Below are 67,507 nucleotides of genomic sequence, written 5' to 3' on the forward strand. Positions count from 1 at the left end.
AGGAGGGGGTTTTCTGTCCGAGTTCCCCTCAGCGTGTTCGGCAGACTCCTGCAGTTTAGTAGCCCCAGTAGCACTGGCAGCTTCTCCAGTCTGGCCCCTCTACCGCCCAGTGGCCCCCAGCCCCCAGTAGCCAGCAGCTCCGCTCTCGCTTCCCCCGCCTCAAGTGGTTTGGCAGCAGAGCCCCCCCCAGTGAGGTATCTCCCTATGATCATCTTCTCCTAACACCCTAGACAGCAGATTTCCAGCGAGTTCTACCAGTACAGCCTCCCAGAGTCTTCTCTGCCATCCTGGGAGCCCCAGCTGTGACCTCTTCAGTAAGGTCGAAATCCTGACTTGGGGAGCCTCCTGCCTCTGTCTCACTCTATCTCAGCCTCGAGCATACTTGTTGCTCCTCATCTGCCATTCTTACATTTTTTAGAGTTCTCTTTACTTCTTACTAGCTCTTTGTTACTTTAATCCCCTGTTATAGTTAATAATTCTTTGTATTATACTTTCCCTGTCCAAATGACTGTGTAGATTCTCTCTCTCTTTTATTGGATCCAGAGTGATGTAAAATGCAAATGTCCTTAGGGTAAAATTCACAAAAAGTCAATGACACTTCAGTGTAAAATAGTTTGTTTTGTTTTCCTGGCACCTAGAGAGCAGTAGGTGCCTTGGAGCTAAGAGAGGGGACAGAAGAAAGACCCAGCAAGGGCTGACGGAAAAATCCTAATGACAAACTTTGCCTATTTGACAGTTTTGCCATGGGCTGACTAGAGCCGTTAAGTGTTAATCTTCATTTCAGTGCAAAACATCTTTGGTTCCCGAAGGTCAGCCTAACAGCACCAGAAATAGAATCAAAACCAGTTTTTCTGGTGTAGTGGCAACCATTGTACTTTGATAAGCTTAGTACATTCTTCCCTTTGTTGTTTTGTTTCTTAATCACATACGAAAATGTGTTGCTGTAGAAAACATAAAGAGAACAGCTCTGGATATTTTACTTCATTGAACAAAGCTGGGCTACTCCCTGAGTGTGCATTGGCTCCTTCAGACAGGACATTATCACCTTCAGGCTGCAAGGAAAATATGAATCAAAACCAAGAAGATTGTCAGACAATGAAATGGCTTTGTTAAGGAGAGGCTAGTGTTGCTTTCTCTAGGGATTATTTAAAATAGGGTGGCACCGGGCTCCTGGGTGGCTCAGTTGGTTAAGTGACTGCCTTCAGCTCAGGTCATGATCCTGGAGTCCCGGAATCAAGTCCCACATCCGCATCCTGCTCCCTGCTCAGCAGGGAGTCTGCTTCTCCCTCTGACCCTCCCCCTTCTCATGCTCTCTCTCTCTCTCATTCTCTCTCAAATAAATAAACAAAATAAAAAATAAAATAAAATAGGGTGGCACCTTGTACCTTTCAGATGGTTTAAGTGTGGTCTTGATTAAAAACTGAAGTAGGGAACAGAGAACTAGAAAACAACCAGAAAACAATTAACAAAATGGCAATCAGTACCTATCATCAATAACTACTTTAAATGTAAATGGATTAAATGCTCCATTCAAAAGATACAGAGTGGCTGAAAGGATTAAAAAAAAAAAAAAAAACAAGACCCACCTGTATGCTGCCTATAAGAGACTCACTTCAGATCTGAAGACACACATAAACTGAAAGTGAAGGGATGGAAAAACATATTCCATGCAAATGGAAGTGAAAAGAAAGCCAGGGTAGCAATACTCATATTGGACAAAATAGACTTTAAAACAAAGACTGTAACAAAAGACAAAGAAGGACATTAAATAATTATAAACACGTCAATCTAAGAAGATATAACATTTGTAAATATTTATGCACCCAACATAGGAGTACCTAAATATATAAAGCAAATATTAACAGACATAAAGAGAAAAATTGACAGTAATACAATTATAGTAGGGGATTTTAATACCCCACTTACATCAATGGATAGATCATCCAGGCAGAAAATCAATAAGGAAATGTTGGTCTTAAATGACACATTAGACCAAATGACTTAATAGATATATGGAGAACATTTCATCAGAAAACTGCAGAGTGCACATTCTTTTTAAGTGCCCATGGAACATTCTCCAGTATAGATCACCTGTTAGGCCACAAAATAAGTCTCAATAAATGCAAGACAATTGAAATCATATCAAGCATCTTTTCTGACCATAACGGTATGAAACTAGAAATCAATTCGAAGAAGAAAACTGGAAAAATACAAACACATGGAGATGCAACAACATGCCACGAAAGAACCAATGGGTGAATGAAGAAGTCAAAGAGGAAAATCAAAAATCTCGACACAAATAAAGGTGAAAACACAACTTTCCAAAATCTATGGGACACAGCAAAAGCAGCAGAAGAGGGAAGTTCATAGCAATACAACCTACCTCAAGAAACAAGAAGACTCCCAAATAAACAATTTATAACTAAAGGAACAAGACAAAGAAGAACAAACAAAGCCCAAAGTTAGTAAAAGTAAGGAAACAATAAAGATCAGAGCAGAAATAATAAAATAGAGCTTAAAAAAAAAAAAGACAAAAGATGACTAAAACTAAACACTGTTTCTTTGAAAAGATAAACAAAATTGAATTGATAAACCTCTAGCTAGACCCATCAATAACAAAAGAGGGTCCAAATAAATAAAATCAGAAATGAAAGAGAAGTTACAACTGACACCACAGAAATACTAAGGATCATTAGAGACTACTGCAAACAACTTCAATAAATTAGAAAACCTAGAAGAAATGGATAAATTCCTAGAAAGACACAACTTTTCAAGACTGAATCAAAAAGCAACAGAAAATCAGGATAGACCAATTAAAAGTGATGAAGTTAAATCAGTAATTTAAAAATTCCCCAAAACCCAAAATTCCAAAACCAAACATCTTCATAGGTGAATTCTACCAAATATTTAAAGAAAAATTAGAACCTATCCATCTCAAATTATTCCAAAACACTGAAGAGGAAAGAACACTTCCAAACTCATTTTACAAGACCAACATTACCCTGTTATCAAAATCAGAAAAAGACACGACACCAAAAAGAAAATTACAGGCCAATACCCCTGATGAACATAGATGCAAAATTTCTCAATAAAATATTAGCAAACCAAATTCAACAATACATTAAACAGATCATACACCATAATCAAGTGGAATTTATTCCAAGGATGCAAGGATGATTTAACATCAACAAATCAATCCAACAACACAAAATGAAGGATAAAATCATATAATTATCTCAATAGATGCGGGAAAAGCATTTGACAAAATTCAACATCTAATTAAGAAAAAAGTTCTCAACTAAGTGGGTATAGAAGGAAAATACCTCAACATAATAAAGGCCATACATGACAAATCTACAGCTAACACCATACTCAATACTGAAAAGCTGAGAGCTTTTTCTCTAAGATTAAGAACAAGACGAGGATGTCCACGCCAACTATTTTTATTCAACATAATATTGCAAGTCCTAGCCATAGCAATTAGGCAAGAAAAAGAAACAAAAGGCATCCAAATTGGAAAGGAAGACGAAAATTCTATTTGCAGATGACATGATACTATATATAGAAAATCCTCAAGATTCCACCAAAAAACTACTAGAACTAATAAATGAATTTAGTAAAGTCATAGAATATAACATTAACATACAGAAATTGGTTGCATTTCTATATACTAGTAACAAGCTATCAGAAATTTTTTTGAATCCCATTTACAACTGCATCAAAAAGAATAAAATACCTAGGAATCTATTTAACCAAGGAGATGAAGACCTATACACTGAAAACCATTAAGACATTAATAAAAGAAATTGAAGACAACATGAATAAATGGGAAGATACACCATGCGCATGGATTGGAAGAATTAACATTTTAAAATGCCCATACTACCGAAAGCAATCTACAGATTCAATGCAATCCCCATCAAAATACTAACGGCAAGGCGCCTGGCTGGCTCAGTCCATGGAGCATGTAACTCTTGATCTCAGGGTCATGAGTTTAGGCCTCACACTGAGCATAGAGCATACTTGAAATTAATTAATTAATTAATTAATTAAAATAAAATACATGATTTAAAAAAAATACTAATGGCATTTTCCACAGAACTAGAACAAAAAAATCCTAAAATTTGTAAGGAACCACAAAAGACCCCAAAGAGCCAAAGCAATCTTGAGAAAGAAGAACAAAGCTGAAGGTATTACACTCCCTGATTTCAAACTATACTACAAATCAATAGTAATCAAAACATACCATACTGTCAGGAAAACAGACACCTAGATCAGTAGAACAGAATAGAAAGTCCAGACATAAATTCATGCATATACCATCAATTAATCTATGACAGAGGAGGCAAGAATATACAATGGGGAAAAGACAGTCTCTTCAATAACTAGTATTGGCCAAGCTAGACAAGTACATGCAATAGAATAAAACTGGATCACCATCTTATACCACACACAAAAATAAATTCAAAATGGATTAAAGACTTGAATGTAAGACCAGGAACCATAAAACTCCTAGAAGAAACCCAGTCAGTAAACTCTTTAACACCATTTTTAGCAATATTTTTTTGGACCAATCTCCTCAGGCAAGGGCAACAAAAGCTAAAATAAACAAATGGGATTACATCAAACTGAAAATCATCTGCACAGCAAAGGAAACCATCAACAAAATGAAAAGGCAACCTACTGAACAGGAGAAGATATTTGCAAACCATACATACAATAAGGGGTTACTAACCAAAATATGTAAAGAACTTACACAATTTAATATCAATACAACAAACAAGCCAATTTAAAAATAGAGGATTTGGGGGCGCCTGGGTGGCTCAGTCGTTAAGCGTCTGCCTTTGGCTCAGGTCAGGATCCCAGCGTCCTGGGATCGAGCCCCGCATCAGGCTCCCTGCTCAGCGGGGAGCCTGCTTCTCCCTCTCCCACTCCCCCTGCTTGTGTTCCTGCTCTCACTATCTCTCTCTCTGTCAAATAAATAAATAAAATCTTTTTTAAAAAAATAAAAAATAAACGGAATAGGAACAGACAACGAAAATCCCTTCCAACTTAAAAAAATATATATTTTGGGTGCCTGGGTGGCTCAGTCGGTTGAGCGACTGCCTTCGGCTCGGGTCATGATCCCGGGGTCCTGGGATCGAGTCCCGCGTCGGGCTCCCTGCTCTGCGGGTGGCCTGCTTCTCCCTCTCCCACTCCCCCTGCTTGTGTTCCCTCTCTCGCTGTGTCTCTCTCTGTCAAATAAATAAATAAAATCTTTAAAAAATATATATATATATATATATATATTTTTACCAGAGTAATATATCTACACAATTTAAAAAACAAATGGTAGAGAGGACTTCTTTAGCAAACCAACTGTCCTCTCTCTTACCTTCCTTCTCCCACTGTCCACAGATTCCTGCTTCTCCATTTTCTTCATGTTGTGGGGTTATACCTTTTTCATATTCCTTCATTATCATTTTAATGGGTCCTTGAAAGGGAGCATATAGAAACCCATGTGCCCATCTTGAAAAATAAGCCTTCCTCTCAACATCGACTAATTTTTTTTTCCTTAGGCAAGAATATAAAAAGCAGAATCCATTGTCTTGAAAATTCTCTGCTTACTGAGTCAAAATGCATACACATGTGTGTCATTTAAGCCTGTGATGGAAACATACTTCTTCCATCTAGTCTAGTCCTTTTGACCTTCTAGATATTTCTCTATCCTGTCGCCCACATGGGTTCAGGATCCAGGCTTTTTGCCCTCATCCATTTGGTGCTCTTTGGACAAACATTACCTTGAACATGTACATTTTTAATTAAAACTCTTGATACAGGTCAACCATTACAATAGCAGATTGTAATATGATTATCAGAATAAAAACAGCAATGCCGCAAATAATGTATTAGCTACAGTCCCAAAGTGCTGTGCCCTAGGACGGGAGACATGGTGAGTGGCAAAGCAGCTAGAACCCAAGTGGCCGAAGTGTGGGATCCTCACACCATGGCCTTCCACTCTCCCAGGGATGGTTATCCATCCCATGGCTCGCTCCTCAGCTGGCTCCTCCCGCTATCCCTACCATTTCTGCCCTTCCTGGCGGCAAAATGGAGAGCTGGGCAGAGCGTAGAAGAGAAAAATTAGACTAAATTCATCTCTCTCCTACACCACTGCCAGTTAATCCACCTATACTTTACTTCATCCCAATTTCACTTCTCCCCAGCTGCTACACGCCGCAGAGGGCCCTGCCCGAAAGGACCAGCTAAACCAAAGCCATGTTTTAATGAGGCAGCCGAACCACACTAAGCTCCTACTATCACATGGCCATTGGTCTATCATCTTTGTTTATTAACAACTGCTTTGCAGAGGGCTAAGTAGACAACACTCAGAGAATGCACCTTTATCTGGGTTAGTGTTTGTGAACAGGGAAAAAAAGAGAAGACATCTACTTTGCAAAAAAAAGGAAAAAATGCCATCAAAGCTCCTTAGCACATAATACATCTTAGCAATCAGAGCCAGAACCCAAAAGCATAATAAGGAAAAGCAAGTGAAAATGCCTATAATCGTCATTTTTTAAATGCCTTATTTCCTGCCAATCTTATATTCGCTTCCAGAGAAGCAAAAGTTGCCCACTCTGCCAGCTCCTTTGTCAGCTGCCAGATGTTACTTTCCTTCTGGAAAAAGGGTCAGAAGGCTGCTGGTAGCTAATAGCCAGCCAGACGCCGCGAGGAAGAACCATGCCTCGTGGGTTTTAGCTGCTGGCTGATTGTCAGTTGAGAGCTACAAGTTCTGGTTTGATAAAAGCCAGCTATAGATTTCAAACCTTCTTTTTTTCTTTTTCCATTTGTGCTTTGAAATTGTCGTGCACTCCAAATGGAGCTCTGCGAGCACGCGGGCCTTTGTTCTGCCTTGTTAGGCACCAGCAGTTAGAGTCCTCTCCAGTCACTTTGCAGGGAGGGCCCGTGGGCTGAGGCGAAGCAAGGGAGGCAGGAGGGGAGGGGTTTGGGGCTGGATGAGCTGCGTGATGCAGCCCTGAGTAAGGATGGACCCAGCGGAGAGGGTTTCATGCTCTGAGAGACAAGCTCAGACTCTAGTTGGTTCTGTGATGGCCGGGGGGTGGGGTGGGAATGTGCTTGTAAGTTCAAGTCAGAATTTATTGACTGAAGTCCCCTGAAATGAAACGAGTCACCAGCTCGATGCACCAGGCATGAAATCCGAATCTTAAACTGCTTCAAGGCTACCAACTGTTCCCCAAGGCCAGTGATGAGAATTACCTTCTCTGAGACACCTTGTGGAAATCAGCGCTCTGTAGATTTCAGGGGGTCGGGCAAGAAGAAGATGGGGCAGCAGGAATTCTGTACAATGGTGTGCTTTAAATTCAGATGCTTAGGGGCTGTCATGTGCCATGCATCAACGGTGAAAAATAAACACCCAGCAGAAGCTGGCTTTGAGTTAAGGCGAGTGCACAATAAATTTCAACTGGTTAAATTAATCATTTGCTGCTTGTTGTGAATATTAATCCCAGGGAGGGAGCTGGCTTCAACCCAATCAAAAGACAGGTGAAAACTGAAAACAGCAAAACATTTGGGATCTTTAGAGGGAAGGCTTACCTGTGAGCCAAGCGTTGATGCTGAGTCCCAACGAGAAGCAGAATCTGACAAACAGCCCCTCCTGCTCTATGGGCACAGCTGTGCTGTGGGAGTTAGCTCGCCCTGCCCTCAGCCCTCACCTGTCCCCTCTGGGGCTCTCCAGGGACGTGTACAGAGAAGAGTCTTGCCTGAGGGTGTGGAAGATGGAGCCAAGACTCCTAATTTGGCTTTTTTTTTATTGTGGTAAAATATACATAACGAAATTTACCATTTTAACCATTTCCAAACGTGCAATTCAGCGGCATTGAGTGTATTCACTGTGTTGTGCAACCATCACCACTCCCAATTTCCAGAATGTTTTCATCATCCCAAACAGAAACTCTGCACCCCTTAAACAAACTGCTCCTCATTCTCCCCTTTTCTGGTAACCTTTCTTCTATCTTCTGTCTCTATGAATATGACTATTTTAGGTATCCCATACAAGTGAAATCAAATAATATTCGTTCTCATATGTCTGTCTTATTTCACTTAGCATAATGTTTTCAAGGTTCATCCATGTTGTAGCCTGTATCAGGACCTCATTCCTTTTTAGGGCTGAATAATATTCCATTTTATAGATTATACCACATTTCGTTTATCCATTCATCTGTTTGGTTTTAGGGTTTTTTATTTACGTAGGCTGCATGCCCTGCGTGGAGCCCAGCATGGGGCTTGAACTCACAACCGTGAGATCAAGACCTGAGCTGAGATCAAGAGTCGGACACTTAACTGCCTTAGCCACCCACACGCCTCTATCCATTCATCTGTTGATGGACATTTGAGTTGTTTCCACTCTTTGACTTCTATGAATAGTGCTGCTATGAACACGTGTGTACAGATATCTGTTCAAGTCCCTGCTTTCGATTCTTTTGGGTATGTTTCTTTTTGAGGAATCACCAAACCATTTCCCAATTTGTTTGTAATCTTCCTAGAATTTCTGATATAAAAGAAAGAAAAAAATCATTACAAAAAGATAAAGTAATGGTTGCTTTTGGCACTTGGTATTGATCTCAGTGGGAAATGGCTGTTTACAGAATGACCCCGATGGGACATGTTTGGCCGTAAAAAGTGAGATCCTTTACAGTGGTCTGGAAGGAGAAAGTCGCCACCAAGAAAAAGAAGTAGGTAGTACAACCTTGATAAAGATGCAAAACTATTGTCTTCCCTGGGTGGTGCCGAGACAAGGACCCTGGAGGGAGGGAGAGGAAGAGGTCTCTGGAGAGAGGGAGCCACACCAAGGTCAGGGATCCTAAGGTGAAAGATGGCCAATGATGCTGGAAGGCTTCAGAGTTCATTTTAAGATTGCTGACTTGGTCTGCCCTGGGCTGTCATTCCCCTCCGTTGTCCCTAAACCATCAGCTAAAATCTGTTCGGTGTCACAAAGTGGTGATAGTGGCCCTGTGAGCTGATCAGGAGCATGGGAGGGACAGGGAAGGGGGCGAGGGGCTCTCACTGTGGGGGAGGTTGAACTGTACCCCTATTCGGTGCCAACAGGAAATCAGAGTTGGCTGTAAGGCATGTCCGAAGCCCAAGAGGAGATGAGGTAGGGATTCGCTATCACTTGGAGTAGATATTGAAGGAAAAGGCAGTTGCAGACGAGGGAAGACTTGGGGCTTTCCAGGTTATCCTGAGAATACTGTGCCTCTGAGCAGGAAAACCAGAGCCACCCTAGGTAAAGCCCCACTGTCAGATGCGGGCAAGCAAGTCCTGCTTAGTGAATGTTCCATCCCTGCCTGAAACCGAGACTCACCCTCTCTGTGGCAAGTTTTGTCAAAATGCACAGCCTGTTAAACAGAACTCCGTGGAGACACTGGGGCAGCTCAGATGAGATCTCACTTCCCATCTCTATGAGGAACATCCCCAAACAAGTCATTCCAGGGACCAGCCTTGAAATAAATATGAACTTGCTGAGACAGAACTCAGCCCACACTGAGACAGGACCTTGTAAACTACCATCAGCCTCCATAAGGCCACCATGGGTATCAGAACCTTGACCCATGTAATGAAATGGCAGGAATTTGGGGTTTTTCCCCAGGCGCCAAGGGAGACCGTGGCCCCATTACCCAGAATATGTTGAAAGGAGGTCAGAATAGGTTCCCCAAAATGGCTACAGTCAAGGCTTACGGAGAAAGGTAACTCCGGGGAGAAATTCTCCATGGCAGGCAAAGCGAACGGCCCTGCGCTTGAGACCCTCGCTGCTCGACTGTGGTCCACAGAATAGCAGCATCGGTAGCCCCGGAGAGCTCGTTAGAAATCCAAATCCCAGGCCTCACCACAGACCTACTGAACCAGAATCTGTCACTTAAAACACGCCCTGGCAATTTACATGCACTGCATTCTGATAAGACACGTTTCAGCGTATTGCTCTGCAGCCTTGGCTGTACGTTGGAACTACCTGGGAAACTTTATTTAAAGTTTTGCCAGCCCACTATCAGAGCTCTCTGGTGATTCTAATACGCAGCAAAATCTGCGAACCACTGCTTTAGAGGGTTCTGCTCTGGCCTTTTCCTGGCTGCGCCCCTGTGCTTGGGTGAGGTGTCCAAAGCCAGTGGTGTACTGATGAACAGGCTTTCCAGGGGAAAGAAAAAAAAAACACCAAAAAACTGACTTGTAAAGTTCGAAAGTTGGAAGTTTGCCAGTTCTCCTTGTGTACATATTCCTACCCCACCGCAGCTGATTTCAGGCTACCTACCAATGTGGTAGCAGGAGGGCAGAGGTAGGGCGAGATGACTCAGCTCTCAGGCAGCTGTACCAGCCAGCACCCGGGCTTGGGACCAATTGGGTGTATCCACACCGAGCCTCTGCCCTCCTCTGGACCATAGAATTCCCTGATCCCATGCAGGCCTCTTCTCCAAGGGGGTGGTACAGAATTTAAACACGGGCCAGGGTGTCCACGCATGAGGCCCCTCGGAGGTGCTGGCATTAGGAAGAGCATGGGAGGGGGTGAGAGCCGGGCTCTGCCCCATCCCTGTAAGTGCAGGAAGGAGCCTGCAGACAGCCATGCCCCATTTTGAATTTGCAGCTCTTTGCAGAGCTCTGCTATGGTATGGCAACCCTCTGTTATGACCAAACATTCCCCAGTCCTTAGGAACGGGTTTAACTTGCCAGTTTGGGGCTTAGGTGTGTTTCAGGGAAGAAGGGAGACAGACAGCACTCTTGCACTGGGCAAGGGACAGGGAGAGGCCAGCAAATGCTGGAAGGACTTGAAGGGACCAGGGACTTAAGTGGGAATAAGCAGGAGAATATAACTCAACCCCGACTGTCCAGGAAGCCTTGGAAATGGTGGGGAGTTGCTGGACTTCCCACAGGATGTGGGAGATAGATTTATGTCACCGTATTTGTTAAAGGAAAGATGATCTCAGAAGTCTGGAGGACTTACAGCAGAGAGCTCAGAGCCTTGAATTAGACTGCATGAATTCAAGTCCCAGCCCCCCCCACTCACTAGCCTTGTGGCCTAAGCTTCCTTCCATTCCCTACTCCACATCTGCCTTATGAACCTGGGATGCACTGGAAGGCAGGCGGTTGACCAGATCTGGGGCAGGAAATGGTCAAGGAGAGCAAAAGGCCTGGTGGCAATAACACTGGGAGGCTGGAGGAGGTGGGACAGAACAGGCAGCAACCCTCTCTGTGAAAGGAGTTTCTTGGGGAGATGGCACTCTGAAAGGACACCTGGAACCAATGAAGGAAACTGATTAATGAAAAGAGGTTGAGGACAAACATCACCTCCTTCCCAGCTGTTATTAGCACCAGCCTTCCGCCTCCCACCCAAATGTCAGGTAATACTTCTTTTATTTTATTTATTTTTTTAAAAGGTTTTATTTTAAGTAATTTCTATACCCAATGTGGGGCTGGAACTTACAAGCCTGAGATCAAGAGTCGCGTGCCCTACTGACTGAGCCAGCCAGGCGCCCTGGTAAGACTTCTTTTAAAAGATTCAAAATGTGAGGGCTTGAGCTACATCAATTGCTAGAAATTAAGCTTCTTCAAAGGGCCTATGAGCTCCCCAGAATTCTGACATTTCTACCATGTGTGTGTACACGTGTGTGTGCGTGTGTGTGTGTGTGTGTGTGTGTGTATGTGACACAGAGAGAGAGAGAGAGATATTGTCTCATGGGTTGTCAGGGTCTTATGGCTCCAGCTACCTTGTCAGCTTCAGGTACCAGTCAGCAGCACGATCCCGTTTGCTTGTCTGTTTCCAACTTAGAACTACCCATATTCAGAGAGTCCCAGTCTGTGACTTCCTCCCATAGACTAGCTTACCTCCCCACAGAAGACATGCCCTCTATTCAGGGTCCTGGCCCTATTCAAGAGGCCCAAGAGAGGAAGAGCTGATTCTCCCATTCTGGTCCAAGGCCAATCTTAGTCCTCAAATCCTTTTCATGATTGAACTCTTCTTGAGATTATTAATAATGGAAATGCCCACAATTCTCAAGGAAAATCTTTTTCCTACCTGAGACTATTGGAGGGGATGGGGCTTGAGAAAATTGGGAAAATTCCAAAAAGGCAAATCAAAGTCAAATATGAGTCATATATTATTTCATATCTACAATATAAGTTCTGGTGTCATCAGGGACCCAGACTACTTCCATCTTGCTGCTCTACCATTCTTGGGGTGTTACTGTCAACCACATGGTCCCCAAAAGCTTACATCCACAACTAAATCCACAGTCTAGCCAATGATAAGTGGAAAAAAGAGGAAATCATGCCTCTTCCCTTGAAGGGCATGACACTTTCCTATCTTCTTTTTTTTTTTTTTTTAAGATTTTTTAAATTTATTTGACAGAGAGAGACACAGTGAGAGAGGGAACACAAGCAGGGGGAGTGGGAGACAGAGAAGCAGGCTTCCCGCCAAGCAAGGAGCCCAATGTGGAACTCAATCCCAGGACCCTCAGATCATGACCTGACCCGAAGGCAGACGCTTAATGACTGAGCCACCCAGGCGCCCACTTTCCTATCTTCTTAATCAGAACTTAGTCCACATGGCCATATTATCCACAGGGAAGGCTGGGTAGTATAGTCTTTATTCTGGGCAGCCATTTGCCCAACTAAAGATTCTATTACTGTGGCAGAAAAAGACTGGATTTTAGGGTTCACTTTCAGCCACTGCTGCAAACATCAACAACCCAAATTGGGTTGAGCTGAAATTGGGTCCATTTCCTTAAGAGAGTCTCCTAGAGAGGGGGAGGAACAAGTCAGCCTACCCCTCTAGGAAATCCAAGGTGAGCATTAAAAGGGGACTTGCTTGTCATGCATTGTCATCATCTTCAGATAAAAGCAAGGTGCTCAGTGAGACAAAGACTATTTCCACAGGGAACAGGAAAGCCACAACATGGGCCTGAGGCCTTGTGCCACCACCATGAAGACACACAGGCTTTCCTCTACCGCTAGACCCTATCTTGAAGAGAAGAGGCAGAAATACCAAAAGACTGAATAATTGCCAAGGAGAGAGTGAATTGAGACTGAATTGCTCTGAATGGAAGCATAAGGTGTTTCCCTGACTCTTCAGTGGGATGGGAGCTCATGAGGACAGACTAAATCCTAGAAAAAAAGTGTTGCAGGGTTTTGGTTTTGTGTTTGGCTTAATCTACTAATGAAATCTCTCTCTCTCTCTCTCTCTCTCTGTCACACACACACACACACACACACACACACGAGTAAAATTTCCTGATCTTATTGTTGTTAAGATACAATTCTAAGAACATCTTTCTTATAGATAGCATCGCTACCTCTGTTTACTCTTACTTCTACATGCATTCTGCCAAGTAGGCAAAACTGACGTGAAAAGAATCCATGTTTTTTTCTCTGCCAGGAAGGTGTCATCACCAAGGTAGCACGCTTAGAGAGAGAAGACAACTATGCTTTCAGGTGGCCTAGAGGTGAAGTCGTCCATCTGTCCCCAGACCAGAGTGCAGAGCAGGGCGGGCAAAAGCCCTCACCAGGTGTGTGGTTCGACCTTTGGTTTTTCCTCAACTGGGTACTCACATGTGGTTGGATGCTCTGATCTGTAGTAAATTCTCTGACATATAATACTCCTTTAGTCAATTGGTAGCATAAAAGTACATCTTCCTGCTACATATGAATATTTGTATTATCTACTATTTTATTGTTTTTCCCCCTTACAGTATTGACTGATAACTGATTCTAATTGAGTTACGCATTTGTTTGATAGTTAGTATTTATTATTATAATAGCAGCTAGTATGTATTGAGCACAATGCCAGAGACTGCACACAGATCATGTAATCTGCTCTTCGTACTCATCTCACAGAGCTGCAGAACACAGTTGTGTCATTTGTCTGGCTGAGGAGGCAAATGGGGCTAAAGTCTACCCTGGTCCTCACTCACCAAGGGCTGTGCTGAGGGAGAGGCTTCATTCCCCTTTCCTCACACAAAGCCAGGAGAACTGCTACCTTTGGAGCCTTACTCACCTGTGAGAGAGAGAGGCCTTACTATTCCCATTCCAGAGATTAAGAAACTAAGGTACAAAGAAGTTACGAAACTGCCCTAAGGTCACACAACTGGCAGGCGGAGGAATAGGGACCCAAACCAGATGCCTGACTCAGAGCCCAGGCTCTTAACCTGGACGCTATTGGTATAATGTCTGTTCCACTCCCTGGGAAATTCCCAGTCTTCGGTTGTAAGCGCCCAGAAGACGGGCTTTTTGCATCCACATGATTTGCCTTCGATTCTATACAACGTACTGTGTTAATGTGTGCGTAAAGTGCATTCTCGACACTAAAGGAGTGAATGCTCAGATTCTTTGGCCAGAGATCTCCAACTACTGCACCTAGCTGCTTGAGACGAGAATTTCATGCTATAACAAGAAAAGAGGCATTGAGAACTGTCAGGCCAATGATGCCCTGAGGAAATCAACCCTCTAGATTCTCTTGAGGATGTGCACAGTTCTGAGGCCAAGCAAGACTAGGGTCTGGCAGTCAGGCAACCAAGTCTGCTCGAAGGGGAGGGTTTAACATGAAATGTCCACCTAACTCCCTTGCGTCCACACCTCACATCTTGGTGGAGCCCTGAAAGATCAGTCTGCCCATAAAATAGATCTCCCTTCTAACTGTGTGCCTAAAGTTTCCACCATTGAATGCATTTCTTTGGGTTCGGGTTGCCCTGCCTGCCAACACCACCCTCCAGATTCTCCCCGCCTGCTCCCTGATGCCTGAAATTCCTTTAATATGGAACAAAGGTTTTCATTTCATAGAGGGTGATGAGGCTTAAAATGCAAGCACCCCTCAGAGAGGTGGCATACTGATTTAAATTCACACCATGTAACTTAGGTATAAATGAGTGCTCAGGTTTTTTTTCCTGAGAGCACCTTTTGATGAGGGGAAGGCAGAGGAGAGAATAAGGACACTAGGAAAGGCAGTGTTAGAAGAAGGGTAGTCTAGAGAAAGAAAAGGGCACAGAGAGGAGATGAATCCGTGTGGCTTCAGCCTATGTGGGGCATCCTTGGCCCCCCCCGCAGGTACCAGACAGCTCGGTGGAGGGGGGCAGCGTGGCTTTCTTCGAGAGTTCGCTCTGCCTTCAAACCCGGCTGTGTAGCCCTTGAAAGCTACTTAACTTCTCTGCACCTTCCTTTCCTCACCTGGAAAATGAGGTGAAAAAAACCCATTGTGCACGACTGCTTTGGGGATTTTTATTTTATTTATTTTATATTTTATTGTGGTGAAATGCATATAAGATAACATTTATCAATCTTAGCCATTTTTAAATGTACAGTTCAGTGGCATTTCGCACACTCACATCCGGTGCAACCATCCCCGCCATCCATCTCTAGAACTCTTTTCATCTTGCAAAACTGGAAGTCTATATGCATGAAACAATGACTCCCCATTCCTCCCTCTGATCTGCCCCTAGCAACCACCATTCTAATTTCTGTCCCTATGGATCTGACTATTCTAGGTAGCTTATATAAGTGGAATTACATAGTATTTGTCCTTTTATGACTGGCTTATGTCACTTACCATAATGTCTTCCAGGTACAGCCATGTTTGTAGCACATGTCAGAATCTCCTTCCTTTTTAAGGCTGAATAGTATTCCACTGTATGGATAGATCACACTTTGCTTATCCACTCATCCACTGATGGACCGTTGTGTTGTTTCCACCTTTTGGCTATTTGTGAATAATGCTGTTAGGAACATAGATGTACAAATATCTCTTCGAGATCCCGTTTTTAATTCTTCGGGGTATTAAAAAAATTCTTTAGAGTATATACCCAGAAATGGAATTGCTAGATCATATGGCAATTGTATTTTTCTTTTGTTTGAGGAACCGCCATATTGCTTTCCACAGCGGCTGCACCACTTCACATTCCCACCAACGGTGCACAAGGGTTCCCTTTGCTCCACATCCTCACCAACCTTGATTTCTCTTCTCCTCCTCCTCCTCCTTATCCTTCTCTTCCTTATAACCATCCTAACTATGAAATGTAACTTACACAGTTTTTGCTTCTGAAAGACACACAAGAACATGTTGAGGATCTTTCAGTTTGCACGCCTAGCACCTAGTGTGTGTCTGGAGTAAGGCAAGCACTCACTAAAGGTTTGGGGACTGGAATACCCAGAAGAGCTGGACTAGACCCTGGGAGCCTGGGTGTTTCTTCTCGTCCTGCCATTGTCTCAACAGCCATGCCACAGAGCTGTCAGCCAGCAGTGTGTGAGCCAGGGGACCCTCTGAACAAGGGCCCTTCTCAGGGAAATTCCTTCTGGAGTGCCACAGTTTCACTCTGCCCTTTCAGCGTTTGAAATAACACCATTTAAAAATGGAAGATCAAGGCTCCTCCAAGGAATGAGTCTTTCCCTTTTTCCTTTCTTTTCATGGATTAATACTGCAGAATGGAGAGTTTCTGAACATCAGGTCCAAATGGCTTTGTTTGGTTTGGTTTACAGAGGTGGGAAGAGCTGACTTTCATCTAAGGATGTCTTTTGCAAGAATACTGAGCAGCTCTAGAAGCTGGCAAACACAAATCCTCCCCTCCTAGACTTCCAACTGTGGGGGAGAGAGCTGACCCCCATCTTGGCTACTCTACCTATTATGTCTACAGCAGCTAGCCCCGTATACACACCCGCGGCACCCTATGACTGGCAGTCTCAGAGCAACCCTTTTATTGTCTACAGCTTTTTTCCTTCTTGAGTGCTGTCAAGAGTTATGCAAAGGAAGTTACCTGTGTGCACCTGAGCATGTAGGAAGGACAGAGCACAACATGACAAGAAGGGACAAGAAGTAACATCCCCCCGGAGGTGAGACAGTTCTGGAATCGTTTTCCATAGACTAGCTGTGTAAACATGGAGAAGTTACTCAATGTCTCTGAGCCTTGGATTCCCAAAAGCCAAGTGGGAATGACAGTAAATGGCTTTCTCGGGACTGCTGGAGGGTTAAAGGAGCTGACAGGTAGCGTATGGTAGGTTCTCCGTGATGGCAGCTAAAAGGGTGTATGCGTTAGTCTGAAAACACCAGTGGGGACTCCTAGGCAACAGAGGTGCTCATTTCCCAGACTCCCTGACATTCCCCCTGCGTCTACATTTCCCTGTAGCTGCCTGTGGCACATTCAGACAAGACTCTCTCCTGTTCAGAATACCCTCTCTAAACAGTTTACGCCCTCAGGCTGCTTTCAATAAGGGCCCCAGCAAAGGCCCTAGGTAGGAACCATTAACCTGTTCCTCCAGGTGCCTGCCCTTCTGTTCAGGATAAATGGAGACAGGAGGAAGGCCCAGCTAACAGCTATTAAAAGCAGCACTTTAGCACCTGGTTATCTTCCTACAGCACCTGGTTAGTACCTGGTTATCTTCCTTCCTCAGGCCTCCCATCTGGGGAAACAGTTGGGAGGAGAAATGGAAAAGAAGATTCTCCCAGTTCTTCCTGATGGGTTGTATTCCAAAGGTAGTACTTGACAGAAGCATCTTCCAGGCTTTTCCCAAGCCGTATAAGGGATCGAAGAGAAATGAAAATGATTTTCACCCCGCCCCTTTTCTTGGCTCTCCTTCTTGTTTCCTCCCCTTGACATTCTTTTCTTCTCTGTTCTCCAAGTATCCTGGGACTAGCTGCTGTACAGAGAAAACTATTTTTCCCTAAACTAAAAAAGATTATTATTATAATAATAATTTTGAGGCAGAAAGTTCAAGGCCAAGGTAATAAATACTATTTTTAAAAAAATATGCTTGTGGAAAAAAGACTCAAACAGCTCATATGTGTAAATAGTGTAAAAGTCCTCCATTCTCACTCGTTCCCCTCAATCTCATCCCCTGGAGGTGACAACCACTTAACAGTTTGCATGCATTTTTCCAGACATTTATGATTTCTTCATTTGACAGATAGAGAATGATTGCCTACTATGTTCTGGGCAGTGTGTCGGGTGCCAACCAGCAGTGAACAAACATGAATCTATATATGTATGTATATGTGTTTATCTGGCATATATATTGGCAAAAATGAGATCATATATCTCAATTAATAATATCCCAGAGCCACTTTTCCATGTTCGAATGTAGAAATACATACATACATATTTATGAGTTTTCACAGCTGCATAGCATTCCCTTGTAAGGATATACCAAAACATATACAACCTGTATATGTTATTTTAAAAACAATCCGTGTTTCCTCTGCTTGCAGAATGCAGAGCAACCCACTTCATGGGACCTACTTGAGCAGAACCTGGCAGTCTGGATGGGGCTGCTCCAGGGTCTGGCCCCTGCACAAAGGTGGAGAGATGGCTAGCTGCACGGGCTGACCCTTGGGCCTCTCAACGGGTAGGCAAGGCCAGCCCCTGAAGCACAATGTGCCTGCCCAGGCATCTAGCTGTGGTGCCTGGCCGGCCAGTGCCATCACTGAGTTCACCCCCGCATCCCTCTGACTCCAGAGCTCTAGAGGCCACAGCTCCCATCCCACTCTGCTGCCCTGGTCATCCTGTCACCAGTGTCTCCTTCGACCGTAACTTCTGTAGGCTACTGATTAAACAAGCAGAAGGAAGGAGAAGAAATAAACCTGAGGTCAGGAAAAATGCAGCCAGAGGGAGAACAGTGCGTGTGTGCATGTGCATGGGACTGTGCATGTGTGCGTGTGTGTGTTTTCTTAAAAGGAGTCACTTTTTTCGTGTCTGTTGATGGGCAGGGTGTGTGTGTGTGTGCACGCGTGTGCGCACACGCTCACATGGGGTGGGCAGCGAGTCCTCCCTCACCGGGAAGGGCAACAAATGCTGATGTTTTAAGCAGCTACAGATAGTTCTTGCCTCATATTCCACCCCGCTATCTGCCCCCAATCTCCTCCTTTGGAGCTGCTAATGAATAACCAATCTTAACACCCAAGTTCAATCCCCTCCCCAGGCACCCTCTCCGGCTAGGGTTAGGGCATGTGGTAGCCCCGAGATCCGGGGCAGTGTGGACATTCCTCCACAGTTACTTAGCTGGGTGGTGGAAACAAAAAATGCACCCTAATTGGTCAGTCAGTGGCCTTTTCTACGGAATGAAGGAGGTTTCTGTTTTAAGAAATAAAGTGACTTCTCGGCTGTTGATTCACTGCCCACAGGGAGATTTTTCGGCGGAGGCTTCCTAGCCTCCGTAGAAATTTGCATACAACTTCCACTTCCTGCTTCAGAGCCTGTTCTACGGCTTACCTGGGCCTGGACAGGGAGGAGGGAGGAGGGAGGAGGGAGGCGGGAGCCGCCCAAGGTGCAGTGTGAGAAGGAGAGAGCACGACCACCCTGTCGGCCGGTCTGTCTGTGCTTGGTGGCGCTAAGGTAAGTTGTTCAGAGCTGTCGCCTGCCTAGCCTTACTTTTTAGCCGCTGACCCATCTTCCCAAACACTGTCTTCTCCTTCACTGAAACATTCTGCCTTCCTTTCCTCCCACCTTCCACCCCCCACCTTTAACTTGTTCCTGCACCCGCTTGGGCTGAGAAAATGACACTTAAAAGTTTCTGGCGGCGAGAAAGTGCCGGTGGTTTAGTATTTCAGACAGGCGAGCTGAGTGAGATTAACTCTTCGAGGAATGGACGGTGCACACACGGGTGTTGTTTTCGGAGCTGCCTGGGAACCATTTGTTTGAGTACTTAGTGTCCCCACAAGTTCTGGTGAAGAATCCAGCCCCACTTCTCCAAGGAGGGAGCCCGGGATGGCAAAAATTAAGTAATTGGCTTCCAGCCCCGGGACACGTCAGTTTCAAAGATGGAAGGAAAACTCCCAGTTTTCTTGATCCTTGTCTCATGCAGGAAAAAGATCAACCCCACATTCTTGGGCCAGGAAGTTCAGCTCCGCTCTGTGCCGGGCCGGCTCCCCTACAGCCCCTCCGCCCCTCCCAAGCAGCCCGGACATTTACTGGCAACGAAAACCCGGGGAGAAACGCTATTGATCTCAGCAGCTAATCAAGCTCCATGTGACTTTCAAGTTCAAGATGATCTCTTAGAATAGGGGAATTTTTTTTTTTTTTAATGGATGGGGGAAAGGCCAAATAAATAATAAAAAAGAGGACAAGAAACTTGGTTTCAAGTCCTCACTCCACTCCTTGCTGGCTCTGTGACTTAGGCAATTCACTTTGGTTTCCCTAGGCCTGGATTTCTTCATCAATAAAATGTGTTGTGGGAGATGAACTAACATGATTTTGTTTAAATTCCCTTCTAACAAAATAATGGGAGTCCCAGAGGGCAAGCCGTACTGGGTGGTCTTGGAAGATTTGTTTTGTTTACTGACTATTCAAATATATTAATTTTACCTCCTGCTACTAGACAGTTTCTTGAGGAAAAAGATTTTGTTTCTTAATCCTTCTCTACCCCCTAGCATCCCATATAGTATCAAACGCTTCATAGGTGTTCAAGCTCTTTCCATATAAGCTGCTTTGATTTGTTTCACTCACCTGCTCTCAAGGCACAAGGTAAAAAGCAGCTTTCAAGGCCAAAGACTGGGGGTGGCTAGGAGGCCACGTGGCTCTGTGTGAGGGCTGCCCGGAATTTAGGCGTTTTTATTGGCTCTTGCTACATAAAACAGGGGGTTTCTTGAATTAGTTCATGTCCCATTTGGGTTCCCCAGGAAGAACTGTCCTGTGAACTTGCCCACAAAGTCAAGGCAGGCCAGAGAACTGGCAGACCAGCCTGGAAGGTTGCCTTACTGACTTAGCTGGAGCTGAAAACCACTCCTGGGCTAGACCAATCACTGTGGGGGGGGGGGGCCTTCAATGGGAGGTGAAAGGAAGCCGTGCAGCACATCCTGATACCATGTAAGGGTGATGGCTGTGATTGGACACGTCAGATGGCAGACACAGAATCCTTAACCTTTTCCAAACCACTACTTTATTATTATTATTATTATTATTATTTCTTTGGGTCAATTATTTTTTGCCAGTACAGCTCCAACAGGCCCTGGCTGACTGGGACGGGCTGACTCAGGGCTTTAAGTATTGCCAAACTGTTTCTGTGGAAAGGCCCTGGTATAGTCATTGTCACGTTCTTACATGGCTTTCTCTCCCCTCCTCCCCCGCCGCCCCCACCCCGGGATGAGAGGACAGAAATTTCAAGATGTTTCAACTGTGATGAGTTACCCATTCTATTTTCAAATAACGAAGCACCATTATCTGAAACGAGGCTCACTGCTGCCCGGCTGCCAGCCTAGCTTTTACCCAGAAAGACCACCCACAGTCATTCTTCATCTGGCGTTGCAGCTCCAAGTCATTTCATGATGGAGGTCACGAAATGGAGCCGTGACTGCTCTGCTCGCTGTGTGGGGTGGGCTGCCTAGGAGTGAAGTCAGGGTGATGAACCAGCAGGTCGGGGATAAGGCTCCTAACTCGGGGATACTCACTTTTGGAGGGTGCAAAGACAGAAAACATTTAAGCCTGCTTCTCCCAGGACTAAAGAGTTAGTGACTTTCAAATGGCTCTGAAAACAGGAGGAGAAGGCAGTCATCTTTGCAGGCATTCTTTAACAGGCTTGCAGAAGACAGATTATGTAGGCAATTTGTCTAAATGAAATCTGTTTTACACAGCACAGAATCGAAAGCTCAGAAATACCCTGAATTCAACCATTTTTCTACGGCAGGCAATTTTAGATTAGCCCATAAAAACATGTAAGAATTGCGGGCAACTGTTTGGGGGGGGTGGGGGAAGGGGCACAGATGAAGCACATTAAACTTTAAATTCCTTTCAGATCCAGTGAAATGACCCCTAATGTTTGATCACATTTCCTTATCAAAACAATCTTGCCGTCCTTCCGTGAGAAAGCATCTGAGGATTGGAATCAAGGAGCTCTCCCCCTGGGCCTCTCCGGTTTCTTCTCAGAGCGTTGTCACCAAGATATTTTTAGTTCATGAAACCCCAGCTGTCCCTTCTCCCCCCGACATTCTTTGCATCCCATCACCAGCACGCCTTTACTAGCCCACATGCGCCTCAGTGCCTGGCCGTGAGCGTCGCTCTGCGCGTGCGTGTGTGGGCGCGTGCGGACGCGCGCGTATAGACACCATGGGGGGGGGGCGTGCTGCGAGTTGTAAACTGGCTGAGCTTGGGGTGGGGGGTCCTTTCGTCTACCAGGGGACACCGTAGAGCTGTGCCCGTTTGGCTTGGTTCCCTGATGAGGCAGCTAAAATGGAGCCATTTGGGGGTGATGGAACTGCCGGGTCCTCCCCCAGCCCGCGTGTCCCCCTTCCTTCCACCCTGAAGACCTGAGGCTGGCTGGGGTCTTGGCAGGTCCCTCCGCGATGAGGGAAACTTGGCCCTTTTCTGCCTCATTGTTTTCCTGCTCTGGGGGGGTTCCAGTGTTTTTCCTTCTTCCCCTCCCAGGGTCACTGGGCCTCCCTCCCGTCTCTGATCAGTCTTCCTCCTCTGTGCTGTCTGTCTAGGCTCTTCCAGGCCCACCAGCTGACCTATAACACTCCTACCTTTCACCTGTATTCATTCTTTCCCTTCCCTTCCAGCTGCCCCTTCTCATACCCAGTAATACATAAAAATCACAATTTAAATAAATCTCTCTCCTACACCAATAAAGGGCACATTTTTAAAGATGTCCTTCAAGGTTTCCCCACTTTCCTTGTTGTCTTTCCTCTTCCATTCTCCTTTCTTACTTAATAGCTCTTCTTTTTTCTCTCCTGATTTTTGCTTTCTGCCCCTTCTCCTTCACTCTGGGGCTTGGACTGAAATTAAGAATCATAGATACATGCTTAGAGAAACCTTATCTGAAACAAAACGAACGAAAACCTGGGCTGGTTTGAGGTTGTTCTCCAAATATTTATTCCCAGCTCACTACAGAGCAGAATCAGTCCGTTCCCATTAGTCCATGGTCTCCTTGCTTAGCGACTCAGAGGAGTTCCAGAGCGAACTTCAAATTAGGTCAGGTCGTGCTGTGCTGCCTTCGGCCTGATGTGAGTCGTAGTGTGCAGGGGATGAATAAGGGCCAGTAAATGCTCCCTTGTCTCTTGGGCTTACCACTACTTCCAGTCCTCTGGCAAACCAAATGGAAGAACTTCTCTGTCTGGGAAATCCTGCAAGTAAACTTGGAAGTATTTGTTCACTGGAATTTGAACTGGAGCCAAACAGTACACTTAAAACCAGCTTCCACTGAGCAAACCGACATTGTGAAAGTTTGCATGCATTTGGGCAGTAAACAAAGAACATTAATGAGTTTAAAGATTTTTTTTAATACGTGACTTTTAGACTTTTAATTTATTTTTTTAAAAAATTATTCCCTGAGGAATGAAGAGCTTGAGAATCTGTAATTGAAACTATCTGATCCAAATTGGATCTGAGGATCTTTCTAACTGTAAATTTATATATTTATTTATTATGTCCACCTGAAATATTCATGTTGTATGTCTCTAGGACTCTTCAACCCTGTTGTTGACCCAAAGAATTCTTTTTAAAAAAATCCAAGCAGTTGGTGAACAGCAAGCCTGATTATTTAGGAGCTGGTAATGTGGTTTATTAATTACTCAGGCTGCTCACTTCTGCCTTCCTCTGTTTCTTGCTATGCTATTTGTCTTCTTCCAGGGACATAACACCTTCATTAAATCCCATCCGTCCTTGCCTCAGAGGCGTCCCCTGGAAGATAGCCCCTCTCTAGATGCATCACCATTTATCATCACCCTTTGTTTGTGCTGTCAACCAGTTTTCAATTTATTTTGAATTCAGTTTATGATTAAAATTTAATGAGATCCAATCAAGTGCTTTTCTCAAATCAAGATGCCTCTGCAGGCTCATCCATGTCCTCTATTGTAATGGCATGAAGGAAAGCCACCACAGGTTTCCCGCCTGGTAATCCTTTATAAAACACAGGTGGCTTGTATCCACGCCTCCTTAGCTGCAAGGTGAATGGTTCCGAAACATATTCATTCCAGAAGCTTCCAGGGGTTACTTAGCTCCTCCGGGCCCCTTCCTCCCTCCTCCCTTCAAATAGCTGTACAAGTCAGGCTCCCAACCAACAAACAAATTGTTAAGTGCGCAGGTTCTGGTGCTGAACTGCTTGGATTTGAATCCTGTCTATGCTGCTTACTGAGCATGTGATCTTGGGAAAGTTACTAAACCTGCCTGTGTCTCAGTTTCCCCATCTGTAAGATGAGATTGACAATAGTATTTTCCAAATAGGCTAGCTGTGAGGATGAAATAAGTTAATATATATGGAGCAATATTTGACACATAGTAAACATTCAATAAACATTAACAAGTACTACTAATAAAGGAGAAGATTTCTTTCTTTTTTTTTTTTTAAGAGAGAGCATGCAAGTGGGGCGTGGGGGAGCAGAGGAAGAGAATCTTAAGCAGGCTCCACGCCCAGCGCTGAGCCCGATGCGAGGCTCAATCTCATGACCCTGAGATCATGACCTGAGCCAAGAGTCAGACGCTTAACCGACTGAGCCACCCAGGCGCCCTAAGGGGAAGGTTTCTTTATATTTTGATTTGTCAATGTAGTCTATATCAGCTGTTGGTAAACTATAACCCTTGGGCCAAATGTGACCCATGGTCTGTTTTTACTATAGCATATTGCTAAGAATGGTTCTTGTATTTTTAAAGTGTTGTTTAAAAAGCACAGTATGAGACAGAGACCATATGTGGTCCATAAAGCATGAACTATTTACTATCTGGACCTTTACAGAAGAAGTTTGCCAAGCCTCTGATCTGTGTGGTTTAATGGAAAGAGTTAGGAGATCTATAGGCTAGATTCGGCTGTGACTTTGGAACAGCTACTTAATGTATCTAAGCCTCTGTGAAATAGGAATGGGAAAGTGGTAGCACATACCCAGTCTGTGGCCCAGCTTGTTTTAAGACAAGAGACAATGTGTATTGAATGTGCCAGAAACTACACACATTGGTTAAAAAGATATAGTCTCCATTCATTAGGTTCACATAATAGCATTAACATTCAGGTATAAAACCAGTGAACATAGTGTAGAAGAAAGTTCTAAAGCCAAGTCACTTGTAAAAATAATAACAAGGTGATGGGGCGCTTGGGTGGCTCAGTCAGTTAAGTGTCTGCCTTTAGCTCAGACCATGATCTCAGAGTCCTGGGATTGAGTCCCGTGTTGGGCTCCCTGCTCGGCCTTGAGTCTGCTTCTCTCTCTTCCTCTGTCCCTCCCCTCCACTCATGCTCTCTCTCTCTCTCTCTCTCAAATAAATGAATAAAATCTTTTTTTTTTTTTAAGATTTTATTTATTTATTTGAGACAGAGAGAATGAGAGACAGAGAGCATGAGAGGGAGGAGGGTCAGAGGGAGAAGCAGACTCCCTGCCGCGCAGGGAGCCCGATGCGGGACTCGATCCCGGGACTCCAGGATCATGACCTGAGCCGAAGGCAGTCGCCCAACCAACTGAGCCACCCAGGCGCCCCATGAATAAAATCTTTAAAAAAAATAACAACAAGATGGGTTTTGGGTTTTGAGAGCTTGATACGGGCCAGGCCCTAGAGTCAGCATTTTTTTTTTTTTAAAGATTTATTTATTTATTAGAGAGAGAGAGCAAGTGTGAGTGGGGAGAGGGGCAGAGGGAGAGAATCTCAAGCAGAGTCCCCTCGGAGCCCGTTGCAGGGCTTGATCTCACAACTCTGAGATCATGACTGGAGCCAAAACCAAGAGTAGGACGCTCAACTGACTGAGCCACCCAGGCGCCCCTACAGTCAGTATTTTATTTATATCTTCCTTTATCCCCACAATATACCTGCAAAGCAAATGTTATTTCCCCCGTTTTACATATCAGAAAAATGAGGCCCAGAGAAGTAATTTTCTCAAGGTCACACATTGAATCATGTAGCTGGCAGAGAAAGAATTAAAATGTAGGGATTTTGAATCTAGAGCCTGTGCATTTAAATTCTGCATATTTTCTGACATCCTCAAACTATGTGTTGATTCGGGGTAAGCCCAGCTGGAAAGCAGAGCCGCAGTTAACTGTGCATGTGGACATTAGATCTCTTCATGTGTGCCCTGACAGAGACTTGTTTGCCACACAGGGTGGGGTGTAATGGACATGCAGAAAGGGAGGTGGGAATGATGGAAGGAAAAGAGGCTTTCTGAGGAACTATGAGATCAGAAAAACAGTGTTGTGAAGGCTTCATAGGCTCTGTTTCTAGAAACAATTCAAGGCAGGATGTGCTGGAGGAGAAAAAGGTAAAAAGAGTTGGAGGCGGCTCAGGGGGATTGACTGAGAGCTGTGTGCAGCAAGAGGGGAGAGGGGATGGGGAATTCTGTGAATGGGACCCCTGGGAGCATTGTCACATAGGACGTCAGAACTGCTGCCATCTGGATAAGATCTGAGCTTCACAATCGGGCTCCTCAAGGTAGAGTGGATATGCTCAGAGAAAGGTTTCAGGCTGGAGGAGACAGCAAGGCAGCCCAAAACAAGAGACTTGGACAGAGAAACACTGACAGATTTGAAGCAAGGTGTGGTCAGAATCCAAGAGCTAGAACCACAGCTCACGGTCCAAAGGGCAATGAGATTCAAGAGAAGGAAAGTTAGTGTCTCTTGGGTCAGCTCGGGAGCCAGGCTCCCAAGCACGCACAACTGCTTCAGCCTAGTCGTGTGAGCTCCGGACTAGCCCTCTGTTCCAGCCCTCTGTTCCCGGCTTGTGCCAACCCATTCCCACCCCCAGGCAAATGTTCTCACCCTCTGCTGAATGCTCTTTTGTATTTTAAGGGACGTGTTCTTTCCCTGGAGTGGTTTCAGGAATGCCTCCTTCCTTCGCATTGGTTCTTAATCTTCGTGAACATCAGAAGCACTCTGGAGCTATTCTTTTTCTTTTTCTTTTCTTTTTTTTTTTTTTTAGCTTTTAAGTAGATATAGAAGGTATAAAATGCTCCAAAAAGCAAGTCTCCCTCCTGCCTCTCAGCCATCCAGTTCCCTTTCCAGAGGCGACCGCTGTTGCAAATGTCTGACGAGATGGCATGTACATACACAGTCTTAGTTCGTACAAAGGGTAGCATACTCTACATGCTGTCTGCTCCTTACTTTTTCTAACTTCACAGATAAATCTTGAAGTAGTTCCTCCTCAGTTCACAAAGCACTTCCTCAGTCGTTTTTAAAAAGACACAGAGAAGTCCTCGTTTGGCTGGACTACAGTTTTAAAAATCAGAACCTTTCTGGACGTGTGGGTTGTTTCTAGTCTTTGCCATTACAGACAAGGCTGCACTGGCCATCTTCAGAGCCTCTTCATTTCACACAGTACGCACATATCCCTGCAGAGGAGATTCTTAGAAGTGAAATGACCAGGTCAAAGGGCATGAGCTTTAACAATTCTGAAGTTCCTGCCAAATTGCACAGATTACATTCACTTGGTAAAGAGCGAGAGAAGCTGTTTACCTGTGGGACTTAAACAAGAATACACAGGAGCCCTAACCTCGCCTCAGAATCTCTAGGTGGGAGGCCTGAGCACCTGTATCGTGAGCCCCAAAAAGAGATTCTGAGCCAGAGACTCCCTTGAATTGAGTTCCCTCAGCCTCTAGCCTCTCCCTTCTTCCAGGAATTTGCCCCAAGGTGAGGTAGACAGGGCCATTGCCCTCCAGGCCTGACAGGCCCAGCTGGCCCCAGGCTTCCTGAGCTGGGCAGGATGCTGGGCAGGATGCTGGGGAGACACAGACTGTCCATGACGCTACCAGGGGCTCAGGATCCTAGGGTCACAGGGTCCTGGGGCTCACAGCCCTTCTGGCCCCCTGGAGCCTTCTCCTCTAGGGCAATGGTAGGAAATAGGGTTTTTCTGCTTCCATCCAGGTGTCACCCCCTGTTAGGGACTGGAGCACAGGCCATGCCAGCATTATAACCATGTGGGCATCGTGTGGAGAAGCCCTGCAATAAAACAGGGAAAAATGGAAATATTAGGAGTGGTGAGATATTGAGTGATTTTTTTAAAAATGTGTAGTATTTTTACAATGTTGACATTAAAGACCAAAAATAAAAGTGCCATTTCCAACAACCCACTTATCTGCCCATGGCCCTCTGATGTACCATTTGTGTGTAGTTGTTCTCTGTGACATGGGGGGGGATGGCAGGGTTTGTTCTGCCAGTTCTGGTAGGGGCCTAGAGCTGAGAGGGGCCCACATGGTAGCTGTAAGCATGCCTACCCTCTGCTGTGTGGGGCGAAGCCCTCAGGGTGCAGGAACAGACCAGCTCCCTGTCTGGAACAGAACAGCAGATGTTCCTATCACACTGGGTGGTAGAATCACCTTTATTCTCCAAGTGAGGGTGGTGGTCAACTCTGCCATGGGTGGGACCTCTGAGGCATAGCCCAGACTCACCTTGGGGCCTGACACTCAGTGAGCATTTAATAAATATTTGAGATGAAGCAAGGAAGGGGGGCACCTGGGTGGCTCAGTTGGTTAAGCGACTGCCTTCGGCTCAGGTCGTGATTCCCTCTCCCTCTGCCTGCCACTCTGCCTACTTGTGCTCTCTCTCTCTGTGTCAAATAAATAAAATCTTAAAAAAAAAAGAGAGAAGCAAGGAAGGAAGGGGGAAAGGTCCCCAGGTGGTATAATTTTTTTTTTTAAAGATTTTACTTATTTATCTGAGAGAGAGAGAGAGAGAGAGAGCCCCAGTAGGGGGAGGGGCAGAGGGAGAGGGAGAAGCAGATTCCCCACTGAGCAAGGAGCCCAACAACATGAGGCTCCATCCCAGGACCCTGGGATCATGACCTGAGCTGAAGGCAGATGCTTACCTGACTGAGCCACTCAGGCACTCCTAATTTTTTCTTAAGAGAGAGGTTCGGCAACGTGCAGAGGGAAAGGGAAAGAGAGAATCCTAAGCAGGCTCCATGCCTACATGGAGCTCGATCTCATGACCTGAGCTGAAATCAAGAGTCGGATGCTTAACTGACTGAGCCACCCAGGCGCCCCTCCATATAATTTTAAGAACTCTGAGTACTTGGCCCACAAATGCTCCTTGCCACCCACCATGGAGCCTGACATGCTCACTGTCAGTGATCCTTCCAGCTACACAGATCTGTACCCTCTCCAAAACAGGCATCGATAATTTATTCATTCAACAAATATTTATGTACCAGCTCTAGGTGGTGAGAATATAGCCATGAGACCAACAGTCAAAAATCGCACCCTCATGAAGTTTAAATTCTAGGGGAGGAAAGAAACAATAAACAAATAAGGCATGTATTAGATATTTGTATTTATAGTATACATTTTGTAGTATGTAAGATGGTGATAATTGCTGGAGAGGGTGGTGAAGCAGGGAAGAGAGACAGGGAGTGAGAAGGACATGTAACCATTTTAGAGAGGGCGAACAGGGCGATCTCACTGAGAAAGCGGCAGCTGAGTAAAGACCTGAAGGAGAAAGGAGGCAGGCCATGCAGATATGTGGGGGAAGCAAGTGCAAAGGCCCTGAGGTAGGGCCTTTGATTCCCTACATTAGTTTTCTCTCTTGATCTGGATCACAAGTAACATGAAGGTAGGAATGGTGCTTTTTAAGTCCTTAGAAATAGTTTTGATTACCAATTCCCTGTATACCCTTTTGTACTCTTGAATTTTATATCACTTGTAGGTATTACCTATTATTAAAAAAATGTTTTAGGGGTGCCTGGGTGGCTCAGTTGGTTGGGCGACTGCCTTCGGCTCAGGTCATGATCCTGGAGTCCCGGGATCGAGTCCCGCATCGGGCTCCCTGCTCCTTGGGAGCCTGCTTCTCCCTCTGACCCTCCTCCCTCTCATGCTCTCTGTCTCTCATTCTCTCTCTCTCAAATAAATAAATAAAATCTTTAAAAAAAAAAAAAATGTTTTAATTCAGCTCATGCCTCAGAAGGAGGATACACAGCACTGAGTTGGACACATAGTTCAGTAGTCATTTGCTGTTTGAATACTTGATAGTGACAGGTATAAAACATCAGGGTCTGTTTTGTCTTTTACGGATTACCAATCCCACAGCTTTCCTTAGAGGCTGTTCCTTACCTCGTCATCCTTACTACCATCCAGGGCCGTTTGTTCCTTTTTAGTCCAGTTGTAACTGTAGAATTCCCGCCGCAAGATCGACCTTGGGTGTTCAGTTATGTGAGATGACCCCACTAGTCAGCTTTGTCATTAGCTTCCACCCAGCCCCTGGAGGCTCCTCGGCTAGAAGAGAATTTGCAACTTTTTAGGGAAATACTTAACCCCAGGGAAAATGTCAACAGTGGCACCTGAAGTGTGGGCAACGAACGTGCATCATGGAACAAGAAAGAGTCAACAGAATGCAGTCCTTTTGCGAGTTGACTCCCTTGGGGCATCTCTTTGCCCTCCCATTCAGCTGTGGGCCCACAGATGCTCGCAGGAGATTCCACAACACTCGGCCAGCCCTTCAGAAAAAACTTTTGTTTCCTGACCAGCTGAAGAGCACGTTGTATGGCATATCCAATTTCATAGCTATGGACAAATTGTAGGCAAGAGAGGAAAACAATGGTAAGCATTCAAAAATAATTATTTATTATTTCAGCTATTTGCTGAAATATTTGTGTTTGCGGTAGGTTCCTGTTCATTTTTACAAGGTCTGATCAATGTAGGTGATGAGGTCTCTTTTTTGCAGAGTCCAGGGGCAAGGGGCACCCACCACCTAGACAGCTGCTTAGAAGGCAGGCAGCCAGGAGAAGAGGGAGCCTGAGGCACGGAGGGAGGGCCAGCCAGGAATTAGAAACTAAAAGAGTTTTCTTTTGTGCCATAAAACAGTACAAAGGTTGTTTGCAGCAGATGGGTAAGTTTGTCACCAAGCGAGGGGAAGAGAAGTGTTAGTGTTCACTTGGCAGAGAGTGGGGAAGGGCAGTTGGAGGTATCTGTCTATAGGCGGTAAAGATAAATTTGGTAGGAAATTGCTGGTCCCACCTCTGCTCAGAGGGAGCATCTTACAATGCACGCTGTCCAGTTGCCATTGGGTTGGGTCCAGGGCTCAAGAGAAGGTGAGCTCATATTTTTCAAAACTTGTCTTAGAGCAATAATTGATGTACATCATGATTTTAGGCACAGCAAGCTCTCAGTAAAGGTTTGTGGTTGAAATTCTGCATGAACCCAGAATACGCATTTAAAAATCCCCCACCAGCAGCACCACCCGTATTCTCTGGTATTATGTCCAAGGCCTGCATAGAACAAACCTCTGGGATGTTTTGTTTGCTGTCTCCCTCCCCCTCCACCTGCTCTGGAGCCTTCTGTAGGCCTTCAGTCACTCCTCTGCTCTTTTTTCCCTGCCTGTCTCCTGCCTTGCCCTGGAGCTTGGGTATCCTAGGGCCTCATCTCAACCAAACTCATGATAAGGGGAGGCTAATTTTCTCTTTCATTTTGTCATGTTGATCAAGAGTTCTATTTTTATAGGTAAAACCAGTATTACCTGGACTGTGGGCTAAAGGCGAGGTCGGCCAGCCTTGCTAGCTCATCACAAACCAGATGGTCAGGGCTACCCTAACTGCGGGCATAGGACCAAAGGGAATTAAGTCCTGCAAACAATCTATAGCTGTTAAGTGGAAAATGTCACTATGACCTTTTTTCAGTGCTTTTTAAAAACTCACTCTTCTTTTTTTTTAATCTTTCGTGTGTGTGTGTGTGTGTGATTAGGCAATAGCCACACAGCAAAGTTTTTAAAGTTTACAAGGTGAAAACTCTCTCCCTGATTAACTCCATCCTCAAAGGCAACCAACATGCCAAAACCTGGTGCATCCTGCACACGCGTCTTACATGTCTACATGCACGCACAAAGCAGCCCACGTGATAATTTCTCTTTCCTCAATACTTAGCTGTTGATTTTCATCTGCCCTCCTGTTGCACCATCTATCACATCACTGTCCAGTCACATCCTTTGAGTCACCTTCCATATAAAAATATCTTAATAAGGATTAGAGCTTTTGCTGGAGAATAAGTGAGCAACTTTATGTGACTGGGGCTTTGAAGCACGTTGGTGTCACACTGCTGCTAATTGAAACCACATCTTGAATGAGGTCCCTTAAGGTCATAAAGCTGGGACTCCAAGAAATGATCTGTGGCATGTTTTCTCTTGTTCCAGAAACTAGAATGAACCGAAGCATTCCTGTGGAGGTTGATGAATCAGAACCATACCCAAGTCAGTTACTGAAACCAAGCCCAGACTATCCCCTGGAAGAGGGATCAGAACCACCTGCTCCATATCTAAGGAACATGGCTCCCAACAGCTTGTCTGTGCCCAGAACCCCTCACTGTTCCTCAGGAGAATTTTCTCAGGCTCAGCCACCCCTGAAACTTTCAAATCACCTACGGCCTGTGTCCCAGCAGGTCACCTGCCTGCGCACTAAAATCCTGGAGGAGAGCGAAGACAGCTTCTGGAGGAGACACCCAGACCCGGGCAAAGATTTTCCCTTGGGCTCCTCCGCAGCCAGCGAGCATGAGCCCGAGTCTGTGGTTGGAATCCTCCCTCCGGAGCATCAGTTTTCATTTATGGAAAAACGGAATCAATGGCTAGGATCTCAGCTTTCGGCAGCTTCTCCTGACACTGGCCATGACTCAGACAAATCAGACCAAAGTTTACCTAATGCCTCAGCAGACTCCTCGGGCAGTAGCCAAGAGACGGTGCAACAGCCGGGGCCCCCCAGGAACCGAGCAGCTCCAGATCTGCCTACCATAGACATGGGGTATGATTCCCAGCCCCAGGACGTCCTGGGCATCAGGCAGCTGGAAAGGCCCCTGCCCCTCACCTCCGCGTGTTACCCCCAGGACCTCCCCGGCCCGCTCAGGTCCAGGGAGCTCCCTCGGTTGGAACCTCAGAGGTACCCAGCGTGCGCACAGATGCTGCCTCCCAACCCTCCCGCACATGCGCAGTGGAACTGTCATTACCGTTGTCCTGGAGGCCCCTATCACCAGGTGCCGTGTAAGTGAACTTTACCTCCTCTGGACATTCCGGGCTGGGTAACTAAGTACACAAGGGCCTCGTGTCCGTGCCTCGCTTCACCAGACCAGCACAGACTGGTCAGAATGCAGGGAGGGCATTCTGCTTCCCAGTACTGGGGCTCTCCGTGTGTGGCTGGATTTGCCAGGAGCTCTAGAAGAATGCTGCATCTTAGCCCAAGCCAGTCCCCCTTGGAACCTACTTCTCTATAAAACTTTAAGGAGAAAACAGATTCCTCTGTCTCGGTTAGTTTAACTGAAACCTGCCTACAGGCAGGGAGATGACCCAAATGATTTCTAGAGTATACTTTTGTTGACTTAATTCTTGGGCATCTGGGTTCTTCCTTCTCTGCATGCTTCTTGCCCATCTTAGATTTGGCAAAGAAAGGGGGCCTTCAGTCTAAAATCCCAGAACGGTCTTGAAAACTCTGGAATCAGGCCATTACCCGAATATTGAATTGCTCTTGTGATGCTGTTGCTTAAACTCCTTTGGGGACTTGAGCCGCTGCCTCTACTGTACGCTCTGGCTGCCCTCGAGGACCACAGTCCCCTGAACCGGGCTAACTGCTTCACACTTGCAAGAGCTTGCGCTTGCCCTTCTCTCTCCGGGATGTTGTTCCGCTCCTTGAACGTTTTAACCCAGCTCTGTACCTCTTCTGTTAACAGCTTTATTGCTATCTAATTTACCTACTGTAAGGTTCGCCTTTTACCCATTTAGGTGCACAAGTCAATGAATCGTAGTGTTTGCAGACTTATACAACCATCACCATATACTACCTTGTAAGACTTAGCTCAAGGGTCCCTCTGGAAAGTTCCTCAGATCAATCCTTCCTTCAGGCTCTCAGTGCCCTTGTGCTCTGCCCGTCAGAACACCTAGCATCAGTATGGCATCTACTCATGGACTTGTCTACCTCTCCCTCCACATCAGCAAAGGTATATCATTTTTTAAATTAATTTTATTTATTTATTTGGGAGGGCATGTGTGCATGTGCATGAAGTTGGGGGGGGGAGGTTGGAGAGGGAGAGGGAGAGGGAGAATCTTAAGCAGGATCTACACCTAGTACGGAGCCCAAGGTGGGGCTCGATCTCGTGACTCTTGAGATCATGACCTGAGCCAAAATCAAGAGTCAGGTGCTTAACTGACTGAGCCACCCAGGTATCCCAGCAAAGGTATATTTTTAATCCATAACTCTCCAGCCTTTAGCACAGTGACCAGCATATACTAGACTCTCAATAAATTATTTCTGAATCAGTGGCTAGGTGAATAATGTGTATCAGTGCAGTAAGCATTTCTGAAAGTGATAAAGTCTTAGATTGAGATAAAAGGTCCTTTACAATTCTTGATGTTCAGTCTCAGCTGAGGCTGATGGGAAATAACAGGGCTTTGAGATATGATATTTTTCTTAGCAAATAAATGCTGTACAAAAAGCAGTTCAAATGGTCAGACCAAAGCGTCTGACCAAAGGCCTGATGCCTAGCTTTAAAATAAATTCTAGAAATAACCAAAAATGTTGTAACCAATCATAATTTATGTATTTGTACATGTACACCTCGTATAAAGCTTCCTAAAATGAATGGAGCAACAGTTGAATTCCTAATCTAGAAAAAAAAAAGGAGGGAGAGGAATTTTTGTCCCGATATACGAAAGCTTACGTTCTGGAGGGAGAGGTAGACAAGTCCATGAGCAGATGCCATACTGACATTAGGTGTTCTGACAGGCAGAGCACAAGGGAACAGAGCCTGAAGGAGGCATTGATCTGGGCAGGTTTCCAGAAGGACACTTGAGCTAAATCGTGGAGGAACTTAGAAGATGTTTGGAAGAAAAACGTAGGAACGATTGTGAGGTCAAGAGTGAGGCCAGGAGCTGTGGAAGCAGCAAGGCTTGGGGAGAAAGAGCCTCGGAGGCTTAAACCTGGGACCTTGAGTTTTGGAGGTTGGGAAGTCACTGATTGGGGTTATGGACGCCGCTGCCCACTCTAAGTGCCCAGTAATAGGATGGGTGCGGCGGCAGAGTTCCTTAAGTATGAATCACTGAGGAGTGAACCTTGGCAGCCTCAGGGCTGCATTTATTTCTCCATGATTTCCAGGTTAAAAGGGAATAATTCTGTGAGGATAATACTGTCAGCTACTTTTTAACATTCTACTATCTGCGTTTAGAGATAATTTTTCTGATCATAACAGCAATATGTTTGCTCACAAAATTGAAATATGCCTAAAAATCCCATTCATATCTCCATCTCCTATTTATCATTCCTTATTGGGGTTTTGACTTATAAAATATATATATATTTTTTAATGTAAAGTTTAAAATAATTCCCAGTGACATTCAGTGCACTTCTTCCGGCATCATTTAAAAACGCTGCAGAGTAGGGCGCCTGGGTGGCTCAGATGGTTAAGCGTCTGCCTTCGGCTCAGGTCATGATCCCAGCGTCCTGGGATCGAGTCCCGCATCGGGCTCCCTGCTCCTTGGGAGCCTGCTTCTCCCTCTGCCTCTCTCTCTCTCTCTGTCTCTCATGAATAAATAAATAAAATCTTAAAAAAAAAAACAAAAAAAAACGCTGCAGAGTATTTAATCAGATGGATCTACCAAATTGCTTTTAAGCTGTTCTCTGTTATTGGACAATGGAAAGAATTTCCAGTTTCTGATCCAGTAAGCAATGCGAGGATAAGCATCATGTACGTAAGTTTTTATCTGCATTGCTGATGAATTCCTTAGATTAATCTGTAGAAGTGTGAATACTTAGAAAGGGCTTTGTGATCCTAAGTCCCAGGCAGTTGCCTTTATCTGCTAACAGGAGAAAGCCTCATTGTGATAGACAAAGAAAGCATTAACTCAATATGATTTCAGGATCCCAGAAAGATCTTCCCACTTGCAAATATTTTTTTGTGTTGAAGCCTGAAGTGACACCACAAGCAGTCCAGGCTTTGGAGGGGAGTGCACATTGCCCCCTCTGGGCAGACTCTTTTAAAATGCAAACACCCCTGACTGGGGACTCTTTTAGTCTCTAATACCAGCTGATGAGATTTCTCTCATCAGCTGTCTTGCCCTCCCTCAGTACGCTATTTCCCTCCACTGAAGCGGGGAGGAGAAGGCCGCTGGGGGTCCTGGGAGGGAGGAGAGGTGATGAAAGGCAGAGAAGAGAATTTGGACAGAAGGGGCTAATTCACAGAAGACACACAAACAGTAAGAATATGAAACCAAGCTTAACGTTACTAAATTTAAGAAACATGTGTGTGTATATATATAGCAAAAAATTTTAAGCTACCCTTTTCCTAATTAGGTGTGCAAAAAGGAAAAAATCCTCAGCTGACACCCATTGTTATGGGGTTATGGGGAAATGAACACTCCCACCTGTTCTTGGCAGGCGTGGCAATTGGTACAATCTTCCGGAAGGCCGTCCCACTATTTATCAAAATTTTAAATGTGCTTCCTTGGCCCAGCAGCCGCACTTGTAGGATCTATCCCATAGAAACACTAAACAAGCCTATAAAAACACATGAACAAGGATGTTTAGGAAAGCATGGTTGTAGAGTAAAAAGGAAAGCAATTCCAATGCCACTCAGTAAGGGGACAGATAAGGAAGTTGTGGTTTATTTAGACAGTGGACTACGAGGCCACTGTTACATAGAACAAAATACACATTTTGACATAAAAAAGATTAGGTGGATAAACAAGATGCAGTGCTGATTCCATATGTTTTATTTTTAAAAGCTGTATGTGTTTAAAATCCAGACATTGAAAAGTCTGGAAGGATTGCCCTGTTGTCAGTGATCATGGCATCGGGGGTGGAGGGGGCAGGGAATTCAGAAGAGACAGAGGGACTTTTCCTTCTAACTGTATATACTTAAATTTGTTACAGCAAACAGGTATTTTTATAATTAAAAATAAGTAAACGCTGAAGAAAGAAGAATCCCGGGAAATGGGAGCATATGGCAGCCTCATTCCTCGTGCCTCTTTGCCCTGGCCCTGGCTCCCAAAAGCATGTATAAAGATTTTATTTATTTATTTGAGACAGAGAGAATGAGAGAGACAGCACATGAGAGGGGGGAGTGTCAGAGGAAGAAGCAGACTCCCCGCCGAGCAGGGAGCCCGATGCGGGACTCGATCCCGGGACTCCAGGATCATGACCTGAGCCGAAGGCAGTCGCTTAACCAACTGAGCCACCCAGGCGCCCCCCAAAAGCATGTAATGGGGGGTGGGGAGTGTCAGGGTTGGGCTGGCTTTGTCCAGGAAGCCCAGGGCTGAAGTTTTTCCTCAGGGCACTGTAAGCCGGGAAGCTTTATGAGGCCTCTGGCACCAGTGGCTCCCGGGAAGGTCATTCTGAAGATTAAATGAGATAATATACTGAAGGTGCTGGGAATGGAAGCCCTCCCCAACTGGCAGTTCTTAGTTATTATTGTTATTACTTACATGGGTCCTGCAGCCTGGTCCTGTAGAGCGCCCCTCCCCTTCCAGATCCCTCCGGCTGGCACAGATTTTAAGCATTCAAAGCAGGTGTACAAATGCTTAGTTTCATGTCAGGACCATAACTGCACTTAATTGCCAACAAAACCACTTCAAAAGAGCTGTTCACCTAAGGGATGCTTGTGTGCTTGGAAACCATGGCTACATGGTTCTACATGGCTTTACAAGAGCATTAGTTCCTCATCCGTTAATGAAAATATAAATAAATAATGATCGCCATGCAAATGGCATACCTTCGTCTTTGCAAGTTAAAGGAGGCATACTTGTTACCGCTTTTATGTAAAAAAAAAAAGTTCAAAGCAGGTGAAAATGAGTAGAGAGTAAGTAGAAGTCGAATAAGCCCGTGTTTTCTCCCCTACCCCCAACCAGTCCCCCAGCGAAGGTGGCCTCTTACTATCTCAGAATCCTTCCACTGAAGGTCACCAAAATGGAGATCATGGCTGTGCAATCAAATAAAACCCATGATGCAAATCACTTGGGAAAAAAAAGAATGTATGAAATCTAAAGAGCCTTTATTTTACTCTTCAAATGTTCGCTTTCTCTACCAAGAAGACCGAATAAAATAAAACTGTGGGCAAATGCCTACTATTACTCATAGAAACCCAAAAAAGTGATTATTTGTATGCTGGAGTGCATGCATAATTAAAAGTAAGGAAAAAATAACCCAGATGGAAGAAATGATCAAGAAAGGAGCTGCCTTTCAGGAACCACAGCTGCTTACAGCTGTGGGTGTTCCGGTAACAGTTTATGTTGGCCATTTTGTTTCCTGGCCAAACTGATTGCGTTGTATCATCATGCTTTTTGACAACTTGAAAATCAGATTTTATTTTCTCTCTCATACTTTTGTAATACCATGCTTAATAAGGAAGAAAAACGTTGAATGTTTTGACTGATAAGTGGAAAACGTTGTTTAGGATTTGTTTTACAAATTCCAAGTGGTAAAAGGCTAGTAACATGAAGACCGTGTGTACCCAGGCCAAGAGGATCATAAGATTGATAAATAACATACAGTTCTGGGCACCCATTTATGAGTGTGCAAGATTTGTATTTTTGTTCTGTGATTAACCCTGCCTCAGAATTGAGGAGTTACCGTGCTCACAAATCACTTGTTTGTCCCATCATCCACCACCTTCTATCCTCCAGGCTCCTACAGAATAAATTCTCTTGATGGAATTTTAGGCACTGAGGACAAGTCAGTGGGGGAGATATTTTTGGGCAGTAATTCTTAAGTCTACCAAGTAGGTGACTGCCGACTTGCACGCCTCCCCTTCTCACATACTAACGAGTGTGGGTTTGTGTTTCAAAACAGACACCCACAGACACACAGATTTTCTCTTTATTTTGAGCTACTCAAAGAAACTGTATCCTATTTATCTATGTTCACTGCATGGCTAGCAACAGAGGTTCAACAAATATTTGTTGAATGAATAAGAAGAAGTTCTTTCTGTTCCCTGCCTCCTGGGGAAAGGAGTAATCCCTAATCATGAGTACAGCCTTTGTGATAGCAAGCCTTGGAAAGGCCGTCTTTCATGGTCTTGTGGAAGAGGGGAGGGAAGGAAAGGAGGGAGGTCAATGGGACTTGGCAACAGAACTTGTCCATTCATTTATCAGTTTATCCAACAAATATTTCCCCAGTCCTATGCCAGGCACTGGGTGTACAGTGATCAAACACATGTGGTCCTGTCTCCATGGAGTTCACAGTCTCCTAGAGAGCCAGACAGGAGAGATCAGCAAACAAAACAACAAGGTCTAAGTGCTATGCAAGAAGAAACTGGGTGTTAGACATGTAGGATGGCAAGAGGAGACCTCTTTAAAAGGACACATCTGAGCTGAAATCTGAAGGATAAGAAAGCGAAGGAAGCAAGGAGCTCGGTGTAGTGAAGGCACCAAAAGCAAGCCAGGGGGGCTGGAGCAAGGTGAGCTACGCCAGAAGGTGAAGGATGAAAGGACCAGGGTAAGGAATTGGATTTTATTGTAAGTTAAACTTCTTTAGGAAAACAGAAAATTGAACTCTATAATCCCAAATAAGAAACTTCGTACAGTATCTGGCATGTAGCGAGTGTTCAATAAACGTAAGCCATGATTCTATAGAGAGTACCCAACTAAACGAGCAAGGTTTGGTCAAAATCATGGAACAGAATGATTAAAACGTGAGCAATGAAAATATCCTCGTGTACCTGATAAACGTTTGCATTTAGCCAATTCTCCACACAACCAAATTTCACTCACAAAAGGGAAAGCTTGTTTTTGATTGACCCTCTGGTGTTCAATATTTCTTTGTTTTAACCAATCAAAGCACAGCATCAAGGACTCTATTGTCAATTCTTAAAAATTGGTAAGGTGGATCATTTTCATCTGCTTGCGGAAACCGGTGTAGGTTTTTACCGCAGGTGGCCATTTCAGAAATGAAAGTTACAGCTAATCAAACCTTAGCCCACATGCCTTAGTGATTTTAATGACATGATTTGTTGCTATGAGACAAAAACATGTTGTGCGGGAAATAATCTGTTAGAAATCACATGACCTTGATTCAAAGGCTTTTGATTAAGAGCACTAACATCCGCTCTCTGGAAAAGAAACAAACCCTATGATTAGAGCCTGGTGGTCCTTTTAAAGCAAATAAAACCTTTATTAGCCACTTATTAATGGATATGGGAAGCAAAAATGGTTGCAGACATTAAAAACTTTCAAGGCCACTGGCAAAGTTTCTCCTCTTTTACCTTGTTTTTCTCCTTTCTCCTTGTGGAGGGAGACACTGGAGAAAAAAGACCAAAGTGGACTGCAGATAAGTAGCCGGTCTCATGGCTTCTCTTTTTCTGGGTGTGGGAAATTGGCTTTGAGAGCATGCAATCTCCATTCACAGACCTTCGATGCTAATAGGGAAGGCAGACCAAAAGTTGACAAGAGTCATGCTTACTCATACACACGATAAGCGCTATGAAGAAAATAAAATCGGGGGGATAGATTAAGGCAACTGCGTGAGGGGGTGGGCCCCTCTGAACAGGCTAGTGTGGGAGCTGAGCCCAGAATGACAAGAAGTTGGTCTGTAAAGATAGAGTGCGAGAACATGCTAGGCAGAGAGGATGGCCATCTCATGATCCCAGAGTTAGGGACAAGCTTGGGGTATTCAAGCAGAAAGATGACCAGGGTAGCTGGGGCTTGGTGAGCTTGGGAGAGCATACAAGGGGCTAAGGTCAAGGGCAGGGACCCAATCATGCAAGGAGGATTTTAAGTGCAAGGGGAGATCTCCGGAGGGTTGTAGCTGCAGCTGGTTTTGTAAATGGTCCACTCATACGAGCCTCCTCTAAAAGCAGGGCTGGCCCCCACCTGGGGACCTGATGGCCGCGGTACTTTTTCCCTTTTCTAGGGAAAAGGAGCAGTAGTAACAACCTGCCCTGTTGTCCTGAAATTCTTTTTTTTTTTTTAAAGATTTTTATTTATTTATTTAACAGAGAGATAGAGCACAAGTAGGCAGAGTGGCAGACAGAGGGAGAGGGAGAAGCAGACTCTCCGCCAAGCAGGGAGCCTGATGCGGGGCTCGATCCCAGACCCTGGGATCATGACCTGAGCCGAAGGCAGCCGCTTAACCGACTGAGCCACCCAGGCGTCCCTGTCCTGAAATTCTACCTGGCCATTGGACCCCTTGGAATATATGTGACCTGCCCCGGAATGGCTGTAAGAGCAAAATCTGTGGGGTATATCTTGTTGTGCAGTCCTGTGTCCCCATTCGTGGAGGTGCTCTCCAAGTCCTGGTCTCCTTTATCAGCCAGGGAGCTGAGATAGATCCAGGAACATCTCTTCACCGCCCTCCCCTTCCCTAAGCCCCCAACATCAAGACCAACCCTAAGCAGTTGCAGGGAGGCACAATGGGCAGGGCCAGGAGACAGCCTGGATTAGAGAGGTGACAGGAAGGACCTGGCTGGTGTCCTGTGTCAAAGCAGACAATAGCTTGAACCCAGGGAACCTGACCATGCTTGAGAGACTGGCTTGGCCACATTTCCAGGGTCACCCAGCCAAGTTGCCTGAGTCAGGCAGTGGAGACCTGGAGGCAGTGAAGATGTACATTATTTGGTTTCTATCTATACTTGAGGCTATTGTTCCCCTGAAAACATCCAGGGCTGCTGACTGCCAAACCAAGAATAAAATCCCCAGCCATGTTCTCACCCCCCCACATTCTGGTTCCAACCTACCTTGTCTATGACTTGCTTGCTTGCTTGCTAGTTTTATTTTGCTCTACCTTCCTGCATGTATCCTACCTTCACAGCAAGCAAACATTATTATTACTATTTAAGATTTTATTTATTTATTTGACAGAGAGAGACACAGTGAGAGAGGGAACACAAGCAGGGAGAGTGGGAGAGGGAGAAGCAGGCATCCCATGGAGCAGGGAGCCAGATGCGGGTCTCGATCCCAGGACCCTGGGATCATGACCTGAGCTGAAGGCAAACGCTTAACGACTGAGCCACCCGGGCGCCCCAGCAAACATTCTTATAGTTCTTCTTCTTATTATTATTATTATTATTATCAGAAAAAGAATAAAGACCAATACATGTTGTTTTGAAAAACAAGGTTCCTTCTCGTTGTAACCAGCTCTGCCTCCTGATCACCCGGCTTCTTGGGCAGAGGTGGCGGAGCGTGGATCGTGAGGAGGTACTCATGGTTTATTTTGCAGTTTATCCACTCAGTTCTCTCCAACCCCTCTGTAGGCTAGACCCATCCCTAAGGCGCATCTGCACACTTACGGCTTAGATTTCCCATTTGAGCCCCTTGGGGCCTGGGCAGGTCCCTGAGGGGCTTCCTGTCTCCCCCTGCCTGGTTTCCCTGCATCCCTCCTCTGGCCTTCAGTTCTCTTCTTTCACCTGATCAGGCAGGCCGCCCCTCTTCCCTGGGGACCCTGCTGCTCCTGGGCCTGGCTAGGACCCACTTTCTTGTAGGTTACACGTGCACATAAGTCATCACCAGCCCTGGCTGTGCCCCGGGGCCTGCCCTTTTCTAACTGCCGTGGCCCCAAGTGCATGTAGGCTTTAACAAGAGAAGACCAAGAAAGTTGGGAGGTGTTGCCAGCCGGTTAGCTACTTCCCAGAGGTATGAGCCAAGTTTCATCATTCATTTACTTCTTCCTAAGGGAATGGTATATGTGTGTGTGAGCATGTGTGAGCGTGTGTGTGTGTGTGTGTGTGTGTGTGTGTGTTGTGTCCCCTTGGGGGAAGGAAAGAAGAGAGTAGCGATTCTGTATCTATATCTATCATGGAGATAACTTCTAGCCTTAGATTCTAGAAACTTGGAAAATTATGGTCAGAATGGTGGTGTGAGAGTTTTTCGTGGTTGGATTATCCTAAGTATCTTATTAAAACAGAGGCCTGTGTGGAGCTCTGTGCTTTCCAATTAGAACACCAAACTCGTGATTTCACAGATGTTTTTATTTAGGGAAAAATGACTCAATTTAATGAAAACGATCAAGTAAATAATAGTACAGAAATATGGCAAGCATTACAGAGGTGGTAACTGATATCTGAAACCCACAGTATGGAGACAAAAATTGGCAGTGAGCTTCTGCTTTCACACGAAGGCCCTAGAGTCATTCTGCCCTGTTCACTTTGCTGTCTTCACCTACAGGCAGCCACGACCACCCTCGAGCAGCCTACCAGCAAGTGGTCCAGCCAGCTGTGTGCGGGCAGCCTGTCCCTGGAGCCAGCGTGAGGGGCCCGCACCCTGTGCAGAAGGTCGTCCTGAACTACCCCAGCCCCTGGGACCAAGACCAGAGGCCCGCACAAAGAGACTACTCCTCCCCAGGGCTCCCGAGGTATCACTATGACAGGGCCAAATTTCAGACATTTTTTAGTGGGAAAAAGAATGATGCCAATGGGATCGAGATGTATCACAACTCTCTGTTGGTGTGCCACCCAGGCTAGTGACCGAGCCCTGCAGGGGAACAGACTCTTCAAGTCAGGAGGAAATGGCAGCTGGTGGACAAGAATCTCTTCACCAGATACATTAAAGTCACTGGTGACTCGTCAAAATTCTCTTGAAAGAAAGGCTCTTAAGATGCCAAGGGACACCCCCTCCTTTTACTGTCAAGTCACCTGGCCTTTTAGCCCAGAAATAGATTTTTGTTTTTACTGTGACTGACTTCCACCATTAGGAAATTCATGCTTATATCCCTAGTTTCTACACCTGTTTAAACCCATGTCTTACTTTGAAATTTTAAATTAGCTCTCCGTAGCAATTTTAAAAAGCCCATTGTTTTCTTTTCTAATATAAGCAACCACACATATGGAGCGCCATTATTAGGTCTTTCTGATACTTCTTCCAGAAAACCATTTCTGGCTTTGCTGCACCAGACCAGTTGTCTAACCTTCAGTCATGTCTCCCCTCATTGTTCTCCTTTGCCTCTTCTTCACATTTTCCTCTTCTCTTAATTTATGGATCTAAAATACAGAGGAAGAACTCCTAGAAATGGAACTCCTTAATTTAAGACAAAATTGAAGAGTAGATGAAATGTTTGCTCTTGCTCAAGCACAATTTTTATATATCACTCAAAGTAAAATTACATTCTGTTTTGAGAATAGAATGAGATACAAAGGTCCTTTTAAAGCAGATTTTTCAGAAATGCAGAAGTTGGTAATTAGCTCAGAAAGTTCATTAAAAGAAGAAAAGCGCATTCTATTTACGATGGCAGATAAGGCACGTGCCTGCTTCCCCCTTTCCTCAAAAGCCCATACATTCTCAGATTTTCCTTCCTGACAGAGCCCTTATTTTCTGAGAACAAAATTACACAGAGTTTGGGGTACCTGGCTGGCTCCATTGGAGAATCATGCGACTCTTGATTTCAGGGTTGTGACTTCAAGCCCCATGTTGGGTGTAGAGTTTACTTAAATAAATAAACTTTAAAAAATTGCATGGAGTTTAAATAATGAAATCAGGAAAATGTGATTTTACAACCAAATAAGTACTCTTGCATAAGAAATATCTACAAGTCAAGAAAACAAACAAAACTTAAGCATCTTTATGGAAACATGTCCACTGGCATTGGATAGGGGAGGCAATGGTAATTTTCTAAATAAACACTTATTTCGAAATATTTTCAGATTTACAGAAGAATTGCGAAGTTAGTACAGAGGAATTGCTTTGGTAACATCAATTTAAGCCTGCTATGGTCTCCTTGTATTTATTTTATCATTTTAGGATAATGAAAAATAAGTTCAGGTAATGAAGCTAATCCTCCGCTTAGTGATAAATTTGAAAGCAAACCTTGACACAGAAACTTTACTCTGTCATTAATAGCCATGATATTGTTTTTACATGGAAGTTTTTTGACATTACCAAAGCTTTAACATTTTTTTTTAATCAAATGAGCAATTTCCTTCTATAACAACCAAGCAACTTTTGGTATAAAGGAATTTAATGCAAAAAGGATATGGAACTGGGTCCCCATTAGATGAGGGCATATTTTATAGGGATTTTTTTTCTATTTATTAGTAAAAATCTAAAACAAAAATAATTTCCTCAAACATTCACACTTCAGAAATATAGTACACTTGAGATTCTGTGTAATTTTATTTTAAATCCCGTTGCATAAGACTTTCAAAATTTTTCTTACTCCTTTGGGTAAAAATATAAGCATATGCAATAATCTATAAAAAACTGGGCAGATACACATCAATTTGGAAATCAAAACAGTTTTTAAAATTTAGAATATAAAACAATCTCAAACCTACAACAAATAACAAATATCCATGTTCCCACTCCCTAGATTTTTAAAATGTTAACATATTGCCACACGTCCTTCAGAGTTTTTTTTAAGAAATAAAACATTACAGACGCAGTGTTAGCCCCCCTATCAGTCAGGATTCAGTGATAGAAACCAGAAACAACTCTAGTTATTTTCAGCAGAAGGGATTTGACATAGGGGGGTGGGCGCTTACAGAATTGTTGGAGGCTGGAGGAGCAAGCTTTGGGCCAGGCTTCCAGGAAAGATCCCAGAGCAGCACCTCAGAGTGGGACGCCGAAGAAGCTGCTTCCTCCATCACAGCGAGAGAGGCAGAAGATCAGAAAGCCGCCAGAGAACTCTCCATTCGAGGCCATGCTGCCAGAGCACAATCCAGAATCAGGAAGCCACCACCACTGCAACGATCGGATCCATTCTGCACCTGCTGGATCTGCACTGACCCAAAATGGACGCCTCCGCCCTCACCTTGACTCGGGAGGCTGGTAAGGGGACACTGGGATGCCTCCTGAGGAACTCAGCACCTCACGGCAGCACTTCTCAACTGAAGCCGCAGAAGTGGCTGAAGCATGGCTTCCATTTCTTTCGGCTTCCCAAATCTCCCACGAGTGCGTCTGGCAGTTCTCAGCACGACGTTCATGGGAATACCGGCGACCAAAAAAATAAGAAAGGTGCCATAGAACAATGTGGTAGAAACTTCTCTAAAGGGTCTTCAAAATCAGATTTTCATCCATATATTAGCAACAACATAAATACTTTAAGCCTGCAAGGCCTTTTCTACCTTTTGATACGTAATTAAATGTTATCATGAGTTAAAAGTCTTGCCTTTTTATCTGAATGCCTATAACACCAACCTTGTATATCACGCATTATACTACTTTCTTTTATTGGTGACCATGTCTGCCTTGTGCATACCACTTATCTTCCCAATTAGACAGTCCTTGAATGGAGAAATCGAATCAAGCTCCCTCTTTCGACCCCTAACACGGGTCCTTACATGTGGCAGCCAGCCGAATTACTTATTGACTCAAATTCAATGAAGCAACCCTCGTCCTTCTGGCTCAGAAAAGAAACAGAGGTAGAGGAGAGAGCTAGCTCACTGGTATCTCAAAGGCTTTCTGTCCCTCCAGGTTTGCCTTTGTACAAAACGAAAATTTGACTATAAATGTATTCTTTTCCAGGGACCAACTGTATAACCAGCCACCACATCGAGCTGGAGTTCCTGAGGAGTCCTTGGAGTGTCCTGCAGAGTTGAGAGCCCTAGGTCCCCAGGCTCCATCCCCAGCTGCTGTCCCTAGACCCCTTAGTAACCTTCCAGCCAGAGGGACTCTGAAAACAAGCAATTTGCCAGAAGAATTACGTAAGTTGTTTGCAATGTTGTTTTTCCTTCTTTTTGTCAGGTCTTATACTTTCAGAGTACTTGATGATTATTCACCCATAATCTTGGGTTTTTCTCATATACACAGGAAATAAATTTTACTTCTTTACTCTTCACCAAAAAAAGGAACCAGCATTTTGTATGAGTGTTTTTAGTGATTCTGACACTAGCAACAGTCCTCACAAAATGCTTACCACAGGGTTTTCTCCAGCATACGCTCCAGTGACAACCCCAATGCCTCTCTCTTCTAAATGATGCTCGTGAGGGGACTCGTCCCTGGCTAAACTGACTGGATGTCCATGTGGTATTGGCCAGGGACCTAGCGTTTCGCCATAAATTAGCTGCAGCCATCAAGAACGAGGTCATTTCCTGTAGGAGTGAGCAATCTTGTTTGGAAAAAGTGGTCTCACATTCTCCATACTGCTTTACAACCAAATGCAAACTAAGCCTTTTATTTAAAGAAACGTTCGACTAAGTGTCAGGTGATGATTCTTTTTCCATATTTTGCAGCCAGAACCAGAAATGTTGAAATATCACCAAAACGGTCTCATGTTAAGGTCAGTCAGGACAGTAAGTTCCAGAAATCTTACAAAAGCAGCCACTACTTGTGAAATTCTTATATTCTGTTGTGCTTGCTAGAGAAGCTCAGGTAATTCTAAGAAGCGCTTTACAAATCTGGGTGCCTCTTTGAACCAAACATGAAAATCAAGCCTTTTGCATTTGCTGACTCCCATCCAGGGAATCTGTGCTCGCTAGTCATTTAGGACTCCAGAAGATTTCTATGGTAAAGATCCACTGTTGTTTATCATTCAAAAATTTTTTTTAATCTTCTTAAAATCTTACACATTTTAGTCCTGAGTATTTCTGGAGAATGGATGCTGCCTTGCATAGGATAGAACCCTGATGTCAGTCTATAGATCATATTTATCTTACTATAGTCTATAAAGGAGTCCTAAAATTCTTACACAGGAGTTGGTTGAATAGTAGATACATTGAGTGCTATCAATATGCCTGGCTGTTTAAATGAGTCAATTTGACCATTGTACACATTTCTATTTGAGATATCTGTTTCAAAAAAAACCAGAGCCCAAACATAGATGAATACACACGCACTTATATTTTCTCTCTAGCCTTCCTTTCTTCTCCACGCTCTGCCCCAGGGACTTCCTGAGATTGAGCCTGTCCATTCCAGACTAAAAGCCAACACACAGAGATTATTCATCTGTCACATTAACATGCTAGCCAAATAATTTCCCACAAGAGTTTAGCCTGAGAAAACATCGGTTTGCGTCCTGACTGGGTCAGGCTCATGGGCACAATGCCATCGGTGGCTCCAGGCTGACCTAGGGAGGAGGCAGGGAGTCAGTGATGCTGGATGCCCAGAGGTGGCATCTGTCCTTCAAGCCGCTGACGTTCCTGTAACATTTCTGCTTTCATGTACCCCAACTGCCTGACCTTTCTCCCACCAGTGAGTGGAGAAAGGGCAGGAGGGGGTAAGGAGCCACTTCCTCCCTCTCCCCTAATTGCTCTTGTCAAGCAAGAGTTCAGGGCAGCAGAGAGCATCGTGAGATCAAAAGAGGATACTGCTGGGTGGCCCCTTAGCAAGGTTCGGCTTCTTGACCTGCTGCGAGAGTATTCCTTAGGCACAGTGCCAAGTGTCTCTAAGAAACCAGGAGGTGGCCTGATCTCAAGGACCTGCAGGTTCTGGGTGATGGATTTTGTTAATGCCTCACGTGGTTTTTCAGCAGACCTCCTTGGTTTGTCTCAGGCTGCCAGCATTCTTCTTTCCCTGCACACTGGGCAGTCTGCACCCCCCTTAGACAGACCCCCTGCCTCTTGGCCTCTTGGGGTCTGCGCGTCTATGTCCTGAGGACAGCAATTCTCCCAGCTGCTGCCGGCATAAGCCCTCAGACCACCCCCATCCCAAAGTTTCACTTTATTATTCTAGAAAGACAAAAGACATCGCATACAATTTACAAGTGTTCGGAATAGAATAATCTGACTCGTTTCTAATAAATGTGAAAAATCTCTCTTAGGGAAAGTCTTTATCACCTATTCTATGGACACAGCCATGGAGGTGGTGAAATTCGTGAACTTCTTGTTGGTAAATGGCTTCCAAACTGCAGTAAGTATTCTATCCCGAGAGAAGGCTGAACAATTAAAGTGAGTACAGTGAGAAGAAAAACAAAGGGAGAAAATATATATAAATAACTGTTGAGGTTTCAAACTATATTATTTGAGTTACGGGATTATGAACTAAATGCTTATGGATGGAGGTAATTATTTTCCAGGTTTTAAGCTATCCAGAGTCTCCAGCACTTATTTCTTGCATGCTTTTTGAGCGATTCTGAGTACCTCCGAACAGCCAGACGGTGTGCATTAATGCTGACCGCAAATGCAGCTTGGCCCCTGGCCTGAAGCAAATCCTGGGCCCTTGCGGCCCTTTGGACCTTTGCCCTTTTTCACCAAGCACGCCTGCTTTGGCTGCGATTCCTGTGCTGCAGGAGGCTGCAGGCTTCCCCAGGCCACCTGCTTATTGTACCAGGTCCTTCTGCGGGGCCCTGGGCAGTGAGGCCTGAAGTACAAGGCCCACTGTGCCCACCTGCCTTCCACACCTTGATGGGGCCATGGCCCTCCGGACAAGGACTCCACGGCCAGGTTCTCAGCTGGTCTAGTCTAGTTCTAGGGGAGGTAGACAACCCAGCCCTGCAGTGCACTGTGATCTTGGCTCAAGGAATCTCAGGAAGCACACACTCCCCAAGTTTCCCTGCAGTGCCTTCCAACAGCACAGCTTAAAGTCATGTACGTTCTTCTGTAGGATAAATAAAATACCACTGGAGGCCACTCCAAGGGCTGGCTTTCCTAAAACACTGAGATCACATCTTTTCCTTCCCAGAGGCCCCCTTGGGGCATTTAATGACAGTGAATTCTGGAGAGTGGTGAAAAATTAAGGAAAACAACCATGAATAGCAATGTTGAAGGATAAAAAAGAAATACTTAGTAATGAAATGTCTATTTTAATGATTGCTTGGCATTATTTAACAGTTTTTATCCAACTTTTTCTTTAGTCTATACTTTTTTTAATGGGAGTGTCTGCAAGTTTAAAATGCATACAATTTATACATTCCCACTTGACTGCATAGGAACCAACATTTCAATTTCTCATTTCTGAAATAAAGCACTGTGGCAACCATGACATAAAATCAAATTGCAGGTCATAAGGCCAACATTTCAGAAAAGATCCTACTTTTGGTCATTTCCAAATAAGCATACTGATTGCCCCTGGAAAAGAGGTTAGGTTTTTATGACCTTACCAATCAGGGGCTACTTAGACAGAACTTAAGTCTGTCCTTGATCCTGATCACTATGAAGCCTTGTAGTAGAATCACAGAGCCCCACCCTGGACAGCTAAGTTACTATATTGATACATCAAGAGCCCCTTAGTGGAAAAAAAAAAACAACACAAAAAACCACTTAATGGGTAATCTAAGGGAAGTTTAATGAAAGGACTATTTTCAAAGCTCTAGGTAAATTTTAAGAAATCCACAGGGAACAGAGCACTATCCTGGGACTAGCAAAAGCGGGGAGTTGCTACCACCCCTAGGTCTAAAGAGACAAGGGAACAGTGGTTACGACAACCCGAAGACGGAGGCTGTATTGGTTTGCTAGTGCTGCTATAAAGACAATAGATATGTATTTCCTCATAGTTCTGGAGGCTGGACGTGTCCAAGATTAAGGTGTCGGCAGGACTGGTTTCATTCTGGGCCTCTTCCTCGGCTTGTAGATGGCCACCTTCTTCCTATGTCTTCATGGGGTCTTTGCTCCGTGTGTCTTAATCTCCTTTTCTAAGGACACCAGCCATGTTGCATCAGGGCCCACCCAGAGGACCCCATTTCACCTTAATTAAATCTTTGAAGGCTGTATCTCCAAATACAGTCACACTGAGACACTGGGGGGTTAAGACTTCATATAATGAATTTGGCGGTGGCAGGGGGAGGACACAATTTGGCCTGTAACAGTGGCTGTGTGGAGAAGTTGGCCTGACAGAAGCTGTGGACTTTGGCGGAGATCTGGAAAGACAATCCAACACATTCTGCCTCCCAGAAAGCCCACCTCAGTGGCAAGAAATAATTTAGGTGCTGGGTTAACAATTAAAATAACCATTTACTGAGTACTTAATTTCAAGCCTGGCATTATGATATTGCCATGTCCAATTGTTTTAATCCTCACAACCATCCTGGGAAGTAGGTTTGTTAACCACATATTACAAATAAAGATAATAAGACTTAGAGAGTTTCAGTGATGTTTTAAAAGTTATACAAGTGGGAAGTGCAGAAGCCAAGAGTAGACCAAGAGGAGAGCCCAGCTGTCTGTTTCTTCTCAACCCCGATGTTATATTGCTTCTGTCTCATATAATAGAAGGGGGTTACCGATCCAGTCACAGAATGCCACACAAGCTTTCTCAAGGTTACCTCATGTGGTCATTGGCGATCTGACATTTTAAAGCAGGAATCATCCAAGCCAAAAGGAAACCCATTCCATTTTTGATGTTCCATCAGTAAAGAAACATATTCTGAACTTGCCTGATGAACAGTACGTGTCTGACAGTTTGGTGTACTCGAGGCACTTTCTCGTTCCACAGGAAGAGTAGAGTCACGATGAAGAGATAAGGCAGACATACACGAGACATTTAGCAAATGAAAGGATGTTATAATAATGTGTTAACTGTCCAGGACCACTGGTCACAATGGGGCAGAGGCGGGTGAGGTGAGCACGAGGAAGTCAATGTGTGGGGAGGATTCACAGAGCAGGGAGGCTTGTGCTATGCTTTCGGGGTGCCCGGGAGTAAAGTAGACAGGACACGTGAGGAAAAAGAGGTAGATGGCCCGGAGAGCTTGCTGAATGGCTAGGACTCGATCAGTCTTAAATGGCGGAGTGACATTTAGGACAACTGATCTGAGAGCAGTGTGGCTGACTCAAATACCCCTCCTCGAGGACACTGTCCCCGAGTCAGCCATTCTAGTATAGCATCCGTCTTCTAAGCAAGAGCACCTTGTACACCCGCACATTACTCTCTGGCTGCCCGACAAGCCGGAGCCCCAGAAAGGCCGCCTTATTTCGTCTTCTGAAAAATAGAAAATAACTGGTTTTTCTCCCCTTCAAATATTCCTTTGAAGACTTGATATTTAATATCAGTCTTTTCAAGGCCCAAGAGTTCTGCTTCTTGACTTTCATCATAAACCTTTTCCCACCATCTCAGTAATTGTTTTTGTGACTGTTGCTTGGATTTGCTCCAAGTTTCATACAATCCTTTTTAAATGTATAGATCGAAACTGGACGTAATACCATAATAATGACCTGGCTAATGCAAGGAAAGTGCCAGAATTGTATCTCAGTACTTGCACCCCACACATTCATTAAAATGTTCCAGGATGATATCATGTTAGCCTTTCAAATTACATATATATATATATATAGCTGGCTTATATCCAACTTGGTCTACTAGGTCTCTCGGATTTTTAAAACATAATTATTGTGTAGCCAAAGATACATTTTGATGTGTACCACTATATCCTAATAATGGATATTAAATACTTAAATGCCTACTAATGTTAAAATAGGGAACACTTTAAGAAAACTGTATTTTGGTTTTTTTAGACTTACATGTTCCTCCCTGCAAAATCATTTGTAATTTTTCCAATCTTAAATGCATGTAGTCTCTTGTATTTTCTCTTGCTCTGCATCTAGAGAGAGTTCCTCATTAAGAGCCACCTCCCACATCTTTTTCTCCTAGATTGACATATTTGAGGATAGAATCCGAGGCATTGATATCATTAAGTGGATGGAACGCTACCTTAGAGATGTAAGTACATTCCCAAATTCTGAGCTCGTTTTCTGGTGAAAAAGACAATTCGCCTGTGGAGTTATTTTATGAAAGAAGCACTGGCAAACCCACCAAGTCCAAAGCTGAGAAAGTCCCAACAAAGCCTCCCTTGTTGGCAGCCGTGCAGAGACCTGCAAAGGAAGGATGGGGTCACCCTCGTGGACATGCACAGGCAGGAAATAACGGTCAAACCAGACACAGGTGGTTGATAACAATCAGAGCAAACAATTTTTTTGACCAGAATGGGAAAAGAGGAAATGAAGGCAGGGAGTAGGGTGGGAGCGACAGAATTCAATTTAATCCGAGGCCACCCCAAGTGTTTTGCAGGATCGGGCTCCAGAGCTTTCCCGGGAGGCTGCCCATGCCGCGCACCCCCCCACCCCCCACCCATCCAGGCGCCCACTCGCAGCCCTGTGATTTGTTTTCCACTGACAGAATCTCTACTGACCACTGGGACACTTTGTGCTTTAACAAGATAGAAATTGATTGCTGCCAGAGTGTTTCCGTGTGGGCTGCTTCAGCTGCTGCTTTTGGAGCGAGCGGTGGGGGACAGAGTCTCAGCAGGCTGGGGCTTTGTGGCTTCTCCTTTTGTCTGCAGCCTGATGTTTGCTTTGTGCGGAAGGGGCCGCTCCTCGTGGCTGTGCGGAGGGCCCGCGCGAGCAGGGCAGTCGGGGGCGCAGGCACGACACCTTCCACCCAGCGGCCGGAGGGAGGGGGCTTTCCATCCACGACGCCGCACCGCTTCTGGATTCAGGCGTCGGTCGGACGGTTGTCCGTGGAGGCTGTGCAAGATGGTGGGCAGCACCGCCTGCCTTTAGGAGCGCTCGTCGCAGAGCCGTTTGCTCTGCGTTGGAAGGGAGCCGCGAGGAAGACGGAGGGGAGAAGGGGAGGCAGGAGTCTGCCCGAGGCTGGGGGGGGGGCAGGGCCTTTCACTCTCCACGGAGAATGAGCCAGCCCTGCAGCCGGCAGTCTGGCAGAACGCTTACAGTCCTGCTGGCCCGTTTCCAGCCTGCCTTCACCAAATGGACCGCACTCTACACTGCCATAAACATGCTTTCTCTCTCATTAACAGAAGACAGTGATGATAATTGTAGCAATCAGCCCCAAATACAAACAGGACGTGGAAGGTGCTGAGTCGCATCTGGACGAGGATGAGCATGGCTTACATACTAAGTACATTCATCGAATGGTGAGTGGTGAGGAGAGCGCAGCACAGAGGGGCGCTTTCTTCGGTGAAGGCCCGTCCTCCGCTAAAGACCAACCGAAAGTGGCACGGTGAGGGGTGAAGAACCCCAGGCAGGAGTGGGGGATGTTGGTTCTGGCCCAGGCAACCTTCCGGACTGTGGGCAAGTGACCCCATCTCTGGGACTCAGTTCCTGTCAGTAGCAAGGGGAGATTCATCTGTGAACTCTAACTCCCAGGGCTCTGGAAAACAGTGCTCTGCTGGCTTGGTTGTTCACCAACAAATGGGCAGTCCCAAGAGGGGCCGGGGACAGGGCTGTGAGGAGAGTGGGCTCCTGCATCTGTGTCCTATTCTGTCCCCTGACTTAGACGGAGAGTATCAGAGTGGAAAGGACGCATGCCATTGTGTCACATGGACTTGGTTCAAATTCTGCTTCCTCCTGTATAGTTGGGTGACCGTGGGCCAACTGCCTAAACCTCTCTGTGCCTCCGTGTCCCTCATCATACGATGGGTCGCTTATACTTACAGTGTTGTTGCGAAGATTCAATGAAATAATGTCTGTGAAGTGTATGGCACATCTCGATGCTCAGATCAAGGGAAGGGATTGTTCTGAGCTCACAATAGATGAGCAACAGTCCACCACCACACCTGAACCATGGGGCCTGGCCAAACTAAAGCCAGTGGGAGAAATTTATAGGAAGATAGGCTTGCTTGGCATCTGATAGAACATTCTGACCGAAAATATCACCCAGCTTTGGAATTGGCTGTTTTGTGAGCTAGTGATCTCCCTGCTTTCCAGGATGACAGAGATGCTGTGGAGACAGTTCCGCTTCACTAGGACGCTGGACTAGACTTGTAACTTTCAAATGGTTCTACGGAGTCCCTACCTGGTGCCCATAGGTGCTGGGGGTCAGGGCGGCTCTGGGCCTCCCACCCCACCTCAGCCAGAGCTGGTTTGCCTTTCTCAGGCTTATTTGTTTACCAAGGATTCTGAGATCTTAAAAAGGCTTGACATCCACTGGACTAGAACTTGTAAGCTCCATTCCAACTGAAACATTCCACAGGCACCTGGAATGGGCAGAAAGGATCACAGACTAATGGGGCAGGACGCTGAAGTGGCCCAGACAGAATAAGTAAGCGGCGCAAGGCAGGACCCAGGCAGGCCTGAGATGGGCAGCTTTACCTCGGGGGAAGCTGACTGAAGTCCGGGTCTGTCCTGTGGATCAGGAGCACAGGAAAAAGGCAGAGTGGGTGGGTGGGTGAGGCTTCCCCATCTGTCTCCTCTTCTAGCAAGTGCCGACCACTTATTTGAGATTAGAACCAACCCAGAGTAAAGGCCAAGGCAGGGTGGTGAGGTCAGAGAATAAGGCCAAGGAATAAGGAGCTAAGCATCCTCCATTCCATCCTCTCCCAATCTGACAGCCCATGGGCAGGGCCCTGCAAAGGGTCACAGCTGGCTGCTGCAGGTCTGCATGGCCCCAAAGCACTCCATGTCCTGTCTGCATGTCTAGGAGGCTGTCGGTCCGGGGAGCTGACAGCTGGTGTGTGGGATGGGCTCCCGGTCCCTGCCAGTTCCTGAGGGGACCTGTCAAGCTCTGCTGGTGTGCGGCAATGCCAGGCAGTAAAACACAGCCCAACCCCAGAGCCTGTCTGACGGTGCCCCGCCAGGAGCCAGATTGCCTCCAAACTCAGTTTTCTGGGGACAACGATGTCTTGGGCCCTTCCTTATCACTGGAGGGGTTGAGGAGGCCAGATAAGAAGACCTCCAGGCCCCCTCCAGGCAGCAGAAGCCTCTAGAACAGAAGCAATGAAGAGGTTGCCACAAGTAATGGCATCATAGGGCCAATGACCTCACAAAAAGCCCGGATCTGGAACTAGGAGAGAAAGCATACACTGCGGCTGTCTGGCCGCCAGCCGGCTGGGCGGCCTAGTGGACAAGCAAAACTTTACGGATTCAGTGTCCTGGATGGAAGTCAGAGACTAAATCCATTTCTTCCCTTGTAACTTATAAACGCTGTGCCCTTCCTTTCACGTGTTTTTCCTGGTGATTGGTGTTTTCACGTTGCACAGTACACGGATCATTTTAAACTACGCTTTTGGTCCTCTAAATTTTAAAAGACAGTGGTTCTGAGAACAAAAAACCTTGTGGAGCATTCGTGTGTGCGAGTGTGTGTGTGTGTGTGTATGTGTGTTTATGAGGGGGTTTCTATGGTGACTTCAATAACCAGCTGTCACCACTGCCACTTTCTTCTCTGTCCTGTTTTTATTCCCCTGCACAATGAAGACTTCTCAGTGATAAAAAAAATCAATCAGAAGATGAAATACTTGGGAACACATAATTCCTCATCTCCTTGTCATCAGATGACTGAGAGCTTTGTGCTGGCCACAGCACTGGGAAGACTCCAGCTCCCCTCACCTTGAAAATTCTGGGTTTGATAGAGTTCTTGGCAGCTAAGTCTTTGGGGGCCACCGCAGTGTCAGAACAAACTGGAACTGTGTGACCTACAGTGTGGCGGGCAGAGCACCTCACAGTTGACCCCCAGTCTCATCTCCCACTCCCTCCCTAGCCCATCCTGTGCTCCATCCACAAAGCATTGCTAGCTGGTCCCAGCCCCACCAACATTCTTTCACACCTCCAGACATTTGCTCATGCTGTTTCCTCTACTGAGAATGTCCTTCCTTTCATCCCTTACTTCCTCTGCCTGACCAACTTCTTCTTGTCTTTCAGTATCTAAGTGACACCTCCCTTGTAACTGCCCTTCAAATCACTGATGTAGAATGGATGGCCCCCATTTTGGGCTTCCACAGCAGTTTTATACTTTTCACAGTGCCCTGTGGTTGGCAGTTTACCCTTCTTCCTGCTCACCAATCTGCTGGCTTTGGAAGGATAGGAATCGTGTCAGCAGTGTTCTGGTAACCTGGTTCTCAAAACAAAACAAAACAAAACAAAAAAAGCCTGATTTGTAGCATTTCCCCATTTCCATGGTATAAATACTCTCATCATGGCCAATTTCAAGCTACCAGTGTGAAATCACTGAACACAGAATTAGGAAGGGAGGCATACAACTGCCTTTCGTGAGCCGATACAAGCCAGCTCAGCACACCCTGGAAGGTATCCTAATCCCTGAAACCCGAAGTCTAGCACAGAGTGTGACTTTTAATAGGCCTTCAATAAATGATTAATGAGTGAGTGAATGGCATGCATGTGTAATGGGGAGAACTTAAAAGTCTCGGTGTGTGGCACTCAAGGAAATCAGAATAAAAATGCTGTCGGGACTTGCATGGGCCTGGGTGCCATTAACTCCTCCTCCTCATTCCTGAAATCAAACCTTCAAATTCTTTCTGTTCCAGATGCAGATTGAGTTCATAAAACAAGGAAGCATGAATTTCAGATTCATTCCTGTGCTCTTCCTGAATGCTAAGAAGGTAAACAAAGAAATAAGCAAGCAAAAAACCTTACAATTCAAGCTTTGGTGTGCTTGCTATCTGGGATTTTAAGTGGAAAAGCTTGCGAACTCTTTTATCGGTCCTTAGAGAAAACAGTGTTAACCAGAAAGATCCACAGGTTGTAGCACGCAGCTCAGCAGCGTGAATCAGGAAGGTTTTAAGGTGTTATCTGATGGACCATCGCTGTCCTAATTGTTCAAACAGCCATTACACACAAAGAAGTAGTTTGCATTTTAACTCATGAGAGAAAAAAACTGTTCATCTGATACTTCTTATCTCTCATACATAAAAGTCAAGATATGTACATTTTTTTGCTGACTGTCCACAGATGTATTTTGGTGCACAGAGTTCAGCTCTCAAATCTGTAGATGACGGGAATTAAATCTACACAGTGACCAAAGTGAGCTTTGCTGTGGTTCATAGGAGGGTTTTTACACCAAAACATGCCAGCAGGTTTGGGGCATGGGGACAAAAGCCATCTGAAGCCATGTTCCAGGCTTGGCAAAGGGAAGGCAGAGGTGTGATGAATGTCTTGAGACTCAGACCACAGCACCCTGAGCTTAGGCCCAGCTGCACCCGGGAGGATCCCTAAATGTCAGGACTGCACTGAGACTTGTATGTGGCAGGAGGCAGAGATGAGCTGAGACAATCTAGGGTTCCGAAGCTCACCCCCCTCCATGCGATAGCGTGCATTTCCACCCCTTGCCCCAGGCTCTCATTGCTCCCACTGCAGGATCTCCTTACTGGCCTTCCCGTCTACTTTGACCCTGTACTAACCACCCTCTACTCTGCCATCAAAGAGCAACATCCAAATTGTAGATCTGATCTGTCTCTCTCCAGCTTAGAAACTGTGTGGTGGATTCCGACTGACTCCAGGATCGCATCCACCTTTCTTAGCGTGGCAGATGAGGCCCCTTAGAAGAGGGCTGAGCCCACTTGCTCAGGCTTCTCTCCCCACCATGTGCCCAGTGACTCTGCTCTGGCCATACCGGACTATCTCAGCATGCCCCCACACCTGCCATGTTCTTTCATGTTTCTGTGCCCCACACGTTGCCCCTGCTTGCAGTGCCCTTCCCTCACCTGTCTGTGTAGTCAACTCTTGCTTAGCCTTCTAGCACCCAATCTCTCTAGATTTGCTGCCCTCTCATCCCCCTTGCCAATATACTAAATTGTTCCTCTTTTGAGCGCTCTTAGCTCTAGTGCCTTGAGTCAATGGGATGCGGTTGGGAGGGGATGGGCTGGGGGAACATGGTGATGGAAAAGGAGACCGACTTTTAGTTGGTCTTATTGTTGTTTTAAAACTTCTTCAGACAACCCCCTTGCTGCCTGTGCTCAGGGCAGACTGCTCCCACCTCCTGCCCCTTTGGTACACCATTGCCTAGAAAATAGTTTCTTTACATTTTCATTTACATTCCATCGTTAGGCCGGGAACTCCTCAAGGCAGTAACTGTGTCTTTTGGATCTGGGTGTCATCCACACCCAGCATGATGCGTGACAGGTAGCAGGTGCTGCTTCAAAGCTTATTCTGCAGGCTCCAAAGGGATCCCATCCACTCAGAGAAAGACCTACAAGGCCCTATCTGACTCAGGCCCCTCTACTTCCAGACCTCCTCTCCTACTCTATCTCACTCAGTCTTCTCTGGCCACACTGGCCTGTTGCTCCTTGAACAGGCCAGGCACGCCCCCACCACAGGGCCTTTGCACTGGCTGGACCCAGACATCCACAAAGCTGGGCCCCCTCCGCTCTTTTAGGTCTTTGCTCATTTTCTCAGTGAGACCTTTCCTAAACACTCCACTTAAAGCTGCAAACCTTTCAGCCCTGCCCAGTACTCCCTCTCCCCTTTCTCTGGCTTATTTTTCTCCACAGTATGTATCACCATCGAACACACTATGTATTTTACTTATTCGTGTCTGTCTCCCCAACTGAATGTCCACCCCGTGAGGGCAGTCTGAATCGGCACCCTCACGATCCCCGGCTTACAGTTTCTGCTTTTTGCCTGATCACAGACCTGGTGGGCTCCTTCTCCTGCAGGCCAGATCTGTGTCGCTGGAATGAAAGGATAATGAATTAGATTAAGCCCATAGCCTTGGCATACTTCTTCTGAAGCCACAAAGGAATTCCCATCACTCTGCGTGACCTCTGTCCTACCCCTTTTATGTGAAGGTGGTGAAAAGCACGTTGAAATACAAAGGGCAGGTAGCCTGGGAGGCTGACAGAAAATGCCGCGCACATGTGGTTTCCATAATGAGATCTACAGCTTACACCCGAAGCCAGGAGCATTGCACATGCTAACCCCTTCCAAAAGCCAAACAGCACAACTCCCAGGAGACTTCAGTAGGGCGCGCCCACGAAGGGAAGCCATAGAAGTTTGGGAACTGAGCCTGGGCTCTGGAATCCAGGTTTCTAAAGGCCTTCACTCCTGTCCTTCCCTCTCCCACAGGAGCATGTGCCCACCTGGCTTCAGAACACTCACGTCTACAGCTGGCCCAAGAATAAGAAAAACATCCTGCTGCGGCTGCTCAGGGAAGAAGAGTACATAGCCCCTCCCCGGGGGCCCCTGCCCACGCTTCAGGTGGTGCCCCTGTGACACCCTCGGTCCCCAGAGCCCGGGCTCATGCCGTGTGTGTGTGTGTGTGTGTGTGTGTGTGTGTATGTGTGTGTTTGGGGGGCGGATCCTGTTCCGACAAGACTCTTCCAGCAGAGGCTGTCGGTTCGCAGTCCCTCTCAGAGGGTTCCTCCCACCGCAGAAGGCCTGTCCTGCAGACGACTTCTGCGGAGACCTGCACAGACCCTGCCTTTCCAAAAGAGGCTGTGGCTGTTCTGTATTCCCTCCTTCTGATGCCCCCAGCACGTTGCTCCTCACAGTCGGAGGCCTCTCCCTGCTTAGCCAGTAGATAAATGATGTCGCAGTGAACGACCACAACCCCCATCCCGTTGCTTAAAGCTACTTTTATGAGTTAGCCAGATGCTCGCGTGTCCTCAGACCGACCTGATTCGTGTACAAATAATAAAATGTTTACTCTTTTGTAAGATTGTATTTTGCTTTATCTCAAAGGAGATAGATGTGTGTTAATTCCTAGTGACGTGGGCAGTTGCTTCAGGAAAGCTGCTTAGATGCAATATTAGACGAATGTAACCGACCGGTCTGTATGAGAGGATTAGAGCCAGATAGTTAAACAATCCCTTTTAACTTAATCTTCAAAGCTTTATTCTTGCAGTAGAACTTTTTAACAAAACCACTCCTGTACACCACACAGCCATGATTCTAAATAGACTCTAAATAGGGCCTGGCTGTGCACGTAAGAACATCCGTGTATGGGAAGCACAGCAGCTGTGGTAGAAGGCGGCCTGGAACGGTGGTTTGTGCTCTCGTCTTGCTCCCACCACTAACTAGCTGTGTGACCTTAAGCAGGTCCTTTCACTCGCCTGAAACCCCAAGGACTCGCTTCTAAAATGACGTGGACGGAGGTATCTCGAGGGCCCTCAGTGTTTTAAGGTCTGGGACCTAAGTTCTAAATACTCTTTTGAAGAATGACTGAGTTTTCATAATTATATCGCCCCGAGGATAAAATTACATTTTCCCAACAGGGACATTTTTCTCTTTTTTTAAATCTCATCAGCAACACCCTCACATTAGTAATTTTAGAAACATATATATCTTGCTCATCTGATCTCAAGAAAACAAACATATCCATATATGAAATATATATATAATCTACATAAGCTCTAGAGCAAGGTGGGGTGTCGTTAGCTATGGCCTAAGTAGTAAGAAATATGAAGATTTTGAGGTGCGGGGTGGGGGGGAGAGAGCTACTGTTTCCTGTTACCTGTGTACATCATCTCCAAAACAAGGCTCAATGGTGCTATGAGATAGTTCACCCCGTGTATGTCACCGTAGGGAAAAGACAAATACCAACTATGAATAAGAAGGTTTGCTAACGAACTGCAAAGGACACAATTTCATTTATGTTGTTACCCGATGTCTACTGGGTGGTAAGGTGAATGTCTTTGTTTAAAAAAACAACAACAACCAAAAAACAAAAAAAAAAAAACAGGAAAAGGGGAAAAAGCTAGTAAACCTGAAGTAATCGTTACCTGAAGTAAGACTATCACCAGCATCTTTGGCGCTGTAACATCTGAGACCTAAGAAACCCCCCAAACACAAACTTCAAGTCTTCTCTCTCTCTTTTTATTATCTTTTTTTTTTTGAAGATTTTATTTACTTATTTGACAGAGAGAGACACAGCGAAAGAGGGAATACAAGCAGGGGGAGTGGGAGAGGGAGAAGCAGGCTTCCTGCTGAGCAGGGAGCCCGATGCGGGGCTCAATCCCAGGACCCCAGGATCATGACCTGAGCCGAAGGCAGACGCTTAACAGTCTGAGCCACCCAGGTGCCCCTCTTTGTATTATCTTTTTTTGGAGGTGACACCATCATTAAGGATTCACACAATTGTAAATAAAATGACGTCAGCAACCATTTCTCTGAAATGTTTCTAGTTTGCAAGGGTTTAATTAATGTGCTGTTACCCCTCCTCCCTTCAGAGGCCTGGCCTGAGCTCTCAGCCACTGTTCCCACCCCAGGTGAGTGACGAGGGAAGGTCCCCGGTGTTCCACAAATAGTCATTAAACTGTTACAGCTGGTAGCACTGGTAGCCAAAAAGACAAACAAAAAGTACACACACACACACAACACCTGATCAGGTGATGAAAGTTTGACCCCTGAAGTTTCTATGAAATCTGCTGACCATGGACATCAAAGGAATTTTAACAACTATGTGAGAGCGCTGACACAAAGATTAACACTTGGTTTATTTAGATGTCATCCCTGTCCTCGTGCATTCATCTGCAGATATTTTGGGGGTGGATGTGGGGTAGGGCTGACTCAGTAAAAAATAACCTCTTGGCCACAAGGCTTTATTCAGACCGAAACTGATTTTAGGGGTGAGGTGCGCAGAATGCAAGGTTAGATTTTGTCTAATATTTAGTGACCAACTTAAAATTTGAAATGTAATTTTTAATTTCAGGGACCGAACGTACATATGCCTAGTTAGTTTAACTTAACCTCTATATCATCCAGAGACATCTCAGTGCATGGCTACAATCTAAGTATTAGACTAGCTATTTCTCAGTTCAGTGCTCAGAAAAATGATTGTTGTTGATACTCTTTTCTTTTTTCCTATTAAATAAATCACCTATTTAAAGATTGTTTCTCAGTCGTCTCAGCAAGGGAGGGAAGCCCTCCGCTTTGAGCATTCCAGACCTTGCTTCATGATGTTTTGCCAAGAGCATTTTTCTTACCCTCAGCCACTTCATTAACCACCTCCTCCACCACTTTGCCAAACACCCCATTGTCACCATCACCTTTGCCAAAGGGATTGCAAAGTCCTGTGATCACTGGGAAATGATCCAGAAAGAGTTTCTCAAAACACAGGATCTTTCTGTTTCTTCCTAATGAACCAAGAAGAATCAGTGAGCCCCACCTCCTCATGGCGAGTGAAAAGAGAAGGAAGGTTAGACTGTGGGAAAATACCACAAAGAAGAATTGCCTCTCATCCTGAAGCACTTTGCGTTACTTTTCAAAATGAATAGCTCTATCTGAGCCCACCAACCAAATAAACAAAAACAAAAACCAGAAAGGAAGAAAGCACTGAAATAAATTTAATTCTTAAATCACTTATTTCTGGAACCATTTGGAATTTTCAATCTGAAAGGCCCCTAGAAATCACACGCCTCTGCAGTGTACTTTTATGCATGCCAAGAGAGGGGCCCCCCGAAACCGTGGCTTCTTTAAGTTCCCCTAGGACTAGAACCCAGATATCCTGGTGTCTAGTCTGCAGACATTTATCTGGCAAACCTAGAAAGCTTTCTGGCTCTCGACGGTAGATTTGTTCAACAAACGACCCAGTATCTCCCAGAGGTAAACTGAGCCTCATGAACGTAGGAGGCCTGAGGGAAGATGCACCTCTGTCCTCTGGTGGCTAGAGGATTAAATGATCATGTTGCACCTTGGGGCGCCTGGGTGGCTCAGTTGGTTAAGCGACTGCCTTCGGCTCAGGTCATGATCCTGGAGTCCCGGGATCGAGTCCCGCATCGGGCTCCCTGCTCGGCAGGGAGTCTGCTTCTCCCTCTGACCCTCCTCCCTCTCACGCTCTCTGTCTCTCATTCTCTCTGTCTCAAATAAATAAATAAAATCTTAAAAAAAAAAAAGTGTATACAAAATCCGTAAGGTAATTTTAATATTAAAACATCGCACACAGGGACGCCTGGGTGGCTCAGTCGGTTAAGCGACTGCCTCCGGCTCAGGTCATGATCCTGGAGTCCCGGGATCGAGTCCCGCATCGGGCTCCCTGCTCGGCAGGGAGTCTGCTTCTCCCTCTGACCCTCCTCCCTCTCATGCTCTCTGTCTCTCATTCTCTCTGTCTCAAATAAATAAATAAAATCTTTAAAAATAAATAAATAAGTAAATAAATAAATAAATGATCATGTTGCACCTTGTTCTGGGGGAGAGTCTTTGGGGAATTAATTATTGCTGTGATTAGATGGAGTGTGACTTCTCTTGAAGTAGTTTTGGCATATTTGTTTATTTCACGTGAGTATTCTATAAAACCAAAGCACAATTTAAAAGATCTTGGCAACTTCCTGAAGCCTACAGCTAAAATCTGCTGTTAGCTCAATTTTGTTTTAGTTTTATCTGGCCGATCTCCACAGCAAGAACAACGAAAAATGCTTTTATTTTTAAATCCTGTAATAGTCATCTTCCCCCCCAGTGCTTCTCATCTGACAAGAGTAGCACTTGTTGGAATAATGCATAGCTGTTTGGAAAATCTGCATTACCTTTCAGATGAAGAAATGAGAAAGGTATGGGTCCTGATCATTCTCCTTTGAGTTGGGGTGGGGGGGGGGGCTGCAGAAAAAGCCCCTTTTGTCAGGAGGCACATGGACAACACCAAAGAGCCCAGCCCAGTCAATAGAGCTGGCATCTGGGGAGGCCCTGTGCCCAGCAGGATAGCATGTTCCAAACTCCATACTGATTTGTTCCATTTTCTATTGGAAAAAGCTTTCAGATAGAATCCCAGGACACTTGGTGGGAGCTAGGAAGCTTTCATGGACCCTGGGCACTCATGTGCTGCCAACTCACCCACATGCACCTCAGCCCCTCCATCTGTGACTATGCATTTGCTCCCAAGTCCTTGGCCTCAAGCCAAACAGGTGGGACCTGGGAGAGGGACACTCAGTGTAGTTGAGCTCCCTGTGTCACTTCTCAAGGAGCATATGAGTGTGGGTCCAGGTCACACTCACCAGGGTCTTTAGGAAGTGATATTTGAGCCTCTGCTAGAACAAGGAGAGAGTCTTAGACCAAAGTGTACCTGGGCCAAGGTGACCATGTGCCGGGCCTGCCTGCTCTTTTCTAGAAACGCTCGTATGGAAGGAATAATTGCAGCCCCCCGATCCCCCGGCACTTGTAACTAAAACCACGAGGGCACACATGTCTTGTCCCTTGCCTGACCTCCCTTTGCTCCCTTCACCAGGAAGGCACTGATGGTAGGCGGCAGCTGGGGTAAGGGGGGTGTGTAGAGGGCGCAAGAGAGAACTCAGGCCTGATGGAGCCCATTAGGCTTCGTGTGCAAAGCAAGTTGAGATGAAGTAGCTGCTCTGGGATGCGTCCAAACTGCTGTTCTATTTTTAGCCTCTCCCGCGTGCTTCTTCGCCCCGCACGGAGCGCCTGGGCACCTGGATCGGCAGCAGAACATGGAACCGAGCCACTCATTTGTAAAAGTGGAAGCAAGGAGGCCACTGATGCAGGGCTTGTTTATCACTGACGGGGAAGGGGACCTGGAATGTTAATGAGGAAGGCTCTCTGAAGCATGCCTTCATGGTTAGCTAGGAGTTCAAAGGAGAAGGGAGCCTCAGTCCTGCGCCACACAAATGTAAACCGTGGATAGAGGGAAGGAGAAATCAATTATGCTGTCGCAGGCTTCCATGTCATTGTGTTGGAGTTGTTAGAAAAGGTAGGACAAGGACCGGATCTCAAAAGGAAACAAAGCCACATGGCCTTGAAGTATAACGAGTTTGCCATGGCAACTGATGGAAATGAGCCTCCCGGGCACCGAGCAGGTGTGTTATCTTACAGAATAAACATACTTCTCTCACTCCCTGGTTTTTATAATAAAACCTGTGTTTGGATTACTTTCGCCTCCTCTTTGTTACCCAGAGAAGTTGGCCGGGGCTCAATCAGCCCGAGGCTCTAGTGAGAGAAACAGCATTGGTGTTATCAAAAGGGCTGCTTTAGAAAAAGCTGGCACGGGGCTTGGCTGCCAGTCTGGACGCTCAGCAGCAGCTGGGCCGCAGGTACCTGCCTGGCCTTTGCCCCCTGCGGGCGACGCCCTCCACGGAAGGCCACTTGTCCCTGAGAGCATGGAGGTGGAACGGGGAGGCCAGGCTCTCAGCCTGGCGGTGGTCAAAAGCGGCATTCTTCCGAGGAGAGGAGAAATGTGTTTAGGTGAGGCTGGGACCCGACCGATTTCCAGCGTCCTGTGTTATCTGGGATACGGGCCAAGTGTTCCTTGAGTTCAGGGATTAACGGATTCTATTGTCCAGTCTGTTGTTATCTACAAAGTTCGGGTACTCAGAAGCTTGCAGAGAGCGGCCAAGCGCTTCCCTGAGCTTTAAATCCCTCTCAGATGGGTTCTGCCGTGGTAGAGTCTCATGTTCGAAATGTGCACAAAACATGGAGATTTTATAAAATCCTCCCAAATTAAAAAGAGAAGTTTCCCTTTTTTGTGGTTACGACACCAAAAATCATGATCAACTAGGAGAGTCCTATTTTCATTGTTCTCACTTTGTGGCTAAAAGAAAACGGGTTCTAGAGGGAAGGGGGGTGGGGGGATGGGTTAGCCTCGTGATGGGTATTAAAGAGGACACGTTCTGCATGGAGCACTGGGTGTTATGCACAAACAATGAATCATGGAACACTACATCAAAAACTAGTGATGTAATGTATGGGGATTAACATAACATAATAAAATAAAATTTAAAAAAAGAAAAGAAAAGAAAACGGCTCTCATTCTAGCTTCGCATAGATTTTCAAAACAGGATGCTCTTTCACAACAGACTCCAAGAACACAAGACAACTCTAAACTAGGCTGGGGCAAAACAGCTGAACTGGGGACAAAACCGTCCAGCAGCGCTTACTATTGAGCAGCACCAAACGCACTCCCCGCTCCGGCCCGCGCCCCTGCTTTCCTCCCTCAGGATGCCCAGCACCAGTGCCCCTGCTCCATGTCAAGCCCCAGCCCCCCCCAGACGATGCCCTGGTGGCCCCTTCCCATATACCCTTATCTTTGACCCTAATAAATAAAAAATGAATGTCTGAAAAAATAAGCTCTGGTGTCAGCGGTGGAAAAAGTCTCCTGCACTAACCCTCCGAGGCAAAGGACTATCCCCAAGTTCAGGCACTAAACCAGGCTGGGTGGTGACTGAAGGGGGGCGTTCCACACCCAGGGTTTTAAAATTCAAGATTCTAAACTAAGGTCTTTGGATACCAGCATACAGTTCTTCGTTGAAAAGGCAGAGGAAGCAGAAGTCCCAGCGTGAGCATGAAGGTTCTGGTTCCATCATGCTACTGTTTCTAATGAGACAGGTATTCAAAAGCTAATCCCAGAAAGGTCACACAGTGGGAGCTAAGCAGCAGCTAGAGATCAGCAACCAATCTACAATTAGTTATTAAATGCCTACTGTGTGCAAGGTCCTATGTTTGGCACAGAGATGAGTGATACATGACTCTTGCCTTCAAATTATTTAAAATCTAGGAGCCTGGGTGGCTCAGTCGGTTGAGCATCCAACTCCTGGGTTGTGGGATTGAGGCCTGCATCAGGCCCCGCGCTCAGTGCCCCCCCGCTGCTTGCACATGCAGGCGCTCTCTCTCTAAAATAAATGAATAGATCTTTAAAAATAAATAAATACAAAATCTAGGACATAGATAAAATTATTTAAAATCTAGGATAGGACATGACACGTGACAAGACCAAATCAAGGCAGTACCCGGTAAATGCTAAGCCAGGGGGCCAGATACTCCCTTTTCCCTGACCCTCATGATGACCCAGGCCTGAGCCCACATTTATGCAGTTTCAAGGTCAGATCCTCCAACAAGCAGTTGACTGGACATTTTTCCTAACAGAAGACTTGCTCATTCCTCCTCCCCACACACGCGTTTTAGATTATAATATTCAACATCCCTATAAACCACCACATGGGTGAGATCCAAGATTAGGAGACACAATGTAAGAAATGGGAAAGTATGGAAAAGCACGGCAGAGCGTACGTATTAAACTAATAAATGAGGGCACCTGGGGGGCTCAGTCGGTTAAGCGTCTGCCTTCAGCTCAGGTTAGGGTTAGAAGGCAGATGCTTAACCGACTGAGCCCCCCAGGTACCCCTCTAGGCTCTCTTTAGAGAAAGCTGATGTATGCCCTGCAGACTGCATTGTCATTTATTGGTTTATTTTTTATTATTTTTTTAAAATTTTATTTATTTATTTG

General features: G+C 45.5%; 1 protein-coding gene across 5 annotated transcripts; it reads left to right on the plus strand.

Annotated features, from left to right (window-relative positions):
* The first annotated feature begins 11,360 nt into the window (after window positions 1–11,360).
* Window positions 11,361–59,990, plus strand: TRAF3IP2 (TRAF3 interacting protein 2). 5 transcript variants are annotated; one of them, XM_021693380.2, is made up of 9 exons: window positions 11,361–11,384; window positions 32,033–32,869; window positions 42,968–43,154; window positions 46,259–46,437; window positions 48,492–48,580; window positions 52,250–52,318; window positions 53,412–53,528; window positions 56,874–56,948; window positions 59,410–59,990. In XM_021693380.2, the coding sequence occupies exons 1-9, from the start codon at window positions 11,378–11,380 to the stop codon at window positions 59,554–59,556; spliced, it is 1,707 nt and encodes a 568-aa protein (XP_021549055.1). In that variant the 5' UTR covers window positions 11,361–11,377; the 3' UTR covers window positions 59,557–59,990. The 5 variants fall into 5 exon arrangements, with proteins under 5 accessions (XP_021549055.1, XP_021549057.1, XP_021549056.1 ...); XM_021693382.2 differs by lacking the exon at window positions 11,361–11,384 and adding an exon at window positions 16,788–16,857; XM_021693381.2 differs by lacking the exon at window positions 11,361–11,384 and adding an exon at window positions 19,263–19,352.
* The last annotated feature ends 7,517 nt before the right edge of the window (window positions 59,991–67,507 follow it).

The sequence above is a fragment of the Neomonachus schauinslandi genome, chromosome 8 (assembly GCF_002201575.2).
Source record: "Neomonachus schauinslandi chromosome 8, ASM220157v2, whole genome shotgun sequence".
NCBI lineage: Eukaryota > Metazoa > Chordata > Mammalia > Carnivora > Phocidae > Neomonachus > Neomonachus schauinslandi.

What these genes read in the sequence shown, in the direction of transcription:
- TRAF3IP2 (XM_021693380.2), top strand. An exon ending in CAATTTGCCAGAAGAATTAC is followed by an intron (nt 46,438 to 48,491) that starts GTAAGTTGTTTG and finishes AATCTCTCTTAG; the next exon opens with GGAAAGTCTTTATCACCTAT. An exon ending in TGGAACGCTACCTTAGAGAT is followed by an intron (nt 52,319 to 53,411) that starts GTAAGTACATTC and finishes TCTCATTAACAG; the next exon opens with AAGACAGTGATGATAATTGT.